The 72089-nt window shown below is 37.9% G+C and overlaps 2 protein-coding genes and 1 pseudogene across 2 annotated transcripts; 1 reads left to right on the forward strand and 2 right to left on the reverse strand.

The window, feature by feature from the left end:
- Nucleotides 1-13163: 13163 nt before the first annotated feature.
- LOC141631322 (eukaryotic initiation factor 4A-6-like) lies at nucleotides 13164-19711 on the forward strand (annotated as a pseudogene).
- Nucleotides 19712-24116: 4405 nt separating this feature from the next.
- On the reverse strand, nucleotides 24117-24986 carry LOC141631323 (uncharacterized). Its single transcript, XM_074444008.1, has one exon. The coding sequence runs from the start codon at nucleotides 24984-24986 to the stop codon at nucleotides 24117-24119; it is 870 nt and encodes a 289-aa protein (XP_074300109.1).
- Nucleotides 24987-25009: 23 nt separating this feature from the next.
- On the reverse strand, nucleotides 25010-38837 carry LOC141631324 (uncharacterized). Its single transcript, XM_074444009.1, has 4 exons — nucleotides 38686-38837; nucleotides 27301-27730; nucleotides 26054-27058; nucleotides 25010-25342 (listed from the first exon to the last, which is right to left on the reverse strand). Exons 1-4 carry the CDS (start codon nucleotides 38835-38837, stop codon nucleotides 25010-25012), a joined length of 1920 nt encoding a protein of 639 aa, XP_074300110.1.
- Nucleotides 38838-72089: the final 33252 nt, after the last annotated feature.

The raw sequence follows: 72089 nt of genomic DNA on the forward strand, positions 1-72089 counted from the left end.
TCGGGGGACGAAGTTCCTTTAAGAGGGGAAGAGTAATGTCGCGGAAACAAATGTTTAATTATGCCTATAATACTTGGAATCACATGTATGTATGTATGTTAGTATTCGGAATTACATTCATGTTACAGGTTATTGTAGTTACACTTGCGTTTCCTTGAAGCTGTATCTATGTTACAGTCAAGTGATATCAATGTGCGTTGAACCACTCTGTATGGGTATGCGGGACGTGTACTTTTGTGATGTGTACTGTTGTGGTTGGGTATTATTTTGTAGTTGTGTATTGTTGCTATTCGTTGTGTTGCTTTTAACAAGAGGGTGCATATGAATTCATTATTTCCCGTAAGTTTTGTGTGTGATAGTTGATGGCCACTAATACTTGGAAGAATAGTTGTGATGGATAATTGTTGTTTGAGTAATGTGGTGTGGCGGTAGTGTCAGGATGGTCTGACTTCGTACGCCTTTATGTAGGTTGATAGTGTCACAGTGCGTAACCCTGTGGTGAGTGGCGTGTGGGCTGAACTTCGGGGACGAAGTTCTTTTAAGGGGGAAGACTGTTATACCCAGGATATTCAAGGACTCTGTTGACCGACCCTGTTGACCAAGACAGACAGTAGGGATGAATGGGTGAGGGATCAGGCTTATAACATGAGCTTTATAGGATTGCTTACTCGACCTATTAGAGGCTACTCAGCCGAGTATCACCTATACTCGACCGAGTAGAGCCTACTCGGCCGAGTACTCCATTACTCGACCGAGTATGGCTGTTGTCGACGCGATAATATAAAACGCAAGTTCGCGAGATTTATTTCATTTCCCATTTCCTCGACTATTCCTCTTTCTCTAACCCTAGCCTACCTCCCTCTCCTATCACCCCATCTCTACACACTCTCATGTATATAGCCTAAACCTCAACCATAGGAAGGACGGGATTCGCTTAGGAAGGATGGCGTGCGTGGTTGTCGTCTATGTCACCGTCGATGCGCGTTGTTAGGTAAGTCTCTGCCTTGTGTCTCTTTTGGGTAGTTTCTTAAGGATAGTTGTGTAATAGGAAGTGATTATCGTTGTAGGATGCATATTGGAGTCCTGCTTGGCTGTGTATGGATAGTTGTGTAATAGGAAGTGATTATCGTTTCCCTACTCAGTACTGTTAATTGATTGAGATTATTATTGTTTCATAATTATTGTTATTTGCTGATCATCGGTGTCTGGGTGTTGTTGTGACGGTGTTGGTGTGGAGATGTTGTGACAGCTGTGATGCTGTGTGTGTTGTGTTTGTGGTGGAGTCACTTGCGGGAGTGGCTTCACACCATAGTTCGCCCTCCGTGGAACCCGCCACGGGAGGGGATGTGCACATTAAGGGACAAGGATTGTTAGTCGCTCGTTGATGAGCTGGACTAGGTGGGATGGGCTGCGGTCACCCACTGGCGGCGAGGATTACCTGTTGCGATAGGTAATCTGGCAGGGGTACACACTTCAGTGTGTAGTCGGTTACTTTGCGAGATCGGGAGACTGGGTTAAAGGATGATCAGTTGGTTACATTTTTTATTTGCTTTACGTTTGATTAGTCGGTACTGACCCCGTGTTGTTTTGTGGTATCTGCGATGATCCATTCGGGGATGGTGAGTAGTTGGCTTAGCAGGTACTCTTGCTTGTGGCTGCTAGGATTGGAGGGATCGAGTCATCACGCTACTGGTCTAGAAGTGTTGTAACACGAGTGTAGTAGTTCTTATCTTTATAGAGGGATGTATACAGAGTTATGTTGTATAAACACATTAATGCAATGTAAATGTTCTTTTGTTGTCCTATTTGATCTACTTCCTCGATAAACCGATATGGTGACACCTTCAGACAAGGGGATGGTCCTTTGTAAGGCATTCTGGTGTATGGGGGTGTTACAGATTAAGCCTCCTAAAGGATTAGTCTTGGCACTTTTGTTTGGCTTTTGTTCTTAATGCTCTCTTATGCAAACCTTGTTGTGGTTTTCAATTAGGTGACCATATTAGTAGGACCAACTACTTTAGCTTAGGAGTAAGTAGTCACTATCTTACATAAGTGGTTGAGTAATTGTTGAGGGAATAAAAAGAGAGGATCTTTAGTCTTAGGAAGTAGTTGTTGAGCCTTATTACACCAAGTTCTTTCTCTTTATTAATTTGTGCCTATTAAGGGTTTGTATTATTGCCTTGTTAGAAAAGATTTCAACTTTACCTTATATTCATGTTACCAATCAACCCAAATCCCCTATTTGGTCTATATTCATCTATTGTTTGTCATTGTTAATAACCATTGTGTGTTTATAAACTTGCCATTAGAGTCTTAATTTGTAGTAGAGTCTTGCTTAGTAGTCAATAGTTTACAATTGAAGTTTTTAGTTTAAAGTCATTCTCTTGGGATTGACCCTTGCTTTCACTATATTGCTTTATTCATTAGAGTAATCTATAGTATAGTTTGGCTTATAAATTTTTAATTTGGTAGTTTAATTCTAGTATTTAGCGACCTAGTATTTTACACTATCAACAGCTAACAAAACGGTCAGCTGATCATCATCCAATTTAGCACTAACAATGACTGGATATTGCTCTGTATCATCTAAAAATGCATATTTAAGATGAGAAGGAAGAGGCTTATGCTCGGGTACCTTTACCTCTATAGCACAGAGAGTATTTATCATTTGTTCCACTCTCTCTCCTTCAGCGTCGGTGAGTTCACGCTCATCTAATGCAGCTTCAAGCAAATCCAACAAAGTGTCATTGTTCTCCTGATTATCTGCACACTCATCTAACAACATCAAAGCTTCTAGTGGATCCTTTATCAAGGAATCCGACCAGAACTCATAAACAGACTCATCAATGATATCAACTGAATAACAAGTATCCTCTATCATTGGACGAGCAAGTCTATTAGGCAAACTGAAAGTGATCGCATCATCCCCTACTGCAAGAGTCAAACGCCCTTGTTTGACATCATTAATAGCCCCAGCTGTACATAAAAATGGTCTTCCTAATATAATTGGGGTCTGGGTATCTCCAGCTATGTCTAAGACAATGAAGTCCACGGGTATAAAGAACTTGCCTACTTTAACGGGCACGTCCTCTAGGATACCTAAGGGTCGTCTAACCGATCTAACAGCCATCTGTAAGGTGATATTAGTCATTTTAAGGTGACCCATATTAAGTTTCTTGCAGACAGAGTAGGGCATGACACTGACACTGGCTCCTAAATCACAGAGAGCCTTATCTATCACTTCATTTCCTATGGTACAGGTAATAGAGAAACTACCCGGGTCTTTCATTTTAAGTGGAGCTTTATTGAGAAGTAAATTACTAGATTCTTCCATAAATGCAACAATCTCGAATTCACTAAGCTCTCTCTTACGCGTCAAAATATCTTTCATAAATTTTGCGTAAGTAGGTACCTGGGTAATTAGTTCAGTAAAAGGAAAGGTTACCTGAAGGTTCTTGACCACGTCCACGAATTTACCGTACTGTCGCTTGACCTTAGCATCTTTCAGACGTCCCGGATAAGGAATTCTGGTAACAATAAGTGGGTCGGCGACCTTCTCTTTACCTTTATCTGAACGAGGCATCTCCAAAGCAGGGAAAGACGACTCAGCAGCGGGTTTAAGCTTTGAAATAGAATCTCCGCTGGTATAAGTACTCGATCAAGTACTATTTCCATTCGACCGAGCGTTTTCTTCAGGCAAATTACTCGATCGAGGAATGCATAACTCTCGATCGAGGACATCAGATTTGGCACAGGTCAATCGAAGGCTTGGGTTACTCGATCGAACGTTTTCGGGGGACAAGTCATTCGATCGAGAAGAATTATCACTCGATCGAGTGATTTGACGATGCTCAGCAGGGGCATCCTCGATTAACTCCTCCAAGATAATTTCCGGAATTTCATCAACAGTTATATCATAATTTTCCGGCATTTTCGGTCCATCATAGGTAAGACCACTTCGGAGATTTATTGCATTGATCGGATCACATTGAGGTGGGTGATTCACTTGACTTAATTGCTCAGATGTAAGTTGCGCGACTTGGCCTTGCAACTTTTCTTTAGAGTCGTCAACTTCATCCGACTTCCTTTTAAGTTGAAGTGCTAAATATAGCACCAAGGACTTCAGCTCCGAAATTTCTACAATTGTAGAAGGTGAATCAACTTGTCGTGGCATCGGATTAGGAAGGCTAGAAGTACTTGGCATGGTCAACACTTCATAAAGTTTTGAGAACGGAACGCCTTGCTTAAATTGTTGGTAAGCACGAACTCGCTCTACATCTGCCATACAAGTAATAGGGTCGTGGCCTTCTGTACCGCATCTACCGCAAACTACCTCTTGCTCAATCATAGCATAGACTTGCTCATGTGCACCCGAATTTTGTAGAATCTCCATATTGTCAAACCTTCCACTAGGACTTTCCACTTCAACCACTAAAGATTCACTCACTCGTCTGCGTCCTCTGGAATTCCCATATTCAGCTACATGAATGGCCATTTCTTCAATAAGACGCCATCCCTTGTCATCTTCAACATTTTTCTGGAACCTCCCTTTGGCTGCATTATCCAACACAGCTCTTTAATCATCATACAACCCATTGTAAAATTGGGTGCATAAGAACCACCGTTGAAAACCATGGTGAGGTATAGAGCAAACCAACTTCTTGAACCTAGTCCAAGCTTCATTCAAATCTTCAGTGGCCAATTGTGTAACACCCTCTCATACCAAGGTACCTTACCAAGGACTACCCTAACATGAAAGGCTGTTACCATCTCGGTTTTCCGAGGATAGTATATCAAAGTTACAATTTCCAAACAACATTTATTAAAGTATAAAGAGTTAGCGAATACATTATCTCAAATCAACTCAAACTAAAAGTGTAAGAACTTCAATACAACTGAAATCATTGACGGCTAAACTCGTAACGGCGGAAACTAGACTCGAAGTGATGTTTCCCCATGTCTGTCCCATAACTAAACATCTGCATTACCTGTCATATCTGCTCACCATCTCCGAATGGATCACCGCAGGTTTTACAAAACAACAACACGGGTCGATTCGCATAATTCAAATAAGACAAACAAATAATGTAACCGGCTGATCATCCTCCATCCCCGATCTCCCAATTTCACACATTAACCGACTACACACCGAAGTGTGTAGTCCTGCCAGATTACCCATCGCAAAAGGTAATCCTCGCCGCCAGTGGGTGACCGCAGCCCATCCCCACCTAGTCCAGCTCATAAACGAGCGACTAACAATCCCTGTCCCTTAATGTGCACATCCCCTCCCGTGACGGGTTCCACGGAGGCCGAACTAGGGTGTGAAGCCACTCCCGCAAGTGACTCCACCACAATCACATATACCACAGCATCACAGCTGTCACAACACCACTTCCATCACAACGCAACCACATCACCACCGTCACCACAACACCAACACTCCGATGATCAGCAGACAACAATCATACACAATACAACAAATATCTCAATTCAATTACACAAGAACTGAGTAGGGAAACCCTACCTTTTCGCAATCCGCTTACGCTGCAATCAACCATACAAATGCATAACAATTACCACATCGTCACCTACAACAACAATCATATAGTTCCAATCACTAACTGGAAAACCCCATCTCCCCCAATTCATGAATAAAGACAAACCCTATAATTAATCATCAACAACATAGGGATAAAGACTTACCGACGAAAGAAACAAAGGATGAATGCACTTGCTATGATCACACACACACACACACACACACACAAGGGGAGATTTAGAGAGGATTAGAGCGTCGTTTGAGTGATTAGGTTTTATGAAATATAATAGGAAACTGTTTTGCGTTTATAAATAACTCTAATCCTTTCTAAATCAATCGCGGAAAAAATATAACCCGTCAGACCGGATACTCGGTCGAGTAAAATGTATACTCGGCCGAGTATCCTCTACTCGGTCGATTATTCACCATACTCGGCCGAGTATTCCTCGGCAGAACCCAAACAAACTACACTCTTGGCACTACTCGACCGAGTAGGCTCTACTCGGTCGAGTACTTAGCTTATAAAATCCGTAGTATTACAGTCTTCCCCCCTTAAAAAGAACTTCGTCCCCAAAGTTCCAACCCAACCTATAAAACATGGACCCTTAACACTAACTCCATAAACCACTCTTCCTTCCATAACATGGCTCATGATATCGTCTCAACTATAGCATAGGCTCCCAATACTGACTCCATAACATTACCAAATAACCACAATATAATGTTGCCAACCTTGTCTCACTTCCATAACACTCAATAGCACTCAATCTACAAAAGAAGATCAACCATCAAAACAGAATGTTACATTCTACCACCCTTAAAACGAACTTCGTCCTCGAAGTTTACTCAAACACATAAATATCATCTTCCAACTGTCAAAACTATCGGACTCATAATCATCATCATTCAACTGTAAACACTATTGAAATATTCTCTCATTCCTAAACATCGAACTACTACAAGCACGGTCATGACCTTTAATAAAAATCAAAACAAATATCCGTCCTTTATGCTACACCAACACTCTACTTCCAATTATAGTACCATATGCACAACCATCAAAATCTCTTTTATCGCATCCTACTCCTCTTAAGATAAATGTTACGTCCTCGTAACTCACTAATACTAAATCCTAGCTATATCTTCTCATTATCCCCATCACCACCGCATGTCAAAGATAACCACTTATAATCTGAACAGTCGCCATGCATATATCTTAGGCTCTCTTACTTAAACAACTCTCATCCTTCAATTCACTCGTCACACCCCCTAACCTATACCTCAAAGTCTTTAACTTAACCCAAAACTTCAACTCTTCCACATTACCGCAACATGACACACCTCTCTATATAAACTATATAAAACTCATATCACCAAAAGCATAACTCACACTCCACACTTGTTACGTACACTCGCACTAGATCCTCAAGTTCTTTTCTTTCATTACCGCAAAACTCATACATAACTTAACATGACACCAATTCCCAATATCCTGCACTTACTATCTCAACAAAAGATTATGAACCACCTGCCGCTTTCAGATCATTACAACACATATTCCACGAATCACTTGCCATTACTATGACTACCGATGCCTCATCTTAAAATAAGATCAAAATTACTGTAACAACTTCTCACAACTGTGTCCCATCAACAGAATATCACTATACCATGACAACAACGAAAACATATACAACTCTCTTTCATATCCTACTCTACTCTCATTCCCAAACTGAAACTGGTAAGAAGCATCAACAAACAAAACAACAGTCTACATGTTCAACCAAAACTCACAAGGAACAGCAGCAAATAAAACAACAATCTATGTTTAACTGGTATGCACTTTCGAAACTCGTATCATAATCACCTCACCTACTCCACCACAACTGACGACGGCATCGCAACACCGCCACCAAGAGCCGCACCGCAGTGCGAAAATACCCGCATCACAATACTAAGTACCGTGCCCGGATCACCACCCGAGGCAACACAACCACACCTATAGACATCACAACATACACAATCCCATAAACACTGACTCAATATAACATCTCGGACAAGAAAAACTTACTCCAGACTGCTTTACCAGATCACAACACCATATATCATACGGAATAAATAGACAAGAATCTCATGCATACCATCCATACTTTTTCATGGAATAAACATATATCATGAATACACATGCAAGTATAACCAGTCTTGTCAGACCACCCAAAATATGACTTTTGATCATAATTCCATTAAGTTACCGTATCCAACATATCTTACAGAACATTCAGATAACAACATTATAACTATCACACCATACCGCTTCTCGTGAGGTCACAACCTCACACAAACATTTATATATTTCTTAGACCCATAATCACATCCAACTAGTCAATCCTGATCACGTAAGTTACCACTAGACAATGAATATCTCTTATCCGGACTTAACTCAGGTGCCCTTCCTAACATATCTTCTCTTACACACAATTATCACCCCTCCCAAAAATGTAGCCATAACATCGCACCCAACTTCCGAACACACCTCGTATATCCACATCTTATACTTCCTCACAACCAAACATACTAACCACCTCCACAAAATCAACCTCATTAGAACAACTAACTTCCCTAAAGTAACATCACCCCCAGCCACTAGTGACACTACTATGACACCAACATCCTTCATGTGACTACTCTCTTACTATCACTTCTTAATATAAAAATCTGTTTCCTCTCTTTGGTTATCATCCCAAATACGAATATCCAATCCATCAACAAAACATACCTCAACATTATTCCCAATTCTATCCTTTGTCATATCGCTACCTAACTCCCCACCAAAATCTCAGATCTTGCAACACTCCACAAGCTTCGTATTCCCTTAATACCTCGAAACTCACGGCTAACACGTCGTCCTGCTCTCCTATATAACCTTTAACTCACACCCTCTAGTGGGGATATCGTACATTTCATAATTTCCTACCTTCATGCTCCTTAACTCCGGTCAACGGTCTCTCAACTTACTTCCATCCCTCTTTCCCTCCTTTTACTCAATAATGCCAATTAATAAGTCATGTCCTTTCTCTTTCTACCTAACCCTTTAGTCATTTGTTTATTTTCCATAGCTCTATAACTCTAATTCCATTAATTCATATCAATATCTTATCATTCTTCTTATCTTTTATCATCTCTCATCTTGCTTCACACTCACCCTCGTCACCATCAAGTCCACGCACTAACAGTTACTCTTCAATTAGTCGTATCTCCCTTTCGCATCTCTAGAAACCAAAATTCACTTCATACCGTTTGTCCAAAGAATTACACACTAGGCTCACCCCTTGATATTCCAACTTCCCAAACATAGCCACTTTCTACAAATCCACATCGCGACATAACTTCCTTTAAGTTCACTATATACCTCTCTTTCCTATCTTCTTACAAAAACCTTCCATTACATATATCCTTAAGCAACTCTATCCTAGCTGTCTTCCTCCATAAATCCTTACACATCCAAATATGCCACTATTCGTATCCCTTATCTCAGTCTTTCATTCTCATGCTTCTTTACACTTACATCACCCTTGCCCATATACACTTACTTTTATACTACTCAACACACGACTATATCAGTCATCATATCTCACAAAACATGCTCTTTACCTCGATTAGCTCATCATTCTTCCCTTTTCTTTTTCCACTATCCTTCACAACCACATTAACACATGTCTTCCTTACCCAACACATGTCCCTCATAAGCCGTCATTCTCCATGTCATAACTTCCGGTAACTTACGTATCAAGACCGTCTCACATATAAAAGAATGCGTTAAGACTCAAAACATACATGTGTATATACCCTACGACTCAAAACAATGTAAAAACATAGCCACCGGCTCAAAACAAAAGTAAGAACATAGCCACCGACTCAAAGTGGCCGCCCAATGAGGTACTCGGTCGAGTACATAACATACTAGGTCAAGTACAAGGTACTCGGTCAAGTAACTATATTACTCGGTCGAGTTTTCGACTCCAGAAGCAAACTCAATTGTCGCATAAGGATTACTTGGTCGAGTATTGGGAATACTCGGCCGAGTAGACCTTACTCGGTCGAGTATGAGACTACTCGGCCGAGTTCACGACTCCAGACGCTAAACAGTATTATCACAGAGAGATTACTCGGCCGAATATGGATTACTCGGTCGAGTATAAAAGATACTCGGCCGAGTAGGGACTACTCGGTCGAGTATCGGCGCAGTTCTCAGCACCGACCAGTTTTCGTAAAACAGTCATATCTCACTCGTTACTTGGTCATTTTGGGCGTGTGACCTATCGTCAGAATCTTAAGAGGACAAGTTATCACCTCAACTTGGAATCACAGCAATATCATTTCCAGAACTCGACTTATGACAGTTTTAAGACAACCCTTCCCTAATTGTTCTTTATACAAATCAAGTTTCCTAAGCCAAAACAACTTGAACATACATAAGGCAACAATAATAATTCAATACCTCTAAAAACCAGTACATAGTTTAACATTTATCATACTCACATTAAAATTAAACACGACATTTACATATATAGACGCATGACCTTAATCACATGCTTCTACCAACAATCAAGCATTAAAATCATCATGTTCATATGCACATGTACCACTACCATACTTCATGCTCAACATTGTATTAAACAGATAACATGATCACATTCTTCATAATCAATATCAATCAGATACAAATTCACAATTCACCTTTCATATTTTACCATGTTCCAACACTTAACATGCCAACATATTCCTTCTCAAAGTTTAACAGGAAAAATCCTCGATGCATCTTTCAACAACTATCACATTCCACTTCTTTCATCATTTCATCCAACCATGCACAAGGTTCAAACTATAGATATCACACTCACAGAACACAAGCATACAACATTTTTCCCCCCCATGTGACCGGCTTGAGATCGTAAGGGCCTTAATGCAACTTCGGGACGTCTCCCAAGTCCTTGCGGTAGCTCCAAACAACTCTCCCCGGGTTCATTTTATTTAGACTCCCTAAGTTCATTGGGTTCATTTGTTTTAGGTGCCGGAATCGTCGGCTTCGATACCACTTTGTAACACCCCCTCATACCAAGGTACCTTACCAAGGACTACCCTAGCATGAAAGGTTATTACCATCTCGGTTTCCCGAGGTTAGTATATCAAAGTTACAATTTCCAAACAACATTTATTAAAGTATAAAGAGTTAGCGAATACATTATCTCAAATCAACTCAAACTAAAAGTGTAAGAACTTCAATACAACCAAATCATTGACGGTCAAACTCGTAATAATGAAACTAGACTCAAGTGATGTCTCCCCATGTCATCCCATAACTAAACATCTCGCATTACATCATCATATCTGCTCACCATCCCCAAATGGATCACCGCAGTTTTACAAAACAACACCACGGGGTCGATTCTACGCATAATTCAAATAAGACAAACAAATAATGTAACCGGCTGATCATCCTCCATCCCCGGTCTCCCAATTTCACACATTAACCGACTACACACCGAAGTGTGTAGCCCTGCTAGATTACCCATCGCAACAAGTAATCCTCGCCGCCAGTGGGTGACCGCAGCCCATCCCCACCTAGTCCAGCTCATCAACGAGCGACTAACAATCCCTGTCCCTTAATGTGCACATCCCCTCTCGTGACGGGTTCCACGGAGGGCGAACTAGGGTGTGAAGCCACTCCCGCAAGTGACTCCACCACAATCACACATACCACAGCATCACAGCTGTCACAACACCACTTCCGTCGCAACACAACCACATCACCACCGTCACCACAACACCAACACTCCGATGATCAGCAGACAACAATCATACACAATACAACAAATATCTCAATTCAATTACACAAGAACTGAGTAGGGAAACCCTACCTTTTTGCAATCCACTTACGCTGAAATCAACCATACAAATGTATAACAATTACCACATCGTCACCTACAACAACAATCATATAGTTACAATCACTAACTGCAAAACCCCATTTCCCCCAATTCATGAATAAAGACACACCCTATAATTAATAATCAATAACATAGGGATAAAGACTTACCGGCGAAAGAAACAAAGGATGAATGCACTTGCTATAATCACACACACACACAAGGGGAGATTTAGAGAGGATTAGAGCGTCGTTTGAGCGATTAGGTTTTATGAAATGTAATAGGAAACTGTTTTGCGTTTATAAATAACTCTAATCCTTTCTAAATCAATCGCGGAAAAAATATAACCCGTCAGACCGGATACTCGGTCGAGTAAAATGTATACTCGGCCGAGTATCCTCTACTCGGTCGAGTATTCACCACACTCGGCCGAGTATTCCTCGGCAGAACCCAAACAAACTACACTCTTGGCACTACTCGACCGAGTAGGCTCTACTCGGTCGAGTACTTAGCTTATAAAATCCGTAGTATTACAAATTGTGTGAAAGTAGTGATTTGGCTTCACAACGCATTTTTGCGCTGTGGTGGAAAATACCTTCTGTAGAAGACTAAAGCTAGAGAATTCCAGTCAGTAACACTGGCAGCTTCCCTGTCCAGATCTCTCAACCATTCCCGGGCATCATCAGTCATGGAAAAAGGAAAAAGGACTCCCTTGACCCTATCCTGTGTCACCCCAGCAGATAAAGGAATGGTAGAGCAATACTCCGTAAACAACTCTATATGCTTACATGGATCCTCGCCAGGTACCCCCTTGAATATATTTCTCTCAACTAGCTGTATATAGGATGGAGGAATCCCAAAGGTGCCTGCATCTGTAGTGGGAAGCAGGAAACCTTTAGGTAGAGAATCCACCGTAGGTTCTGAGTGACTGGTGATATTCGGCATTCTAGCAAATAGACTTGAAAGAACAGCAGGTATGCCAATGTCGTCTTCTAGAATAGATTTCATGTAACACTATTAAAGCACTAGAGACAAATATGAGATCAGTCTTAAGGAATAAATTCCTTGAGACGAGAGACAAACATAAAATAAAGCAACAAAATTACGCCACCTCCCCGGCAACGGCGCCAAAATTTGATACCGTCGTTTAGTACCAAAAAATAAATACATAAAGCAACTAACAGAAGCTAGTGGAAGTAGGGTCCATCTCCACAGGGAGATGAGAAAATGTATGCCAAACTAAGTCCATCTGAGTAACTATTTCTCGGGGTTTTGAGGGTTTGTTCTAATCTACGGAGGTTAAAAGAGAAAGAGAATAAAGAGATATAAAGTAGAAATTTGACGAGTTTACTAAATAGAGAGAAACAGCTAGGACAGTCGGTTCACCATGATTCTCAAGGAGTCTAGTCTAGGGTCTTAGATAAATGCAAATTCGGTCTACATGGTAATGAAAAGGTCCTTCTGGTCTGCTATTCACCCTAGAACATAACTAACTTAGCTTTCACCCTCATTAGAATGCTCTAATGTTCACTGCAGGTCTTACCCCTTCCCATCTTCCGATCTAGGTGACGGTGTACCAAAGTTAATTATCTAAATGCGTCGACTCAAGCAAATAATTACAGTCAATTGCAATGATTAACAACACAGATCTAATTCGCACTAAACCTTAGTCATCTATTCATAAGCCCCTTAATATAATGGCTCCCTTATGTCCTAGCAAAGAAGGTTAGCTATGCATAATTATTGAATAAACAACAACAACACATAAACTGAAAGAATTAAACATAATAAATAATCTAAAAAGAGAATAAAAAGAGTAGGGGGATTAAAGGAATAAGAACAATAAGGCAAAAGTAATTAATTGAAATAAAAAGTAGAGAGTACCAAATACAAGAGAGTAGCAATGGAGAATTAGGTTTTTCAGTGTAAAATTCTAAGAGAAAGAGTAAAGAGAGGAGAGGAAGAAGACGAGATCCCCTCTAATGACGGCCGTCACTTCCTATTTATTCCTAATTACAAAAAGAATATCAAAGATTAACTAAAATCCGCGTATAAGACCAAACCTCTCGATCGAGTGAAATGAAACCACTCGATCGAGGATAAAACTCAGCAAACCTCTCGATCGAGTAACATGAGTACTCGATCGAGGACTTCAACAAAAAGCTATTTCGATCGAGTAAAGATAGAACTCGATCGAGGGACTCTAGCAGCATAAAGCATTCGATCGACCAGTTTGAGTAGCCAACTTGGTCGATCGAGCTATATTAGCACGGGTGGACTTCTCGAACACCTTCCGAAGCCATTTCACGCATCTCTAAGTGACAGATTCCAAGCTCCAATCTTTCCTCCTCCAAAATGCATACGGTTAGGACAGGTTCAAGCTTGATTTCGCTCCTTTCCGGTTCATACCTGCAATTAATACAAGACAAACCAAAGTAGACTATTCGGGGGCATTTGTAGCTAGATTCCACATAAATAACGAAGAAATGCGTGTAAATATAGGGTAAAAATCTTATATAAAAGACACGCATCAGAAAGGATGTACAGGCCATGAAAGTTGTGGTGGGAGTAGAAGCGCTTTCTCCAGAAGATCTGGTATATTTTCTTAATCCCTTCTAGGAGATGGTCATAGTTTAAAGCTGGCCCAATTGGCCATCGATACAAACAAAAAATATTTGTATTTGTACAACATCCAATATTTCTTTTTAATGTTCTAATTATTATAGAGTGACAAGGGGCATCATTAAAAATAATCTCCCAATGATGTCATATATGACGATTTAATATGTGATGATTGTCATACCAATGTGGTCGTGTCTTATTTCATGTATAAATTATTTGCTCAGCTCTACTTGGAATTTTTGGATAAATTTGAAAGAAAGTTTGTGACCCAAGGAGCAGATGACACTCGGACTATCTTCCAGTCGCTGGATTTGGCATGGACGCTCCTCAGGATCTTCCCTCGTGAGCTTCCCCACCATATTCCAGCAAAGGCCCTTGACCAATACTAAAGCCGGGATGCAACAAACTGATGGTTGGAAACAAATTGAATCAATTCAAGAATTTCCGAGATTTTATGAGCCATGCATTTAGTTCTCTATTATTCACGTGATGTGTCTTCTTGAGCCATACATTTCTTGCCACCCTTTGCTATGGTTAGTTCTATTCAACTTCCCCTCTTTCCTCTACTTTTGGTGGATTAGTAACATGTGGGTTGCCCTGGTGATTCTTGTGGCTGTTTTCCTATTTTTCCATTTTTTTAAGTTAACCTTTGCCTGTCGGAATGCTATTATTCCAATTTTAACTTCTGGGTTATTTTGGTGTTGTTTTATCTTTGGTATATGTTAAGATAGATAGAAGGGTAAAGCTTGCCTTGCATGTATTATTCATTTTAATCGTCTTATATGAGTACACCGATATGAAACGGTGTTGGACTAAGCCCAGTACGATGGAAAAAAAACATTTGTTACTATATGTAGATTCTGATTAGACATATTTGTGATAAAAAGCGCTCAAGGTATCTAAATTGTGTGTGATAAAAAGCTATTAAGGTATATGAGTGTATGCTGAACAATTCTGTGTGCATTATAGATTCTAGAGCAGTATCTAATGTGTTGGATAATGACGCCTTAATCTTCCTCAAAATATATTTTAGCTTATTCTTGAGATTTTTTTTGTCCGATGTGGGGTACAACTTTGTTGAACTGACAATGGAGGCAATTCAGACGATGCCTGCCCAAGTTCTCTAAACATAAACGAGAAATTAGAAAAATATAATTGGTTTTTATCAACTGAATTTTATGCAGTTTTGACTATTCAGTCCATTTGTATGAGCATTTTGAACTCATGTCTAAGCTTCTTTTGGCAAAATGGAGTACGCCTCATGCAAATTTGTTAAAAGTGGGATAGTATATTGGTAAACCTGAGTCTTATATTTTGTTAGCTAAAAACACTTAAGGTATTTGAGAGGCAATGCATAATGGGTTTTAGTTGCAGTTTTGACTATTCAGTCCATTTGTATAAGTATTATGAACATTTCACGTATTCCTATTCCGTGTTTGTAAAGTTTGACTTGGTAACCCTACCGTAAATATATCCCATCCTAGAAAGGTTTAGCAGTATTCAACTTTGTAAACCACTACCGATGCAATTGAAATATCTGTAACATAGTGAGTCATATGGTTTTAATGCTTCTTCTTGCCATTGTCCGTGGACTATGCATGTGTACATGTCGTATGAAGAGTTTAAGTAATAACGTGCACAATAATATCACCATTTGAGTGATTTAGTTGATCAATACCAATAATGAACTATGAGAAACTATGTTTGAAAGGATTATTGGGCACTCCAAACCGCTTTAAGAGTTAACACAACATTTTGGTTCCGGTTTTCTTTATATGTTGCCTTAACCCTCTGCTCTTTGGAATGCGTAGGAAAGAATGGAGGCTTAGTAGCTTTAAGTAAGAGTAAGGTGTAGGCAGAGTGGCTTCAGAATGTCAATGCTAAGTTGATCAATATCGATAGGCACCTTTTTATTTCAATAATAAGTTTAAAATTGATACTCTGTACTTCTAGTAAATCTGGAAATTATGTGCTGTTACGCTAAAGGTAAAGTTCCAAGTTCCAACTATTTCCATATTATTATTATTTTTTTTTTTTTGGGAAATTTGTTGTTGTTGTATAGTTGGAAATATACAGTCAAGTTTGATGTTAGTTGACCGTCAGCCAATTAGGATAATATGCTGGGTAGGAGGGAATACATATTTGATCTTTATGTATCTCTAATTTTCTTTTAATCAGGTGGTGAGCATGGAGAGGGGTAACTTTTGGTCATCACATTTGCCAAGAACTATTTATGATATTGAGCTGGATGCTGATAGCCCTAACCCTAATGATCATGTTAATTCCGTGATCACGTGACTTATGTCCATGTAGTTTCACTTAATGTCTCTTTCGGGAAGAAATTTGGTTTTCAACGACGGAAGTTAATATTTAATATGTTTTCATTTGCTAGGGTTTTGAGAAAATGATATCTGGAATGTCTCTGGGTGAGAATGCGAGATTGTGAAGAGAGTAATACTAAAGATGTCACAAGAATCCGATATATTTGGATCTATCTCATCAAGTCTTGTGAAACTTTTCATCTTGAGGTATGTTGCCATTACTGGCAGCCTGGTAGTAATGATCTATTTTTTCTTTCTTAAAAAAAATTTCGTACTCTTACTTGCTATTCATCGTACCTCCCTCGATTTTAGGGAATCTAAGACTTGCTATGTGCTCGAGTATTAGTGTTGGGAAGCTGCTTGTGTGCCAACCAAGCAGCTGATACTGTGTGCCAACTAAGCAGCTGATACTAAACATATTGTAAACTGTCAGTCTATTGAGGCAGCTTTTTTAAAAAAACGGTTAGTAAGAATCATAGGAGTTTTAAAATGTACACTAATGATATAAGATGGTTCACTTTATATAAATATCATTAATGGCTAGCACCTAGAAAAGATCGCTATCGACATCTAAAGGTTTACTAAAACATAAAAAGGAAATATTAATTTTCTACACAAGTGGTCTTACAGTAAATATTTGTTAGACCGTCTCATTACTGAAATTGCGAGCTGTTTATGGTTGTGATAATTTAACACTTCACTTTGGTTGCTTGTGCTTCTGCCACCGCCGGATTCACTCAACTCCTTGCAACATATAATTAATTCCTTTACTAATCGATTAATTCCTTTATTTTTCTTTATGTTCCATTGTGTCTTGTATGAATTGTAAGTGAATTTTTGCTTAAACTTAGTTCTAAAGGCAGGGAACCAGATAATGCTTGACATAGTGGTAATTGTAACTCCATCACTCATTCATGGATTCTATTCTTTAGTTCACATTCTCTATAAAATTGTCAACTACCATCACCGCTATCATTATAGAAACCAACAGATACTTAATGCTACTTATACTCCTGGCTTTGGATTGTATTCTTTACTAGCAACACTTCTCTCCTTTAAAAAATGTTTGATTTGTAATTTGTGATGCTGCATTACTTTTTGAGGATTCAATTTTCACTCATATCCCTTTATTATTGAGAGAATAAAGCGGGCAATTATTCTTGTATGTTAAGCTGGAGTCCAAATCTCAGTGAGTAACATCATTGCTCTTTCGATCTCGATATGTTGCGAATTGGATGTAGCCCTATGGGTTAGTTGAAATCCAGTGGCAATGGGCATAAGATGTACCCTACTTTTATTGCCTTTGACTGTAGGTGAATATTGAGGGTTTAATTACTGACTTGCCAGTTGTGAATTGTGAGCCATTTCCTAGAAGAATATATTTTTGACTTTTGAGTTGTATACATTGTGTAACTGATTGTATTGGCTGGCTGTTTACTTGCAGTTGCATTGTAATAGTGCCTTTCTTTCTCTTGGCAAAGAAAACTAGGTAATTATAGACCCAACAACACAGACGAGCAATACTATTCAGTTGTAGGTATCCACTAACATTTTAGTGACAGAAGAAAGGCGTGCTAATCTTCCCAACAAAACCAGCACATTAAAACTGACCCAAATACAATTCTAAGAAAACTATTTGATGATGTGAAGATGCACTACACATTAGGAGAGGAATTGGATAGGGGGCAATCTGGGGTAACATACTTATGCACTGACAAAAACACAGGTCAACAAATTTCATAGAAAAAACTGGAAACACAAGCTGATAAAAGAGATATGAGAAATTCAGATAATGCAACATTTAAGTGGTCAATCTAATATTGCTGATTTTAAAAGAGCATATGAGGATAAAATATCTATCTATTAATCTTGTAATGGAGTTGTGTGCAGGTGAACAATTGTTTGATAGGATTATTGCCCAAGGACATTACAGTAAAAAAGTTACAACCATTATTTTAAGAAGGAATGTTAATATTGTTCGTGTGTGTCACTTAATGGGCATCATGCATATGTATTTGAAACATGAGAATTTCTTGTTGTCTACTAAGGATGAGAATGCTACTTTGAAAGCTATTGATTTTGGACTTTCTGTCTTTATTGAGGGAGGTATAATTATATTTTCTTTCGGCTTGTGCAGTTTCGTATGTGAGAGTTACTTCATCCGTCTCATTCATTTGTTTACCCTTTATAATCAAAGGTAATCAAATGATTGGGAGGTAGGGTGTATTAGTTTGTCTGGAATTTTTATTGTCAATTTCAGTTTTCAGCGGGTTAATGCGTATAGGTGCTTTGATTTTAGTTCAATGGGTTGATCTTGCGTTATATTAGTTTGTCGAATTTACGATAATAGCATCTTTGTATGTTATCTGAGTGCTTTGATTTTAGTTCAATGGGTTGATCTTGCGTTATATTAGTTTGTCGAATTTACGATAATAGCATCTTTGTATGTTATCTGACCTCCGGGTGGGGAACTGCATGAGGAAACATCTATGGTCATTGAATGCTTTAGTTTGCTTTGGATTAAGAAATAATGATTGGATTGTCTTTTTAACCCATATTAAGGGATAAACTTTTCTTGATTTCGGTTTTAGTTGGTTATTTGGCTATATGGGTTGGTATTTAAGATAGTTTGGCTGATCTCATATAATAATTGCTGAGATGGAATTTGTTTTTAATATATGGATTTAATTTAAACTTTTACAGATCTATTATATTTTTCAACTCTTGCCTTCGAAAATTCAAGTTAGAGGGTTCTCTGCAACTATGCCACCTGAGTCATTGGAAATTACCCGAAAATTCATGAACAGGCCTGTTAGAATCCTTGTAAAGCGCGATGAACTTACTTTGGAGGGAATCAAACAATTCTATGTGAATATGGATAAGGAAAAATGGAAGCTTGAGAGAGTATGTGATCTCTATAAAATCTTAGCCATCATTCACAGCGTCATTTTTGTCAACACGAGTCGCAAGGTCGACTGTCTACAATGTCAGCTACTCATGGTGACATGGACCGGAACCAAAGAGATATTATCATGCGGGAATTTTGGTCAGGCTCTTCCCGTGTTCTTATCACCACTGACCTCTTGACCCGTGGGATTGATGTGCAACAAGTGTCGCTTGTCATAAACTATGATCTTCCTTCTCAACCGGAGAACTATCTTCATCGTATAGGAAGAAGTGGGCGATTTGGGAGAAAGGATGTCGCCATTAACTTTGTGACAACTGAAGACGATAAAACACTTTCAGATATTCAAAGTGTAGTTATTGAAGAGCTTCCTGCTAAAGTTGCTGATCTCATCTGATAAGTCATTCTCATTCCTTCTTGAAAGTTCACACATTCTTTTCACTCACTCCCTTCAATCGTATTTGGGACGAGCTTTTGAAGTTTTACCGAATTTTAGACTAACAGTGAATTCATTCTTGTTATATGATTGGTTGGTTAGCCATTTTTCACATCCGTGTACTGCTAATGACTGGTTGGTTAGCCATACTTCACGTCCGTGTAATGTTAATAACATTTCTTTTTGAGTTTTTTTTCTATTAACTGGCACAAGTAACAAATGACCGTCAACCAAAAGGAAAGGTAAACAAATAATTGGGACAGAAAGACGAAAGTATACCAAAGCCTTCGGAGGTATGAATTTAATATACTATGTCTAGATTGTTGGTATTATTTGATTATACAAAGAGTTGGTTCATTTTAAATGTTAATTTTTTTCTGGAATTTACACATCGTCGACTAATTGTCGACTAATTTTTGATTAGTTTATAGGATAAAATTCAAGGTTTCTTAACAATGGCATAATTGTAGTCATAGAATTAAAGGGTGCTTACATTATTCAAATTGAGTATTTCAGTGTATTGGAAATTCAAGGATTGATTCTTGTGGATGCACGCTGATGGAGATGTTGAATGCACTTTCATCAGCGACGCCTGTTGTGACCTTTCTGCAACGTGTGTCATCGTGCCAGGAGACCAAAGCTTACCAAGTGTTATATATATATATATATATATATATATATATATATATATATATATATATAGAGAGAGAGAGAGAGAGAGAGAGAGAAGAAGATCCGGTGAGTCCACCTATATATTTGAGTCCATGAGTTCATAAAACAATATCACGCACTATACAAAACAATATCACGAATTTTTTTTTCAAAATTTTTTTCAAAATTTTTTTTCGAAAAATTTTTTTTTTTCTTTTTTTTTTCTTTCTTTTTTTTTGTAAGATGTGATATTGTTTAATATAACGTGTGATATTGTATTACAAAACAATATCACGATTTTTTGTTTCAAATTTTTTTTTTTGAAAAAGTTTTTTTTTTTTTTTATGTAAGCTGTGATATTGTTTAGTGTAACGTGTGATATTGTATTATAAAACAATATCACGACTTTTTTTTTGAATTTTTTTTTTTCAAATTTTTTATTCGATTTTTTTTTTTGAATATAAGCTGTGATATTGTTTAATATAAAGTGTGATATTGTATTATGGACTCACGGACTCAAAAAGATAGGGTGGACTCATGTGATCATAATTCTATATATATATATATATATATATATATATATATATATATATATATATATATATATATATATATATATATATATATATATATATATAGTATTGGGTTCATCTAAGTCCACCTCTTACATCTAAGTCCATAAGTCCTCCTTATAGCCCTTGGATGAAGAAAATGAAAGGCTGAGATTTACACAAAAAAAAAGGAGATTAAAGCTAACAAAACCCACTCTCTCACTACCACACTAATTAATCCTAATTATTCACTAATTTAATATATATATATATATATACCTTTTTCCTCCCACCTACTTATCTCTCATCCACACAATATCCTTTCACACTTTCTCTCAAAACCTCTCACTCTCAAAAACCCTAAAATTCAAAAAAAAAAAAAAAAAACTTTTTCAAAAAAAAAAAAATTGAAACAAAAAATCGTGATATTGTTTTGTAATACAATATCACACGTTATACTAAACAATATCACAGCTTTCACGAAAAAAAAATTGTTAAAAAATTTTTTCGAAAAAAAAAATTTTGAAAAAAAAAAAATTTCGTGATATTGTTTTGTAATACAATATCACAAGTTATGCTAAACAATATCACACGTTATCCTACACAATTTCACAGCTTACACGGAAAAAAAATTGTTAAAAAAAATTTCGAAAAAAAAAATCGAAAAATAAATTTCAAAAAAAAAATTTTCGAAAATTTCTTTTTATTTTGAAAAAAAAAATCGTGATATTGTTTTGTATAGTGCGTGATATTGTTTTATGGACTCATGGACTCAAATATTTAGGTGGACTCACCGGATCCCACCTCTATATATATATATATATATATATATATATATATATATATATATATATATATATATATATATATATATATATATATATATATATATATATATATATATATATATATATATAATTTTTGTATGAATCATTATAAGCGTAATTAAAATGTTTTACGAAATTAAAGATCATATAAAACAGTCTAATTTGATCAGAATGGGTCATTTCAGGTCATCTTTGAGTCTGTTGTTCCACTTTCAGGCTGGATTACTTATGGGTCCAGCTATTTCGTGTTAGGTGGTTATGGGTTCAACTTTTTTATCTGGTTGTATCAATTGGGATATGATCCTGTTTTGATCAGGTCAATTGCGAATCAATCACGTTCAACTGTTTGTTGAGCTTATTAATGACAACTATTTGAATGCGGGAGGGACTGAAGCATTATTTGCTGATGTAGGACACTTTTATGTAAGGTCTATCCAAATAAGTATGTCCATAGTCGTATACTCTGCGCTTATGCTAACTTACTCCGGACAAGTGTTTTCCCTTCGGTTGCACCAAGATGACGTCGCCAATACTTTTTTGCAAGGCTATACTAGGTTGATACTAGATAGATACTGTTGTCCTGTTTTCTATCTGTTCAAAATGCAATTTTCTGCTACTCCATGCTCAATCGACTCTTGTTTCTACAGGTCCATTGTACCGGCCGATATTTGTGATAGTGGTTATCGCAGCAATTATAGCGAGCCAAGCTATGATTTTCGGTACTTTCTCCATCATTAAATAGTCACTGGCACTCGGATGCTTCCCTCAGGTCAGTATCGTCCACACTTCAGCCACTTTTAAAGGCCTGGTTTATATCCCGGAAGTGAACTAAGTCATCATGATTGCTAGTGTTCTCGTCAGTCTGGCTTTTAGAACTATAGAAAAGATGGGAAATGCATACTGTAAGCTCCTTGCTCCTTGATTCCGCTTTACAAGCAGGATCTTTTCTACATGTTTTTTCTGCCATAAAAAAAGGCACAACTGCAATTTCAATGCAACCGATTTTGAATCCTGATCACGGGTCAGCATGTTCTTCCAAATCAAATTGATGAATCAATTTGATAGGATTGCTAGTTTCTAGGATTAGGCGACACGGGTCACCTAATCCAATCCCGAACCCCTTCTTGTGCTAAAAGAATGGCAAAAGGTTTGGGTGCAATAGCCTTATCAGTGTATGAAGTAGCCTTGTAAATGCATAAAAAAATAATATATGTGCATTAAACAACCTTGTGCATGCATGAAATAAGGCTCTATGTGCATGATATATGTGTTAAATGTGCATAAAATAAGGTTTTATGTGCATGAAATAAGGTTCTATGTGCATGAAATAAGGGTTCTATCTACATTAAAAAGTTCTTCAGTTGCATTAGTTGGTTATATTATGATACTAATTACTGTTGGCTAAGGACGCGTTAATTTTATATGGGCATGAAATAAGATTATATGTGCATGAAATAAGGTTCTATGTGCATTAAAAAGTTCTTCAGTTGAATCAGTTGTTTATATTATGATACTAATTACTGTTGGCTAAGGACGCGTTAATTTTATATGGGCATGAAATAAGAGTATATGTGCATGAAATAAGGTTCTATGTGTATGAAATAAGGTTCTATGTGTATGAAATAAGGTTCTATGTACATGAAATAAGGGAAATGACTGCTGAGGAGATTTAATGTATTTAACGACCATTTTATGTAATTACAAGGCATTTTAGTGTATCTATTACATATCTTACTAATATGTGAGAAATATTTCAGTGTACTTATTTCAGTTATTTCGTACTTGTATTTGTTTAGCGTACTTTAAAGGCTATTAGGTCAATGGTAGAGCAATGTGCAAATTTTGCAAAAAGATATGGGTTCGAGTCCCATATAGCTTATTAAATCGCAAAATCTCATGATAGGAACGTATCATGATATCATGATGCGAGCACTACAATACAACTATGATTAAGGAGGCCATAATCATATTTGGGCAATGACGTGCAGACCATGATAAAACTCAAGCGAGAAGCAAGCAACCAATTTTTACATTACCCACAATAACTGTTGGAACATCAAAGCTGTATTAATACAATTCAAAATCTAAAATGTGTCTACATTAGGTACTGCAAACTAATAATAATCAAACTTTATAAGGGTACAACAAATGACTGCTTGGTATATACAAGAGTAAGCGATACATTCATAAAGTGAACTAATATGTATAAAATATCTCCAGCAGACCATTAGTGAACACTATTGACTTCAAAGTGTTTGATTACTCCTAGTTGATAAACTTGACCATCATTGCAATTTTTTTTTTTTTTTTTTTTTTTGCAGCTGAAAAGAAAGGTTCCTAATGTAGGCTCATAGCTTGTTTTGCCAATGCATGAGCCCTGATGTTACCATCCCTCCGAACATAACTAAAACAAAAGCAATGAAAAGCAGATAAGATAAGAGTACTGTCGTTTAAGATGCCCTTAATGTGATGATGTGGAGTCTCCTTTCCCATCCATTGCGTCAAAAGTTGAAGACAGTCGGAAGATATTTCAAGGTGAAGAACTACAGCTTGACGTGCCCAAGAGATGACCGCCTTTAAACTCAGAGCTTCCGCTTGAAGAGGCGATACGGCCCGGCCACAGACATACCCTTCATATCTGGTTTCTCCCTCGCTCCCAATAACAATCCATCCAAAACCCGCAAGACACGAGGTCTTCCAGCTGGCGTCAACATAGATACGCACCATAGAACAAGAAGAGAAACTGCCGATACAATAAAAAGGCCGTCCCACACGGAGCATTTGATACTCAGTATCTTCATCCAAGGTATTACCGTGATCACCAGTCTCAAAACCAGGCGGATGCGTAGGGTCATTAAGAATCTTGCCGTTGGCTTGAAGGACATCCTCATTCAGATGGCGACACTTGGAGAAAAATACACCCGGATTAAAGGAAACGCCCCTAAATATGATGTCATTTCTTAAAGTCCAGAGACTAACCAGAATCACAAGAAAGTGTATTACGAGATTAACCCCATCCTCAACCTTGGACAGATACAGAATCCAGTTAACAATCCAGTCCCGGACATCAAGAGAAGGAAAAAGATTTGCATTAATGCCCAAAGTAGATCCCGCCCAAATTCTTGAGCTAATATCACAGTCACGGAATAGATGATCCAGGGTTTCCTCTTCAGATCCACACAGGGCACAAGATGAAGCCCGAGTCATATCCCTTTTAACAAACTCACTGCCTACCGGAACAGAACTAGTGATAATTTTCCGGAGAAGGATTTTCCATGTCTAAGCCCCGGAAGCATCCATAATTTTCTCCTGCAGAAGAGCCTCCAGTTCTCCTGAACCCGTTCTTCATCCTTTCGTGATCCATTTTCATTGAAGTACTCCCGAAAGATAATACCATATCCACTCTTAACAGTGTAGTTACCACTGCTAGTGAATGGCCAAAAGATCTCGTCCTGAGTTTGTGAATCGTGAAGAGGGATGGCTAAAATCTGACCTACACTTTCCTCCGCAAAAAGTAATTTGATTAATCCTTCATTCCACCCTCCATTATTAAGGCAGATATCCTTTACACAAGGTCTTTTAAGAAGGTAAAGTGTTCGTCAAGAATGCAGTCCTTAGGCTCTGGTGATTGTCCGTTAACCCACTTCTTGTCCCACACATTTAGGTTAGAGTCAATCCCGGGTTTCTAGCCTATATGTTCCCTAATAAGCTTTAAACCATGAGTGATGCTCCGTGCCCCCCAAGAAAGTGATTTTTTACTACAAAGCCATCGGTGATTTTCAATTCCCAAAGGCCCCATGATTTTTTCGCGGAATACCGAACAAAATAGTGATTTCTCATTTGATACGAGCCTCCACGTATGTGTTTGCTAATAATGCTTGATTGAGACAACCCACATTGCGAATACCAAGGCCCCCTTCTCGCTTCGGTAGACTGGTGAAAATTCTACTACACCAGTGGAGACACTTACCCGATTTACATCCGACCCACCAAAATTGTGACAAGAGAGCATTAATCTTCTTAGTCACACTTACCGGTATTTTGAATGCCGATAGAAAGAAAATGGAGATATTTGATAGGACAGAGGATATTAAGGTAACCCTCCCAGCTGGAGAAAGAAAAATCCCATTCCACGAAGAAATCCGTCTCATTACAGATTCAACAAGTCCCTTAAAAACCACCTTTTTTTATTCTTGAAACTCAGTTGGGAGACCAAGGTACTTTCCAAAACCTTTATTGTGCTTAATATTAAGAAATTTTAAACAAAATCTCACCTGCCGAAGTGTGGTGTTTGGGCTGAAAATGATCCCTGACTTATCTTCATTAATAACCTGTCCCGAAGCCTCACAGTAGCTAGCAAGAAGACGTTTGAGACATCGGACAGCCATACCTTTGTTTTGAAAGAAGAAGATCGAGTCATCCGCAAAGAAAAGATGGGTTAAAGGGGACACTCCATGACACACCCGAATACCCTGAAGTTTACCCTCCCTTTGGGCGCACTCCATATTGCAGGATAAGACTTCCATACAGAGGATGAAAAGATATGGCGATAAAGGGTCCCCTTGTCGGAGGCCACATTGCGGTTTGAAAGGGTGAAGGGGAGCACCATTCAAAAGAATTTCATAACTCACCAACGAGACACAGCTCATAATCAGGTTAACCAATCTCGTAGGGAAACCAAAAGTAAGTAAAACAGCCTGGAGGAAATCCCACCTGACCCGATCAAAAGCCTTGCTCATATCAGCTTTGAAGGTCACATTGCCAAACTTTCCGTGTTTGTGCGTGTTTACCTTATGAATCGCCTCATGAGCCAACAAAATATTGTCACTAATACTCCTTCCAGCCAGGAAAGTATTCTGGTAGTCCCCGACTAAATATCCCATGACTTTCTGCATACGATTTGTAATACACTTAGTAACAATTCTCATAAACACGTTACAAAGACTGATTGGTCTGTAATCTTTTACTTCTTCAGGGTTATCACATTTTGGAACTAAGACAATGAAGGTACGGTTCATTTCCTTTAGAACAACTCCAGAATTTAAGATAGAGAGAATGGCCTTCGTACAATCTTTTTTTACGAGGTGCCAGCATCGTTGGTAGAAAATGGCTGGAATACCATCCGGTCCAGGAGACTTCATCGGTCCCATTTGGAAAACTGCCTGATGGACTTCTTTAGCTGTAAAAGGCTTGCTCAGGGAGTCCGCATCATCATTTGTTACCCGTTTCTGGAGATTTTTTAATACCTGAGTGAAAGAGGGAGGTGTGGCTCCAGTAGCCTGCTAAATTGTCCCGGCCTAGTATAAAGATTGATAAAAGCATCCTGAAAGCAGCTACTAATCTCATCATGGTTATAAGTCCAAGCTCCATCATCTCGTTTAATGCCGAGGATATAATTTCTTCCGGCTCTCCCCTTGACCCACTTAAAGAAATATTTAGTACAAGTGTCACCATCAACAATCCATCGCAGCTTTGCCCTTTGTTTTCAGTAAATTGCCACCGCCGGCGCAAACTCTCGTACCTCAGAATTCACAAGTTCATAAACCTCTTCACCACCCCCAGAAGTAGAAAGTTCAATGCCATGCTCCAGCCGTTTGTCAAAATCATCCCATTTTCCAGACCAGTCGTTTCTTTTATCTAGGGCCCACTTCTTAACATGCTGTCGAACCCTGGCGAGTTTCCGAGCAACCCGGAAATCCGGAGAACCAGTATCAGGTACGATCCATACGGTCATAATAACTTGAATACATTCTAGGTAGTTCAAAACCCAGGCATCCAACTTATAAGGATTTTTTCCCGTGGGTTTGGTAAGATGAAGATCAAGTTCTATAGGTGCGTGGTCCGAGATTTGGATTGGGTGATGCTTAATGCCCGTCTCAGGAAAGAGGGTAAACCACTCTTTAGACCCAAGCGCCTTGTCAAGTCGTTCGTAGACCCTGTGATTACCCTTCCTATTATTACACCAAGTAAATCTAGGCCCCTTGAAAGGAATATCAATAAACTCGTTTCGTAGCTTCCAATTATTAAAGGAACAAGCGCCTCTTATGTAATCATTTCGAGCACTTAGTTTATCGCTCCTATACTCCACTTGATCAAAATCACCCACAATAAGATATGGATGATCTAACTTGATTAGTTATCCCCGAATGCAATTTAAGATCTAAATTACCATCAAAATTTTGATTAGTTGTCCCCGAATGCAATTTAAGATCTCTTCAAGTAATGGAATTTGAGACTCAATTATGTCGATTGCCACATGAACCTCCCTGAGAAAATCATCGTCATTTCTCGGTCTCACATTATCGTCATTTCTTGCTATTGGAGGCAACATTTCTTTTTGATGCTATCTTTTTCTTCAAATCGATAAATGGTTTACTAACCCCATAACTTGAAGTAATGATTTTTTTGCTTGTTGTTTGCTACTTGTGTTCTGCTGAAATCTTTCGAATATCCACATTATACCTATTGCACTAGATTCAGCGACCATGGTCTATAAAACAAAAAGACATATAAGTTGTGTAGCTAAAAAAATATACATAACACCGCGACGTAGAAAGTAAGAAGTGGTTAAGACCATCCTATGTAACTCAAAAAAAATTATTACACGAGGAAAAAAACTTAAATATAGTTCATATACACTATTTCAACTCGTAGGAACAAAAAAATATAACTCAGGTTCATCAATTATCTTTACTAGTTCACCGTGCATATACACCAAAAGATAACTCATATGCACGAGTTCACCTTAAATAATTACCAAATTAAAGCTCAGATACACTATTACACCTCCCAGATACACTAAACTATAGCTCAGATACACTATTTCACCTCATAGGAACACATAAGTATAACTCAGGTACATCAGTTATTTTCACTAGTTCATCTCGTAGATACACCAAAACATAACTCATATACATGAGTTTGCGTTAAATATACACCAAATTATAGCTCAGATACACTATTACACCTCCTAGAAGCACTAAAGTATAGCTCAGATACACTATATACTAACATAGGAACACAAAAATATTGCTCGGCTACATCAATTTTTTTTCACTAGTACATTTCGTAGATACACCAAAATAATAGCCCAGATATATTGAATTTGCGTTAAATATACACCAAATTATAGCTCGAATACACTATTACACCTCATAGAAGCACTAAATTATAACTCAGATGCACTATTTCACCTCATAGGAACACAAAAATATTGCTCGGGTACATCAATTCTTTTCAGTAGTTCATTTCGTAGATACACCAAAATATAACTCATATACACGAGTTCGCTTTAAATATACACCAAATAATAGATCAGATACACTATTACACCTCCTAGATGCACTAAGTTATAGCTTAGATACACTACTTCGCCTCATAGGGAACACAAAAATATAGCTCTTATAGACTAGTTCACCTTAAAGATACACCAAATCATAGCTCAAATACACGAGTTTACCTTAATCTTTTTACTTGTTCACCTTGTAGATACACTAAAACGTAACTTAGATGCACGATTTCACCGAAATATACACCAAATTATAGCTCAAATATGCTAGTGCAGCCCACAAATACGCAAAAAAATAAAATCATGAAGTAGTGTAAATGAGCTATAATTTGGTGTTTTTGTGAGAAACTAGTGTATCTGAGCTACGGAGTATAATTTGGTGCTTTTAAGAGGTTTAATACAGTATCCAGGTTAAAATATGATGCACCTCCGAGGTATATGAGCAACTTACTCTTGAACACTTTAAAAAACAACGATAATCAAATAGAAGTAACAATTATGATATTCGAATCTTCCAATTCCATTGTAAAGCTTCAATAATAAAATCATTAAATCAACATTACATCCCACTCGATTACTATTACAAAGAGAAACAATTATTCAAACCCTATTTTTAGATTCTAGCATCCCTAAAGCCAAATTGTTCATAGATTTATGTGTTATTATTGGGCATAACATTAATTTATGATGCAAATCGAAGTTTGTCTTCAAAAATTTGCACATAAAAAGGTAATCTCTACATTTAATTATTTAGATTTTGGGAAAAAAACGCAAATGAAAATATGACTTGAATTGAACACAAACCTCGTTGAATTGAGAAGATATGATCTATGACATTGTTGCAGGAAATCGAAGCAGTCGAAGTCGATTTGTTCTTGTGGCATGGTTCTTTTTCGAAGATCAGAGAAAATTTGGGGAAAAGGAAAAAGAAGAGAGAAAAGATACTAGAGAGCGGTATCGAATTATGTTTGACCGCTATTACAATGCTGGAGAATAAATTTCAGCCACTGGATCAAATATGATCCGAGGGTTCTTATTACTAAAAAGGTTATCATAGTTCTCATTATGTCTGTGGTTCTCACCGGATCCTGACCCTATATATATATATATATATATATATATATATATATATATATAGGGTTGAGATCCTATGAGAACTCCATTCCCATGAGAACCGTGAGAACCCCAGGTTCAAAACCTTTGTACCAAATGTTCAGAAAATTTGTACTAAACATTCAGAATATTTGTACCAAAGGTTCAGGGGATTGTTATATTACAAAACACGGATGTAAAGGTTAAATAAAAGGGAGTACTATATATAAACAAAAATAGACGAAAAACTTGAATCAATTCATATAATTGGTACGATTTTTTATATGAAACGGTCATCTAAATCATAGCCTTCATATCGTTTACACCCATTGTTAAACTTGAATGAATTCATTATTCATATACTTGGTACGAATACACCCAATTTTAAACTTGAATGAATTCATATATTTGGTACGAATTTTGAAAACTGCATTCACAAAAGCGATCATATTTTTCACCGGTATTGACCTCTGTAGAATCATTGAGTGTATTCGGTTCCTATGCCCATTGTTAGTCGCTCCTTTTATATATCTTGTCGATTTTTGACTCAATGGTATTCTACCTGCAGCATTGTTACACTAGAGTATTAGTTACGAAGTACTAGGGAAAGTTGACTTTGATTTAGATATCAATATTATAATATCTACATAAGATCAACACGTGTTTGTGTGTAAAATTAGTAGCCAAATTATCCAACCATGTGATTTGAGTGTCCTAGAATTGTATTAATTAACAAATATATTTGAGTGATAGCTTATTTTTGATACCATCTCGCGGTCAATATCCAAAGTTCATTTTCGTAACCCGAATTGCACAATCAGCCTTAGGTCTGTTTGGAACATGGATAAGAAAATATGCTTTCTACACCATGGGGGTGATCTACTCTGAACTAGTTCACGAATGATGTGCGGCTTATGGTAGTTATCTTTTTGCTCATGCATTACACTCTGAATCTTTGCTATAAAGGTTATAAACCATCAGTATAAAGATCTTGTACCTCTGGTACAAAAGTTCTGAACATAAGGTTCTCACGGTTCTCATGAAAAGGGAGTTTTCATAGGATCCTAAATCTCTCTCTCTCTCTCTCTCTCTCTCTCTCTCTCTCTCTCTATATATATATATATATATATATATATATATATATATATATATATATATATATATATATATATATATATAGTGTTGAGATCATATAAGTCCCCTCCTAAGTGTGAGTCCATAAGTTCTCTTGAGGACCATTAGATAAGGAAGATGAAAGGTTGAGATTGAATCAAAAAAAGAGGGGATTATAGGGTAATTAAGCACTCTCTCTCACTACCCTCACTAATCTACATTAACTAAATACTAATCCGCTATATATAATTTAATCTACCACCTAATTCTCCCTCATCTCACACATTTCTCTCATCTCTCTCTAAAAAACCAAATAAATCAAAATAAAACCAAATAAATGAAACCCAAATAATCACCCACCCACCCCGACTGCCACCACACGCCTCCTCCAACCATCAACCACCACCGTCACCTGCCGGGGCCCCATCAGCCACGACCACCGCTTACCCACAACACCACCTCCTCTGCCACCTACATCACTCACCTCCTCTGCCTCTTTCTGCCACCTCCCTCAACAACACCACGCACCTCGCCCACCACCCTCGCCAACACCACGAACCTCCCCCACCACCCTCGCCAACACCGACTGCCGCCCCACAACACCACCTCCTTCACGCCGACTGCCGCCCCATTCTTCCACTTTTCATTTTTTTCTTTGTTTTTTTTATTTTGTTTTGTTTTTCCTAGATCTCTTTTCAATATTTGTTGGGTGTGTTGTGGAAGATTTAGTTTTCTGGGTTTTTTTTTCTTTTTTTTTTCTTTTTTTAAAATTTTTGAGATTTCCTTCTTTTTGAAGGATTTTGAAAATGTTGGTGGTTGTGGGTTGGTAGGAGTATGAGACGTGTATGTTCAATTTTTTTTTTTGTTTAGATCTCCTTTTTTTTTAATTTAGATCTCATTTCTTTGTTAAATGTGTAATGTTTTAGAACTAGGTTTTGTTTTTCATATTTCGTATTTAAAATATCGTCTTATTTTTATTTTTTTCGGGTTTTAGTATGACATTAGATATATTTTTAAAATTTTAGATCTAGGTTTCGAAAAATTTATCTCTATTAAATTTTAGATCTAGGTTTTGAATAAACTTATCTCTATTAAAAAAACTTATCTCTATAAATTTTCGTATCTATTAAGGTTACACTTATGTCGATTAAAGTTACACTTATCTTTATTAAAGTTACATTTTTTTCTATTAAAATTACACTTTTCTCTGTTAAAGTTACATTTTTCTCTATTATTAAAGTTACATTTTTCTCAATTAAAATTACAGTTTTTTCTATTAAAATTACACTTTTCTCTGTTAAAGTTACTTTTTTCTCTATTATTAAAGTTACACTTTTCTCCATTAAAATTACACTTTTTTCTGTTAAAATTATAATTTTCTCCATTAAAATTACACTTTTTTCTGTTAAAATTACACTTTTTTTTTGTTAAAATTATACTTTTCTCCATTAAAATTACATTTTTTTCTGTTAAAATTACATTTTTTTCTATTAAAATTACACTTTTCTCCATTAAAATTACACTTTTTTGTGTTAAAATTACACTTTTTTTCCTGTTGAAATTATACTTTTCTCCATTAAAATTACACTTTTTCTGTTAAAATTACACTCAATGGACTAAAGTTACACTATCAAAGGACTAAAGTTATACTCTCAATGGATTAAAGTTACACATTGAATATGGACTAGAGATTTATATTCTCAATCAACTAAAATTACCATGTAATGGCCTAAAATTACACTAAAGTTACACTTTTGGACTAAAATTACAATTTAATGGACTAAAGTTACACTTCTGGACTAAAATTACACTTTAATGGACTAAAATTACACTTTAATGGACTAAAATTACACTTTTAAAAGACTAAAGTTACACTTATAAATCACTCAATTTAAAATGAGTTGTGTTAAAATTTGAAAAAAAAAATGTCTCAAAAATTGACGTAAATATGCTTCAAAATTTCAAATTTGTCGTAAAAAGAAAAATTTGTCGTAAAGTTGCTTCAAAATTTGAAATTTCAAAATAATATCCGTCAAAATCGCTTTCTTTTTGTTAAAATTACACTTTTTTTTTGTTAGAATTACACTTTTAAAACAGTAAAAGTGTCATAAAATTTGTATCAACTTTCTCTCAAAATTTTTTTTTGTAAAAACTTGAAAATATAAGAAGGCAAAAAATAATGTTAATTGGGTAGAATAATCAATTAGTGAATGTATAATTAAAGCTAGAGAGACAAAGTTGATTAATTAGTATATAGGAAACTAATTAGTGTTAAGTGTGTTTTGTTGCTTTCAATCTCAACTATCCTTAGTGGAAGATCTAAGGGATGTAGAGAGGACTTAGGGACTCAAATATTTAGGTGGACTTATAAGAACTTTACTCTAGAAATAGGATCATATAAGTCCACCATTTTAGGTTGAGTCCATGAGTCCTCATCTAAGCCATTGAATCTTTAAAAAATGGATGGTTGAGATTAAAAGATAAAAGACACACAATTCACACTACCTATGCATAATTAATTGTTTATCTCTTTTACACCAATTTCCAATACAATTATTCTTTCTCTTATAATTTCATTTACCTCTCATTTTTATTTCATTTTCAAACCAAATCAAAAATTTTATTTCCGCATAAAATAAAAGCCACTTCATAAAAAGCTCCGTAAATCTTCATTCGGACTCCGATTAGGGCGAAATAAAAGCCTAAATTTATTATTTTTTTGAGCCCGTCGTAATGGTGATATTTTTATATACCATTGAGTTTTCAAAATATTCAGTATTGATCGATTGTGCTCGAAATATAATGGTTTGTGTTTGTTTCTTATTAATTTTTGTTGGATTTTGTTGAAATAGTTGCTTAGGTATTTAAAATGGTTTGATAATTTAAAATATAGTGATTTGTATGATTGTTTTTTTGATGAATTATATCTAAATTTTTTAATTATTAATTGTAATTTTTTTATGAAGATGGAGATGATGATGATGATGATGATGATGATAAGTCGTTGGCGATATTGATTAATGATGAAGATGTTGATATGTCTTTGGTGTTATAGATTGATCGGTTGTGCTTGGAATATAATGGTTTGTGTTGGTTTCTTATTAATTTTTGTTGGATTTTATTGAAATTGTTGCTTAGGTATTTAAAATGGCTTGATAATTTTAAATATAGTGATTTGTATGATTGTTTTTTTAATGAATTATATCTAAATTTTTTAATTATTAATTGTAGTTTTTTTATGAAGATGGAGATGGAGATGATGATGATGATGATGATGATAAGTCGTTGGCGATATTGATTGATGATGAAGATGTTGATATGTCTTTGGTGTTATAGATTGACGATGAAGATGTGAGATTTAGATTAATGATTGTTGATGAATGTTGTAACTTCAATTATATAGTGTGTAATTTTATTCTTGTAAGGGTGTAACTTCAAGTAGTGTGTAACTTCAGTTCTATATCAAGTAACTTCAATTTTGTAAGAGTGTAAGTTTAGTACTTTACGAGTGTAACTTTAATCTTGTAAAATCATTTTGTATATACAAGTTTGAATATTACTAATTTGAATGTTTGTAATTTTAGCACAAGTTATGTAACTTTAGTGCTTCATGAGTGTAACTTTAGTGCTTTATGAGTATAACTTTAATTTTTCACGAGTGTAACTTTAATATTTTAGGGTCATTTTGTATATAAAATTTTGAATTTTTGTAATTTTAGCACAAGTTTATGTAACTTTATTGATTTATTACGAGTGTAACTTTAGTGCTTTGCGAGTGTAACTTTTATTCTTGATGGGTGTAACTTTAGTCCTTTGGTCATTTTGTATATGTAAAATTTGAATTTGTGTAACTTTATCACATGTCTATCTAATTTGAATTGTTGAAGGTGTAAGTTTAATATGTGGCGTGTATAACTTTAACAAAGCAAGTGTGTAACTTTAGTTCGTTCCACCACCCTAGCCTCTTCATTCGGAATCCAATTAATTATATGAGTAAAGTAATTAATTAAGTTCAAGTAAAAACAGTGTAACTTCAAGTGAGCATGGTGTAATTTCAAGCAAATGAGATAATTTCAAGCAAATAGGGTGTAACTTCCGAGTAATTTGTCGTACTCAAAATTTCGAAAACTCAATGGTATTCAAAAATATTACCATTGCGTCGGGCTCGAAAAATAATAAATATAGGATTATGTTTCGCCTTAATCAGAGTCTGTATGAAGATTTACGGAGTCTTTTACGAACCCGCTTTTATTTTACGCGGGTATGAAATTTCGTTATAATATTTTGATAATTGAAAAATAGATGATAGTATATTAATTTAATAAATTAGTTGATAGGAAAGATAAAGTAATTGGTTAGAAAAATTGGTAATAGAAATTATGGGAGACAAAGCATTAATTGCATGTTGGGTGAGTGTTTTTTGTTTTAATCTCAACCATTCATCTTGTAAGATCAAATGGTAGAGATGTGGACTTATGGACTCAACCAAATTTGTGGACTCATCTGAACCTATCTCTCTCTCTCTCTATCTCTCTCTCTCTCTCTCTCTCTCTCTCTCTATATATATATATATATATATATATATATATATATATATATATATATAGTCAGGATCCGGTGAGAACCACTAAGATAATGAGAACCGTGAGAACCATGATTAAATCTCTACCAAATCTCGATTTGAAAGTTTAGGTGAATCATTTAGCTTTAACTTAGTTTGTTCAAACACATTATTTGGTATAACTAAACAAAATTTATTGATTTTATTAACAAAATATAAACATAATGTACAAAAACACAATTAGGTATACTAAAACAACTATAGATGCACCAAAACGAATACTGGGTGCATGAAAATTTTTACATGCATGAAATTAATTACTAGGTGCATGAAAATAACAGGCTCTACATGCACGAAAACGAGTTCTAGGTGCATGAAAATTGTTAGATACGAGAATATGGGTAGTCGGTGTATGAAAATTAATAAAATATATTTCGCCTCGATTTGCGTCAATAATTTATAATGTTTGGACCAAGAAATATGTTTTCTAGCCATAAAATCCAATGCCGAATCCAAATATGTCATTATTTTTTTAAAAAAAATTCCGTAAGATGGAGTTCTCACGGTTCTCATTATCTTGATGGTTCTCATAGGATCCCAATTCTCCTAAATATATATATATACATATATATATATATATATATAGGATCCGGTGAGAACGGTGAAAACGGTGAGAACGCACTATATACACTAGAATATATATACTAGGTACACTTTTCTTTTACCAAATCTCATATACACTTTTAACTATCTGTACACTTTTTACCCGAATTCTATATACACTTTTTAAGAATGTAGATACATTTTTTTTTATCCTAGATACACTTTTTACACGAATCATAGATACATTTTTTTTATCCTAGGTACACTTTTTACACGAATCATAGATACATTTTTTTAACGATGCAATGCAGTTTTTTTTCGTCCTAGGTACACCTTTTTCCACTCACGATTAAAGTATATAATAATATAATTAATGTATCTAAACTGAATACATCAATATGAATAAATTAGTGTTGATAAAGACTTTTTTCCGGTCGAAAACCGGATACAACAGAGACCACTCGGCTATAAAGACTTTCAAATTATTCATCGGTTAGTGGGAGAGCAAACTCAGCTTGAGGCAAGCAATAAAATTATAATAAAATTACACGCACCTGTAATAGTGATGAAGTTTCTATGTTCAAAATCAATCTTCGTAGATTTTGACATTTGCATATGGTAATTGATTAAAAGCTACTGTATACACTAATTAAAGGGTTGTTAGGGTGCAAACCCATGTCCCACATCGGTAGAATAAAGATAGAAGATCATCTTTATAAGTGTCCAGAAAATATAATAGTACGAGGCATTTTGGGAAGGAGCCCAAGAGTAAATCAGTGAGGGCTTGGCCCAAAGCGGACAATATCGTACTATTATGGGTGTGGACACAGATGCAGCAGAGGCCCAGCACGGGATATTCACACTTCCGCACAACAAGTGGTATCAGAGCCCAAGGTTCGACTTGGGCTAGACACGAGGATGCATCAGTAGGCCCAAGACTTGAAGTTGTACACTGTAAGGCATGGAACTCCTAGCTCGGGGTGAGTCCTTGAGCAAGCCCAGTCCAGGGCTAAATGGGTGAAAGGCGTCATAGGTCTTGTGGAGCAAAGACCATTTGTGTACTAGAACTGTTGATCAGGTGGACCCTTATCAGATTGGGTGCCACAGGTCTGGTGGGTCCTTTCCAGGTTGGATACCAGAGACCATTTGTGTTCTAGGACTTCTGAAGTGACGGACCCGGTCCAAGGTATATTGGATGCATAGGATGTTCGATATGCATGTGTAGCAAATCCCCAAGAAGGGCACATGGATATGTAGGCTCAGGAGCATGTGGGGGCACTCACTTGACCAGGCGGTGACATGTAGCATGGTGTGTCGGCTAAGGGGAGGTTATCAAGACTTGTAATGTTCCGGGTGTCTAGAAGTTGGGGCTGTAAAGTGGGGGAGTTCTCCATGGAGGTCAAGGTCCGAGTCAAGATGATGGTCCTTGGTTTGAGGGGAGGATTGTAAGGATGCAAACCTATGTCCCACATCGGTAGAATAAAGATGGAAGATCATCTTTATAAGTGTCCAGAAAATATAATAGTACGAGGCCTTTTGGGAATGAGCCCAAGAGTAAATCTGTAAGGGCTTGGCCCAAAGCGGACAATATCGTACTATTATAGGTGTGGACACAGATGCAGTAGAGGCCCAGCACGGGATATTCACGCTTCCGCAAACGGATGTAAGAAAGATAAATAAAGAACGTGAAAAAGACAACAGATTTACGTGGTTCACTAACAATTTGTTAGCTACGTCCACCGCCAGAAGGGAAGAATATTATTGATCTTGAGGATTACAGATTTCATATTATACTCGTTAGAGTATTCAGATTTCAGACGACTCAGATTTTTGACAGATTTCTGAATGAATAAAATAGACGGCTTATGAGAGTTTATATAGTACTCTCATACGTATATTTTCCTTAACGTAAATTAGGAAATCCTAACAATTTCCTAAACAGACAAGGAAACTAAATAATAGTTTCCTAAACAGATAAGGAAACTAAATCAGATGCGGAATTCAGAACAGATTCAAGGCATTTTCTAACAAATCTCCACCTTGACTTGAATCCTCTCACAATCAGACAGATGTACTAGATGCACCATAACGGTGCCAGATGTACCAGACGCACTAAACTAGTGTCAGATAATTCTCTCCCTCCTGCCTCAGATATTTCCCACCATGGGGCAATCAGATACTTCTAACATTTAGCAAGTCCAAACAGCCCTGGAACTTGCTATGCGGAATGTAAATGTAACAGAACTGACAGCGTAGAACCTTGAAAACAATACAAGGTATCACACTTAACACCTTTCAGAATCACATTTGAACCCTTGTAGACTTTCAGAACTCCACCTTCACCATGAAAACTGAAGCCTTTATTGTCCAACACACTTAAGGAAATCAGATTCTTCGTCATCAGCGGAACATGTCTAACCTCGTTCAATGTGCAGAATTTACCATCTTGTGTCCGTAGTTTAATCGAGCCAATTCAAACTGTCTTACAAATAGAACCATTAGCCATAGAAATATCGCCACCATCTATTTGCTTGTAGGTTGTAAACCACTCCCGGCGCGGACATATGTGATAGGTTGCTCCTGAATCCAGGATGCACGCATCATTAGGATGCGTGTATTTTTCAGCAACTAGAGCATAATCACCTTCAGACAGCTGTATCTGGTGCTTTGTCCTGTTTATTTTTCTTGGGACAATCAAATTTCCAATGCCCCTTTTCTTTACAGTAGTTACAAATATCAGTAGGTTTAGGACCCTTAAAATCAGATGTACCAGAGGTACCGTGAAATTAGAAGAACCAGAATAAGACGGCTTTTTATAATTTTTCTTCCCAGAATTTCCCTGTCCATAACCCCCGCTAGCTATTAAACCTGCGGCCTGATTATCTGTAACCGTACCTGCCGCCTTATGGCGCAATTCTCTAGTATGAAGAGACGACCTAACATCTTCTAGAGACACAGTATCTTTACCAACAATGAAAGATTGCACAAAATTCTCATACGACAAAGGCAAAGATACTAACAGAATTAATGCGACATCCTCATCCTTAACTTTAACATCAATATTACGCAATTCTAATAAAATTGTGTTTAACCGATCTAAGTGATCTCGGAGAGAAGTACCTTCCTGCATTTTTAGACTGAACAGACGTTGCTTCAGAAGCAACTTATTGGTTAAAGACTTCGTCATATAAAGACTCTCAAGCTTTGACCACAGACCCTGCGCAGATTGCTCCTCCGCGACTTCAATGATAACATCATCAGCAAGACACAACATAATTGTTGAATGTGCCTTCTCCTCCAAAACAGCCATCTCAGCGGTGACGGGTTTTGCCGCCTTCTTCACAAGCGGCGCCCACAACCCTTGTTGTTTCAACAAAGCCCGCATCTTGATTTGCCATAGACTAAAACTATTCCTCCCCGTGAATTTATCAATCTTCACGCTAATCCCAGACATCTTTCTTACCAGTTCAGGAGCCCAGATAAATCTGGCTCTGATACCAATTTGTTATAACGGATGTAAGAAAGATAAATAAAGAACGTGAAAAAGACAACAGATTTACGTGGTTCACTAACAATTTGTTAGCTACGTCCACCGCCAGAAAGGAAGAATATTATTGATCTTGAGGATTACAGATTTCAGAGTATACTCGTTAGAGTATTCAGATTTCAGACGACTCAGATTTTTGACAGATTTCTGAATGAATAAAATAGACGGCTTATGAGAGTTTATATAGTACTCTCATAACAGATATTTTCCTTAACAGAATTAGGAAACCCTAACAATTTCCTAAACAGACAAGGAAACTAAATAATAGTTTCCTAAACAGATAAAGAAACTAAATCAGATGCGGAATTCAGAACAGATTCAAGGCATATTCTAACAAAGGTAGAAATTGAAAATGGTTAATGCATAAGAGTGTTGGTAACACATTAAAGATGAAGACTAAAATGACAATACTACGCTCAAATCCCCCATTACTGATTGCGGAATTTGGGAAAATTCGGGGAATTAGTGTTTGAATAAGTGGATATTGGTGGTGTCTATCAGAGCTCCGATATCGGCCTCGGTCGGTGGCGAACGATTTCTGAATAACTGTGTAGCCTCCGGCTTATTCGAGGGTCATCGTTAATAGAGGCAGTGGATGCATTGATAAAGAGGTGGTGATAGTGGAGTGTTGTGGTGCGGTGTAAGTCCGTGGTAATGATGTGTAGTGTTGCCGGTGATATCGACGGCGATGGTGGTTGCCGGTGATGTTGACAACGGTGGTGTGTGCTAATGATGTCGACGACGGTGGCGGTTTCTGGCGATGGATGGTTGGGATTTTGTGGTAGGCTATGTTAGTTGTTTGAATAAAGACGATAGATATAAGGTGAGTTATGTGATCTCAGCCTTTAATCTGACTCTCATCCAAGGGAGGAGGGTTGTTCTCACCGTTCTCACCGAATGTTCGTTCTCACCGGATCTTGACTCTCTCTCTCTCTCTCTCTCTCTCTCTATATATATATATATATATATATATATATATATATATATATATATATATATATATATATATATATATATATATATATATATATATATATATAGGCCGGATCCGGTGAGGCCGCTAATTATGGCGAGGCGGTCGGCCTCACCATATTCCTTCATGGACTGATTTTCAATGTTTATTGGGCTGGAAACTTAGGGTCATTCCTAACTTTTCTTTTGGCCCAAATATTTTCTCACATAAAAGCCCAAATACTTTACTCTATGTCTCTAAAATATAACAAACAAAATTCTTAAGCTACAGCTTGTGAGACTACTTGATTTATCTAAGCTTGGACCTGATTTTGTGAACCCTATGCATGTTTTTGTGAATCTTGGACTTTATTTTGTGAATCTAAGACTTGAATAGGTGACTTTAGACATACATTGACAATGGTAATTATTATATAATAATCGTATATTTATATTTGTTCATCTATGTGGGTCTCGAACCCACACCTTGCGCAATAGCACAATGCTCTACCTTTTGAGCTAATAGATGATATTGTACCAAAATTAAATTATGCATCAACAAGTAACACAGACATGAAAACATTAGTAACTTCATGTACATGTGAAACATGACACATTGGCTTATACAAGTATTTATTACTATGAAATTAACCAATTTAAGTCCTACCTTCACAAAATCAGGTTCAGGTTTCACAAAAACAAGTTTCACAAAATTAGGTCTAAAGTTCACATAATCATGTCTAGGTTTCACAAAATCAGATCTAGGTTTCACAAAATGAAATCCAGGTTTCACAAAATCATTCTTCACAAATCAAGTCGAGATTTCACATTATCAGGTACTAGGTTCACAAAACTAGCTTCAAGGTTGACAATATTAGCTCCAATATCCACAAACAGTGAAAATACAAGGTCTCTGATTCACAAAATAATAAAAAGAGCAAAATAGGTGATTTCGACCATTTTATGACCAAATTTCACAATATTACCTTCTAGTTTCACAAAACAAGCTCTAAGATTCACAAAATAAGGTATATGATTCACAAAATAAGAAAAAGAGAAAAATAGGCGATTTTCACCATTTATGACCAAGTTTCACAATATAAGGCCTAGGATTCACGAAACAAGGTCTATGATTCACAAAATAAGAAAAAAAGCAAAATAGGTGATTTCGGCCATTTTATGACCAAATTTCACAATATTACCTTCTATTTTCACAAAACAAGCCCTAAGATTCACAAAATAAGGTATAGGATTCACAAAATAATAAAGGAGCAAAATAGGTGATTTTGACCATTTATGACCAAGTTTCACAATATAAGGCCTAGGATTCATGAAACAAGGTCTATGATTCACAAAATAAGAAAAAGAGAAAAATAGGTGATTTCGACCATTTTAAGACCAAATTTCACAATATTACCTTCTAGTTTCACAAAACAAGCTCTAAGATTCACAAAATAAGGTATATGATTCACAAAATAAGAAAAAGAGAAAAATAGGCGATTTTGACCATTTATGACCAAGTTTCACAATATAAGGCCTAGGATTCACGAAACAAGGTCTATGATTCACAAAATAAGAAAAAGAGCAAAATAAGTGATTTCGACCATTTTGTGACCAAATTTCACAATATTACCTTCTATTTTCACAAAACAAGCTCTAAGATTCACAAAATAAGGTATAGGATTCACAAAATAATAAAAAGAGCAAAATAGACGATTTTGACCATTTATGACCAAGTTTCACAATATAAGGCCTAAGATTCACGAAACAAGGTATATGATTCACAAAATAATAAAAAGAGCAAAATAGGTGATTTCGACCATTTTGTGACCAAATTTCACAATATTACCTTCTATTTTCACAAAACAAGCTCTAAGATTCACAAAATAAGGTATATGATTCACAAAATAAGAAAAATAGAAAAATAGGCGATTTTGACCATTTATGACCAAGTTTCACAATATAAGGCCGAGGATCCACGAAACAAGGTCTATGATTCACAAAATAAGAAAAAGAGCAAAATAGGTGATTTCGACCATTTTGTGACCAAATTTCACAATATTACCTTCTATTTTCACAAAACAAGCTCTAAGATTCACAAAATAAGGTATAGGATTCACAAAATAATAAAAGGAGCAAAATAGGCGATTTTGACCATTTATGACCAAGTTTCACAATATAAGGCCTAATATTCACGAAACAAGGTATATGATTCACAAAATAATAAAAAGAGCAAAATAGGTGATTTCGACCGTTTTGTGACCAAATTTCACAATATTACCTTCTATTTTCACAAAACAAGCTCTAAGATTCACAAAATAAGATATATGATTCACAAAATAAGAAAAGGAGAAAAATGGGCGATTTTGACCATTTATGACCAAGTTTCACAATATAAGGCCTAGGATTCACGAAACAAGGTCTATGATTCACAAAATAAGAGAAAGAGCAAAATAGGTGATTTCGACCATTTTGTGACCAAATTTCACAATATTACCTTCTATTTTCACAAAACAAGCTCTAAGATTCACAAAATAAGGTATAAGATTCACAAAATAATAAAAGGAACAAAATAGGCGATTTTGACCATTTATGACCAAGTTTCACAATATAAGGCCTAAGATTCACGAAACAAAGTATATGATTCACAAAATAATAAAAAGAGCAAAATAGGTGATTTCGACCATTTTGTGACCAAATTTCACAATATTACCTTCTATTTTCACAAAACAAGCTCTAAGATTCACAAAATAAGGTATAGGATTCACAAAATAATAAAAGGAGAAAAATAGGTGATTTTGACCATTTCTGACCAAGTTTCACAATATAAGGCCTAGGATTCACGAAATAAGGTCTATGATTCACAAAATAAGAAAAAGAGCAAAATAGGTGATTTCGACCATTTTGTGACCAAATTTCACAATATTACCTTCTAGTTTCACAAAACAAGCTCTAAGATTCACAAAATAAGGTATATGATTCACAAAATAAGAAAAAGAGGAAAATAGACGATTTTGACCATTTATGACCAAGTTTCACAATATAAGGCCTAGGATTCACGAAACAAGGTCTATAATTCACAAAATAATAAAAAGAGCAAAATAGGTGATTTCGACCATTTTATGACCAAATTTCACAATATTACCTTCTATTTTCACAAAACAAGCTCTAAGATTCACAAAATAAGGTATAGGATTCACAAAATAATAAAAGGAGCAAAATAGGTGATTTTGATCATTTATGACTAAGTTTCACAATATAAGGCCTAGGATTCACGAAACAAGGTCTATGATTCACAAAATAAGAAAAAGACTAAAATAGGTGATTTCGACCATTTTGTGACCAAATTTCACAATATTACCTTCTATTTTCACAAAACAAGCTATAAGATTCACAAAATAAGGTATAGGATTCACAAAATAATAAAAGGAGCAAAATAGGCGATTTTGACCATTTATGACCAAGTTTCACAATATAAAGCCCAGGATTCACGAAACAAGGTCTATGATTCACAAAATAATAAAAAGAGCAAAATAGGTGATTTCGACCATTTTATGACCAAATTTAACAATATTACCTTCTAGTTTCACAAAACAAGCTCTAAGATTCACAAAATAAGGTATATGATTCACAAAATAATAAAAGGAGCAAAATAGGCGATTTTGACCATTTATGACCAAGTTTCACAATATAAGGCGTAGGATTCACGAAACAAGGTTTATGATTCACAAAATAATAAAAAGAGCAAAATAGGTGATTTCGACCATTTTATGACCACATTTCACAATATTACCTTCTATTTTCACAAAACAAGCTCTAAGATTCACAAAATAAGGTATAGGATTCACAAAATAATAAAAGGAGCAAAATAGGTGATTTTGATCATTTATGACTAAGTTTCACAATATAAGGCCTAGGATTCACGAAACAAGGTCTATGATTCACAAAATAAGAAAAAGACTAAAATAGGTGATTTCGACCATTTTGTGACCAAATTTCACAATATTACCTTCTATTTTCACAAAACAAGCTATAAGATTCACAAAATAAGGTATAGGATTCACAAAATAATAAAAGGAGCAAAATAGGCGATTTTGACCATTTATGACCAAGTTTCACAATATAAGGCCTAGGATTCACGAAACAAGGTCTATGATTCACAAAATAAGAAAAAGAGCAAAATAGGTGATTTCGACCATTTTGTGACCAAATTTCACAATATTACCTTCTATTTTCACAAAACAAGCTCTAAGATTCACAAAATAAGGTATAAGATTCACAAAATAATAAAAGGAACAAAATAGGCGATTTTGACCATTTATGACCAAGTTTCACAATATAAGGCCTAAGATTCACGAAACAAAGTATATGATTCACAAAATAATAAAAAGAGCAAAATAGGTGATTTCGACCATTTTGTGACCAAATTTCACAATATTACCTTCTATTTTCACAAAACAAGCTCTAAGATTCACAAAATAAGGTATAGGATTCACAAAATAATAAAAGGAGAAAAATAGGTGATTTTGACCATTTCTGACCAAGTTTCACAATATAAGGCCTAGGATTCACGAAATAAGGTCTATGATTCACAAAATAAGAAAAAGAGCAAAATAGGTGATTTCGACCATTTTGTGACCAAATTTCACAATATTACCTTCTAGTTTCACAAAACAAGCTCTAAGATTCACAAAATAAGGTATATGATTCACAAAATAAGAAAAAGAGGAAAATAGACGATTTTGACCATTTATGACCAAGTTTCACAATATAAGGCCTAGGATTCACGAAACAAGGTCTATAATTCACAAAATAATAAAAAGAGCAAAATAGGTGATTTCGACCATTTTATGACCAAATTTCACAATATTACCTTCTATTTTCACAAAACAAGCTCTAAGATTCACAAAATAAGGTATAGGATTCACAAAATAATAAAAGGAGCAAAATAGGTGATTTTGATCATTTATGACTAAGTTTCACAATATAAGGCCTAGGATTCACGAAACAAGGTCTATGATTCACAAAATAAGAAAAAGACTAAAATAGGTGATTTCGACCATTTTGTGGCCAAATTTCACAATATTACCTTCTATTTTCACAAAACAAGCTATAAGATTCACAAAATAAGGTATAGGATTCACAAAATAATAAAAGGAGCAAAATAGGCGATTTTGACCATTTATGACCAAGTTTCACAATATAAAGCCCAGGATTCACGAAACAAGGTCTATGATTCACAAAATAATAAAAAGAGCAAAATAGGTGATTTCGACCATTTTATGACCAAATTTAACAATATTACCTTCTAGTTTCACAAAACAAGCTCTAAGATTCACAAAATAAGGTATATGATTCACAAAATAATAAAAGGAGCAAAATAGGCGATTTTGACCATTTATGACCAAGTTTCACAATATAAGGCGTAGGATTCACGAAACAAGGTTTATGATTCACAAAATAATAAAAAGAGCAAAATAGGTGATTTCGACCATTTTATGACCACATTTCACAATATTACCTTCTAGTTTCACAAAACAAGCTCTAAGATTCACAAAATAAGGTATATGATTCACAATTTAAAGAAAAAACTTATTATAATGAGTTGAATGTCATGAACAAACTGCAATGCAAAGAAAACCTGCAATCGCAGATACAAATCTGGACTAAATAGCCATCATCACTATAAATTACCGTCACATATCTTATCTATCCTTCATGACTCACCAAGTCACAAATATATTTGGAGTTCTGTGCTCACCCTAATTTGAGTTCCAGATGCACTTTGCGGTTGCCAGAATCAGAAAACTTTTCTTGCTTGACAGTAGACAGGTATGGAAATGATTCATTGTCATTGGATTTCGAAATTAATGTAAATGTGTAAATCAAGTAAATTGGTGCGAATGATTCAAAAAGGAAAATGAATGTAGCAAATCCAAATGAAAGGAGGGAGTATGAAAGAGCTAGGAAGCATCAACAACCAAGATAAGAGTTGAAGCAAGTAGCACAATGTTCAGCATTGAATCATAATGTCAAGAAGATCGAGCAAACCTTTGAACACACATCATCAGAAGCTCCTGATTGCCTGAAAAGCTTCCCCACATAAAATGGTATCATGTCACTGATGCAAACTCCCCTGAAAAATATTAGAACTTGTAACATTCATTCAAACAGATAAATCTTTCTTGGCAATATGATGACTACAATTATAAGCATAAGAAAGAGATAGAAAGTCAGTTACCAGTAGACCCACAAGATGGTTGACAGAATAATCGTAAAGCGAGCAAATGGTCAATCGTAAAGAGAGTTTACATCCTAAAATCAACTGGCGATAAAAGAGTAATCAGCCAACTTATAAACTAGTCTCCATGGCATATTTGTCACAAGGATCTGAATTTCGAACAACATTCAAATCTAGAATTACTGTTAAGAATTTTAATGATTTCCTTCAAATTCAATCCTAGATACAGAAATTATAGACACATGAATTCAGGGAATGCTGCAGAATAAGCTTTTACCTAAGTATACCAACTAAACAAAGTTTGCTTAACAAATGACTAGCTTAGTGGGTTATTCTGCATTAATTCATCAAAGGTTGAACCCAATAGATTACGAGTCTTTGGCTCCAATAAAACCAGAAATACTAATTCAATTCCAAAAAAGGAATTTAACTCTTACCTATCATCTCTTTAACTTTATTTAAGACCTCTCTTATGGAAAAAGAAAACGTAAACAATTGACTGAGACAAAGGAAGTATTTCTAGGATTCCATTTCGGCTTAGGAAATAAATTATCGGAAGATTATTTAAGCGGCGATCTGCTCGGCGTTAACAATTTATCACTAAATTCCTTGTCAATGGAATCAATTCCCAAACAAATTTGAACAAAATGAAACATAATTACTCTGCGAGTGATATTAAAGTGTTAGAATCCGAGAGGAAAGAAACTGCCATTTAATCCTTACATTAACCGGTCGGCTCAGTACTATGATCATGATTCCTATTAGTAAGTGGAAGTAGCTTGCTTAACCATTTAATCATTACATTATCATTGCTCAAAGAAAGTTTGGAACAAAGTTCTTTAACTCGTCTTAGTAACTCAATATTATCATTCATTCACTCGGGTAGTTGAAGAAGAAAAATAGAAGATATTCAAATTTTAGAGATATTGCAAAATAATCACAAAATAATCGTTTACTTCACAAATTGACATCATTTACTAAGGCTAGACAGAAGTGAAAATGTGTGTAACAAACAACATAATTGCACATGAATGCAAACAGTCATAGATCAAATAATGAACTTGTATCATATAATCATAGAACGAAAAAATAAATAAAATCAAATATCATAAATTCAAAACAAATTACCAGTGACGGCGATCAAACCGCACAATTCAAACTTTGAGAAATACACCAGCTTCATTACCTCCGACTCTCGAGCAGCAAGCGCGACCTCAATTTCTTCACACTTAACAATTTCGGACTAAATTTGCCTTGTAATCTGAATATTCGCTTCAATTTCATCATTAACCTAAAAAAAAGAGGAATTTCAATCATGTTTTCGAAATGATTAACTTCGGCATTAACACCGTAGGTCCGTATCAATCAAATAAGGTTAAAATTTCGAATAATTGCTTCGATTTCATCATCTAGCAATAATGAGGTAGAAACTTCGATTTTTCGTTTCGATTTCATCGTTAACCTAAATCGAATTAAATCTTCGATTATTTGCAATAATTTACGACATTTAACAACGTAGGAATCAAATGAGATGAAAATTAGAGTAAACCTTGTCAAGCATATCCTTGAGAGTCGAAATTTGGATAAGAATTGAGCTTGAGTCGTCCATGGTGATGTTGCTCCTGATTTCTCATTTTCTTCAAAGTTCGAATAACTGGAGCTGAGTTGAAAAGAGAGAAGGTGGAGCTGAGTTTTTTTTTATTTTTGGTACAAAGAAGGTGGAACTGAGTTGAAGAGAGAGATGGAAACAAGTAAAATGAGTCGATTGAATGAGATGTTAGTTGTGCAGTGGTGGATAATATATGGGGACACGTGGCATCATCTGATGAGTCTATAGTTATTAGATCCGATGGTTTAGAATGGGTATAGCTATATATATATATATATATATATATATATATATATATATATATATATATATATATATATATATATATATATATATATATATATATATATATATATATATTTAGAATCCGGTGAGAACGGTGAGAAGGCACTAAAATCATTGGAATATATACCATATGCAACTTTTTTTTTACCAAATCTTAGATACACGTTTTTCTATGTTAGGTACGCTTTTTACCTGAATTCTATATACACTTTTTAGGAGTATAGATACACTTTTTTCTACCATAAGTACGCTTTTTACCTGAATTCTATATACACTTTTTATGAGTATAGATACACTTTTTTCTATGTTAGGTACACTTTTTAACTAAATTTTATATACACTTTTTTTAGAGAATGTAAATACACTTTTTTTTTATCCTATATACATTTTTTTACCTGAATTCTCTCTCTCTCTCTCTCTCTCTCTCTCTATCTATATATATATATATATATATATATATATATATATATATATATATATATATATATATATATATATATATATATATATATATATATGTAGAGGCAAGATCCTATGAGTCCACCTATATATTTGAGTCCATGAGTTCATAAAACAATATCACGCACTATACAAAACAATATCACGAAATTTATTTTTTCAAAAAAAAAATTTTGTCGAAAATTTTTTTTTTTCAAAATTTTTTTTTCGAAATTTTTTTTTTCTGATTTTTTTTTTTCAAAAAATTTTTTCGAAAAAGTTTTTTTTTTTTTTTTTTTTTTTTTTTTTTTTAAACTGTGATATTGTTTAGTATAACGTGTTATATTGTATTACAAAACAATATCACGATTTTTTTTTTCAAAAACTTTTTTTTTTCAACTGTGATATTGTTTAGTATAACGTGTGATACTGTAAGTTGTGATATTGTGTAGCATAACGGGTGATATTATAATACAAAACAATATCACGATTTTTTTTTTTTTGAGTATAAGCTGTGATATTGTTTAATATAACATGTGATATTGTATCATGGACTCACGGACTCAAAAAGATAAGGTGGACTCATGTGATCCTAATTCAATATATATATATATATATATGTGGACAGCGGGCCGCCCACGGGGGCGCTTGGTGAAGGTCGAAAAACAAGCGTTTGCATTTTGTAAGGAGTCGCCACCAATTTTTATGGGAAATTGGAACCGTTCGAATACCTCGTGTCATGTCAAGACACAAAGTAGTGACATGAACACTAAGCAATCGTTACCCTTAGCATTCTATGTCTAGAATGACTCTCGTGGATGCCAATGAACACGGGTGCTCACGGAGATCTGGAGTAAGGGGTGAGGGTACGTATTAGGAAGCTCTTTTGATCGAACACCTAATCCCGCCCGCCTCGATAGCGGCCTCTACTAATGATTAGGGAAGTTATTCGTACTTGATATATCGTCGGTTATATGCATGCAATGCAACATCCAAGTTTTAATCCTAGCATGTGAGAATTAACTAAGTCGGTTGACACGTAATTAGCATACAATTGGGTCGAAGTTGGAATTTAATGTTGATTTACATGTGAAAGCATACAAACAAAGAAAGAAATACAATAATTATAAATTACAATAACGAAAATTACATTAATTACATTGAGATAGGCGATTTATGTCGAAAATATCTTTAAAACGGATGATTTGAGAAAACGAATAAAAGAATGAAAGAAATAAATTAACGAACAGGAATTAGCGTGATATTACGAATAATAGCTAGTTAATACGTGGACTAATTAAACTAGGTCAAGGCGAAACGGAGTTCGTGGACGAAATCATCCTGAACAAAGCGCAGAGAGACTGCGCCCTGGAAGAGGCGCAGCGATTGTTGCGTCTGTTCCAAGGGTGAGTTCTCATGTGAAGCCGGAACTACAAATCGTTAATGTTAATTGGTAATTTTATGGATCGATTAAATTATTTACTCGGATGAAAGTGATTAATACTTTTATTACATGTCAATGATGGTCATGAAAGCGATAAACATGGATGAGACGGATGCAAACGGATTATTTACATGAAATTATGATGGAAACATTAATGAGTTCTCTGTTGAAATAAGTCAATTAGGCTAAATATGACGGATATACAACGAATATGCGAATAAGCAGATGAAAATTATATCAATGACGAATTCCGTAAACTCAATATGAACAAATTGAATCTCTAAAACCCGGGTTTGAATTTAATGACGAAAACCCGCAAATATGAATTATAAGGGATTTAAGTCGGATTTATGATGAATTAAAATATGCTAATGAATGATGAATTATATGATACGATATACATGTGAATATTAAACTATTGTGATGAAGAATTAAAGAAAATAAACGAAACAAATAACAAACACACGAATTACGAGGACGAAGAAGAAGAAAAGAAGCGAAATCTGCAACCCCTCACGAAGAGGCGCGCAGAATGCGCTCCTTCGAAGAGGCGCAGCGATTCTGCGTCTTTTCTCGACGTCCGTCTCATGGAAATCCGCAAAAACAGTCTTAAAGCACGGTTTTGGAAATCGGTTTTAATGGTGTTTTCGACATAAATCTTACAACGATGATACGATAAATAAAATACAATAAATAAAAGAGGATTATACACCCTCAGACTTACATGTTGACGAAACGAGATGAACTAAGATATCGACTAGTGAATGCTCGACGCGAATGCAAAGAGAGTGCCCTCGTAAGAGGAAAACGATTGATTAATTTAAGTTGATTGAGTGTAGTTGGTCAAATTGGTCGGTCATGCAATGGAGAGGCTGGTACCCGGAAGGATCCGAGCTTACGTGGTCGGAAGTCCAAGCACGTAGGCGCCAATTAGTAAGAACAAAGTCTAGAATGCAAAGGGAGAAGAGAAGGGCGGACACTCGCGTGAGAAATATGAAGAACGAAGGCTCCTATTTATACTAATCACACGGAGGAATAGGTTTTCGGAGACTCTTTGGAAGTGAATCTCGGAAAGATATGAAAAAAGATACGTAAGACATGCAAAGAAGGGCCTGGGAAGAGGCGCGGCGACACTGCGTCTCTTGGAAGAGGCGCAAAGACACTGCGTGCGTCTATTCCCGGAGGTTTCCTCCTGCGAAGAAAGATTTCCGCGTTTGAGTTATGGTAGGACGGAAATAATTCGATTATCTTATGAATATTACGGGATATTATTTGCCAAAAGATAGAATTTATGAAATATGGAATAGAAATATCCGGAACATTCCGAATATTCCGACTCGGGATTTAACATTATCGAAAAATGGAGACGGTTTTTGACCCCGACTCCGAATGTACTCTAATTACTGCCAAAACGACCGTATCGGGACGTAGATGACAACTAAGAGGTTGACATTTAATATTTGAGCAATCACTTGACGACAATCTTACGAACTGTCACAAATCGTTCCGCGAATCAAACATGCGGCCCAATCATCACCGGGTGGTTTGCGGGAGGCGCAGAAATGAGTTATCTACAGAGCCCCCACTTTGACTGAGGCTTGGACAAGGCGAAAGTCAAAGTATAGCCATCAGGTCAATCGAAGATTACAACCTGACGACTATGGCGACGCGAGGCGGCTCAAGGGGTCTCAACCAAGGACCTGTCGTCGGGAACATTTTAGAGTCCGTCGACTATCGGGAGGGTCGTTTAAAGTCCATTAGACTACGTAAGGAAGCTCGCCACCATAAGAAGAAACCATACCCGAGATACCCCCGGGTGAAGCGGACCGATGACGCTTCGCAAAACTCTTTGGTCCGAAGATAACTTGGTGTCCAAGGCATTAGGGTCACAGGAACTTTGGTCGAACTCTGCGGGAAACAAGAAATATTGAAAGCAAGCAGGACGTCGGAAAATCTGCTGGGGAATCCGCTTGCGTTAGTCTCAAGCGAACTCTGGCAAAACTTGAGGTTGAATCTGCTTGCGTCGGTCTCAAGCGAACTCTTGCTGGGGAGTATATTGACGATTAGGAACATCTTGATCGTCGTGGGAGAAATCTTGAGTGAGCATCTTTGAAAAATACTACTGCTACCGGATATAATGATCTTGAGCAATACTTTGCAAAATATCACTGCTACTGGATATAATGATCTTGAGCAATACTTGCAAAATATCTTCTATGGATAAAATGCGGGCCGGAACGAAAGAAAAAATCATCGAAACGGACCAAAAGAATATAATAGCGTTGAAGAAGAGGCGCACCAAAGATGGGCCCACAAATAACGAACTCATAACGAATTTTTGAAAATCCGTATGGAGGGAACACAAGGAAGAGGCGCAGCAAGAGCTGCGTCTCTTGGAAGAGGCGCAGCGCCTGCTGCGTCTTTTCCCCAATTTGGCTATTTCTGCGTAAAAACGCGAACTCAGAAGGATTGTATTTCATTATTTCGAAACACAATTCTTGCAATTTCTCTCTCAAATCTTCACCATTTCCGTCGAGGTTTGATCCAAAAGCTTGCATTAAACATGACTAATCGAGGTATGTGTTCCAATCTTGCATTAATCATCTACATTTGTTGAATTTTGAGCCGCGAAAACTAGGGTTTTCGACCCTTTTGATCGAAAATTTGGGGCTTTTCCCCCAAATGGATTTGCTATGCCAAATTGATGTTAGAAACGGATAGTAGGCAATGTTAGGAACATAACCATGTATTTGCTTCGAATTTTCATCGAGTTTTGAGCCCTTGAGTGAATTTTGAGACGGTTTTACAGCTGAACCGTAAATTGTTTCGAAAATAGCCTTAGGGATGCCCATTGGCGATGAAATTTGGTATTTGGGATCCTTGGATGATGGGTAAACTTTCTACCATCTTGAAATTTTGGTTTGTGACAACTTTTTCAGGACACCTTTCTAGGGCATAATCGCCGTTATGGCGGAATGCTGCCGAATTTTCGACTTGAACCTGGAACTAGGCTTTGACTTGGACTTGACTTGACCCAATTTATCACATGAGTGATTGGGTTGGCGGGAATATGGCCAAAGATGGCATGGAAAGGGCGCTTTCGGGGCTCGAAGGCTCGAAACTCCTTAACAAAGGCTTGTCGTCATGTGACGCGGCCCGAATTTACTTTAACGTTGCAGGTGATGAGGCTTCTACTTCGGGAGGACTCCCATGGAGATAGACGTCGATCTTGTTGAGGAGGCTTTAGAGCGGCCTTCACCGCTGCGGTGATGGGCGCCGAGACGAGGCTCACGAGGAGGAGGTCAATGCCGAGGAGGAGGAGAGATCCCGAGACGGGCCAACGTCGAGCGAGGGAGGTCGTCGGTGAGAGGAGCTCTGCGTGGGCCGAGACACAGGGAGAGTAGGCACCTCGTGTGGGGCTGCAGAGGGTCACCCGTCCTACGGGACGGTGAAGAGCACAGTAAATAGGAATTCACTACTCACTACCTGTCCTCTTTCATTCTTTTAGTTCAAATTTCTTTCAAATTTCAAAAAAACTAAAGATAGCTTTGTTTCAAATCATTATAGGAGGCCGGGAACATCAGGTCGTTCTCGGGTTACACGACAGCGATGGAGCACTACGAGCGGCTGTCGGCGGAGGAGAGGGCCATGATCGAGCGTGGAGCGTTTGGTCCTCTGGTTCAGGTTTGGAGGGATATCGTGAAGAGGAAGTTGCGGGCTAACCTTAGCCGGTCCGCGCTTTCTTGGACCGATTCGGGATACGACTTCCACGTTTCACCTGCCTTTTGGTGAGGTGGGAGTCACTTTGGAGGATTACGGCATGATTTCCGGTCCAGGTGTGGGACCGAGGAGATGGTGTGGCCGGAGACCGCTATGAGGGCGGATTCGGCCGAGGCGAGGAGATTGATCGGTGGAACTTGTCGCCGAAGGTCACAGCGATGCCGGTTTGGTACCCGTACCTACGTCCGAGACTACTTTGCGGGGAAGACCCGTGCGCAGACGATCGATGGGAGGGAGATCGCTCCTCCTCCTCGTATCAAAGTGAGCGAGGGCTCGTCCGTGGCTTTGGTGGTTCCTGTCTTCGATTTACCTCGGAGACAAGGGCGAGAGGCTATCAACGAAGCTTCTTCCCTTTCTTTCTGACCTGAGTTCCCTAGGACGCTGGGACTGGGTCACTGCTGGTTTTGCGGTCCTCATCCGCTTCATGAGGGCCATGGTTCGTCCGGAGTTGATGGAGAAGGGGACTTCTCCTGGCGCTGTCGGACCTGGACTACTGTTGGAGGTATGAACCTTCCTTTAGACCAAGGTAAATTCCTTTCTTTATTAAATCACGAAAGATCGTCATTGATTATTCTGTTCTACAGGCGTGGGTGTACTCTTACTTCCCGAGTCTCGCGCCCAAGAGGACGGAGCCGCTGGAGAAGGCCTATCCCGTGGTGAGGGATTGGGTGATGTGCCGGACGAAGAGCAAGCGCTCTTCGCACAATGTCTACCGGCGGGACGTGAACGCTCTTCGGTGAAAGCGAGCGTGAGTATCCCACTCGTATTCATTTATATTTCTTATCCTTTGCCTTCACTTGATCATAGGAATGATCTTTGCCTTATCTTGTCGCAGGTGGGTGCCCCGGACCTTGGGCGGAGTACGCTGGAGCGCCTCCTTTTGTTTCTTTGAGGTCCTTCGACCTAGGAGCCCGAGCCTCGGCCTTGTTGTGGATGTCGATGGGTCCTGTGTGGTATCTGGGCGAGCGTTTGGCTCGTCGGTGCTCTCGGGACGCGTTGACGGTTCCGTTGATCCTCCGAGGACGATGTTCGGGGAGCCTGCGAGGCCGAGAGGGAGGCGGACTGGCCGGTGCCGGTGGCGACGACCTTCTTCTCCCCGGCGAGGACTACTCGGCGTTCCTTTACGGGAGGTTGGCGTGCGCCGCAGTGGTGAGTATCTTTTACTTTTCCTTGATTTGATTTTGAGAATTACGACGAAAGATCGTCGATTAATGAGAATTATTTGTCCTTGCAGGAGGTCGAGGCGGCGGGCATCGAGCCCCCAGAGTACCCCGAGACCCTCGAGTACACTAACGCGACTGGGAGGACGACGATCTCCGAGTTGCGTGACATTGACGTAGCTGTGACGGATGCTTTGGCCTAGACGATCGGCAAAGATCATCGATTCGGAGGGTGAGCCTCCGGCTTATATACCTTTCGTGTAAGAACACATTTGATTGAACTTGTTCAATTTACTGAGAATTTCTTTTGAAATGCAGGTCGCGCCATCTCGGTTCGTGGCACTATGGAGGGTGGCCAACCGGCTACGAGCTACCGCCATCGAGGCACTCGTCGGTGGTCGAGATCGTCAGGTATGAACCTCGTTTGATTTCTTTTGATTTTTGATTTTCAGTTTTGTTTGAATTGATTGACATGAGCCAATTTACTTCTGTTTATAGGCTGGTCGTGAGTCGGAGCGAGAGTTGACCCAGTCTCGGGAGGAGACAGCTCGCTTGTTGAGGGAGCTCGAGTTTCGGGATGCCGAGATTGCTTTGCTCTTACGGCGAGGGTTCTTTGAGTTGGAGGGTGCCCAGCAGTAGTTTTGTGTAGTTTTGTACATTTGGACATCTGATTTTGAACATTTTTGGACTTTGTTTGGGCGCAAGCCCCGCCCCGCTTGGACTTTGGACTTTGTTCGGCGCAAGCCCCCGCTTGCTTGTACATTTGTTTCATTTGGTGTATATACGACGGCCTGAGTGCCTTTGCTGCTGGGTTGTGTTGCTTGTATCTGCAGGTTAGTTCTTGAACAGGTTTGGTAGATAACGGTTTACGCCGTCATGCTGCCGAAATTTACATAGAAATCACGCAAAACATACATTTTATACATATGGCCTTTGACCAGCTCAAAATGAGACTCAAAAGAGCACAAAAAAATGCAAAAATGCAAAAATTTTGTCGGAAATGACCGGACGGTAGGGAGGGTTACCCCCTAAAAAAAAGAAAAAAGAGAAATCTGTAAGTGTAGAAATGAAATGTTGAAATGAAAACAAAAGGAAATTGTTTCCCAAAAAGAAAATGAAATTTACTTCCTAAAAAATAAAAAAATGAAATTCATTTCCTAAGAATAAAAAGTTTGAGTGTCATGAAATGGCGAAGGTGTCGATGTCGCCTCGAAATGCGTGCCCGCGAAAATAGGAAACTTGAAACATGGTAAACTGCTCGTATTTACCAAAATAAAATCCCGTAAGAATAGGAAATTATTCGTTATAGAATTAGGAAAGATCCAAACGCGAAATCACGAAGTGAGCTTGGGAAGAGGCGCGGATGAGTCGTCCCTTTGAAGAGGCGCAATAGGCGCCGCGCTTTGTTCCCAAGTTGGTCCGTTCTGGCGGATTTTTGGAAACAGCAATTAGTATAAATAGAAGCGTCGACGAGGCGTTAATTCACACAATTCTTCCGTTTCTTCCTCGTCTATTCACATAAAACTCTCGAAATAAATCTTCAAGAGAAAATTGTCATCATGAATACTTTGGAGATCCTTCTGAAGGAATGGACCAACGAGTTTTCGAATGTGGAGAAGCACGACATGGGTGCTTATAACCTTGGGTCTTTGTTGAGTTTGAAACTCATTAAGATTGTAAAACCGTTCTTGGATGCTTGCCTTGACTATTGGGACCCGAATTATCATGTTTTCGCGTTCCCAGGAGGTGACATTTGCCCATTTCCTGAAGAAATAGCTGCTATTGGTGGATGGGATCCTGAACATTTACCTGCCATTCCTTCCACTTCACAAGGGTATAAGAGCAAATTCAGAGACTTGCTTGGACTGACCAGACTTGAGGTGGATCGTCTAGTTACCCCGAAAGGCGTGAGAATGTTGGATTTTGTAGACCGATTCATTAACAGGGCCGACCCTACTGTTTCCCATGTTGCCAGGAGGAGGGCATTTGGCTTTTGTTTGCTGCACGTGTATGTCTTCCAAGGACACGTTGATGAAGATTTGAGAGTTGATCCCCGTCTTTTGGGTCTTATTGAGCAAATGGAGCTGCGCAGGAGCCCAGCTTGTTTATGCTTAGGGGAGATCATCTTGGGTTTGGATAATAGGAAATCCAACCGCGATCTGCCGTTCTTGGGGAGTCCCGTCATTTTGCAGGTAAGAGACATCATTCCTTTTTTTTTTTTTTTTTTTTTTTTTTTTTTTTTTTGTTGTTTGGTGTCTAATACCTGCTTTTGGTAGGTTTGGCTTATGGAACGGCTCCGACTGCTCGAGCCCCCAGTTCATGCACTTTCCTATCATTCCCGTATGATTGCGATGAGGACGCGGTTGTACATGGTGGACTTCACCCGGTCTCGTGACTATTGGAAGAACAAGTCAAGAATGATGATGGCCCTTTGATCAGGTGGGTTGTACCGTGGTGGCACCTCAAGTCTGTCATTGGAGTGTCTTCTTTGGATCCCACTAGGTCCGTGCGCATTCCGGGACTGGAGTTCATGGTATGCATCTTTCCGGAAAGATTGATGAGGCAAGTTGGGCTGAAGCAGACGATCCCGAGGCTTGACACCGTCCCCAGATCTGCTATGGCGCTTACTACAGAGAGCCGAAGAGAGTGGGCTATCAAATGGGCCCAAAGAAACATGTGGTTCTTGAGTTTCTCCGCCAATGCTTTGTGGGTGTCGATTCCTATCCGAGGTGGAGAAAGGCTGCGACTTCTGAAGAGCGCGAGAGACTAAGGAAACGCGAACCTGTTGACTACAAGGTGCGCGAGGGAGAGAAAGAGAAGGAGAAGCATCGACGGAGGGGGAGAAGAAGAAGCCGGTTTCAGTCATTCACCCTTCAAAGAAATCAAAGACTACTCCTGTTGTGGAAATGGTGGTTGGCAAGAACGGAAGAGTCAGGCCTCGGGAAAGACCGTTGGTGATTAGGTCTGAAGTGGTGCAAGAGCGCCCGGCTCGAGGTCGTGACAAGAAATATGACAAGAGTGACAAGGGCAAGGGGAAGATGGAGGAATAGCCCGAGTCCTTATTTATTATTTGATTATTATTATTATTGTTGTCATAAAAAAGGATGGATTTTTAGAATCCTAGCCTATTCTATTTTTATTATGTAACGTACTATTATTATTAGAAAGCGAATGGAATAAAAAAGGTTGGATGGTTATGAAACCGTTGTGATTTTCTTTTATTATTCTTGTCGAATTTCAAATGCAACGCAAATGTCCTTCTATTTACATTTTAGGTATAATGGGTTGAATCCTGTGAAGGATTGCCTACGTATTCACTTAAAAAAGCGAAATCAAACCCTTGCGCGTAGTTCGAGTAAATGTAAAAGAATAATTGTTCGAAGCAAGAGCTTGTAATGAACATAGAAACTAAGCATGAGCTTTTGCTTGTTCTCAAGGTGCGAATTTAGTTTATTTGATGATATGAGGATGACAAATTTGTCAAAATGCAAGAGCATAGTGACACTTAGCTTATTTCAGCTGGGCCAGGGGCCGTTTATTTAGTGCCACAGGAGCGACACATGGGTTTACGCGAGGCGCGTGTGTGGTCCTATTCTAGGCATAGTATCGTTTCAGTTGGTCAAGGTTTGTGGGGTTTGAAAACTCATTCCCATCTAGGTCTGTGATTCTAACCGCACCCCACAGGAGTATGGATTTGACTAGATATGGTCCGGCCCAATTAGGTTTGAATTTTCCCCTTGGGTCGACAGGTAAAAGAGCTCTAACCGATTTGAGTACTAAGTATCCTTCTTTGATGTTTCTTGGCCTAACCCTTTTGTTGAAAGCTCGTTTGATACGTGCTTGATATGTTTGGACATTATGTAAGGCGCGTAGCCTACGTTCATCCAGGAGGATGAGTTCTTCATATCTATCCTTCTTCCAATCGGCTTCAGGGATTTGGCTTTCGAGTAGAATACGCAAGGATGGTATTTCTAGCTCGACTGGTTGTACGGCCTCCATGCCGTAGGTCAAATAGAAAGGAGTAGCCCCAGTGGGCGTCCTAACTGATGTACGGTACCCCCATAGGGCAAAAGGTATCTTGCTTGGCCAATCTCTGTAGTTGTCAGTCATTTTCTTGAGAATTGTGACAACATTCTTGTTTGCCGCCTCTACCGCGCCGTTAGTCTGTGGTCTATAGGGCGAAGAGTGGTGATGCTTAATCTTATATTTGGATAGCAATTGTTCGGTTTCAGCTTGGAAGTGTGACCCATTATCACTAATGATCTCATGTGGGCAACCATATCGACAGATGATGTTGTTTTGTATGAATTTTGCCACATTTTTAGCCGTAAGACCGGTGTAGGGAAGTCGCTTCTACCCATTTGGTGAAGTAGTCGATTGTTACTAGAATGAAATAGTGACCTCCTGTTCCGGCTGGGGTTATCTTTCCGATTATGTCAATTCCCCATGCGGAAAATGGCCAAGGAGATGTCATCGTGTATAGCAACGAAGGAGGGACATGTTGTACATTCCCGAAGATTTGGCAATTGTGGCAATGTCTCACGTATTTGATGCAATCGGATTCCATTGTGGTCCAATAATACCCTAAACGTGTGATTTTCTTTGCCATCATAGGCCCACTCATGTGGGGACCGCATTCTCCGTCGTGGACTTCTTCCATCACCTTTCGTGCCTGTGAATGATCAAGGCAACGTAGGACTACACCAAGAGGTGTTCTTTTGTATAATTCTCCTTGCATCGGGATGTATTGGGAAGCTAATAGGCGTATAGCACGTTGTCCCCTTTTGTCCATATCCGGTGGATAGGTACCATTAAGCTTGAAATTCGGGATTGCTTGGAACCGGGTTCTGTGCGATTTCCTCTTCATTGGTGATTTGGTGGACATAAGTTTGCTTCACCGTCGTTCGATACACAAGGGCATGTCTATCATATGATCTTGCATATTTATCAAGGATGCAAGTTTCGCAAGAGCGTCTGCAAATTGATTTTCCTCCCGAGGTAGGTGTAAGTAGGTTACGTGATCAAAGAATTGAGCCACTTGGTCTATCCTAGCCTGATAGGGTGCGAGGCTTTCACTTCGGATTTTCCAAGATCCTGTAACTTGGTTGATGATTAGTGATGAGTCCCCATGTACTCGGAGGTTTTTGATGCCTAAGCTTACTGCCGCTTGTAGCCCAATGAGACAAGCTTCATACTCTGCAGCGTTGTTTGTCACCTCGAAGTCGAGTTTGACAGAAATCGGTGTATGCTCACCTTCAGGAGAAATGAGCAACACTCATATTCCGAATCCTCTTAAATTTGATGCTCCATCAAAGTATAGATCCCAGGAGTCTACATCTGTTTGAAGTATATCCTCGTCGGGAAATGACCAAGTATCTATGGTTTGTGCGTCGTTGATGGGATTTTCTGCGAAGAATTCGGCGACGGCGCGGCCTTTTATGACTTTTAGTGGCACATATTTGAGGTCGAATTCTGAGAGCATCAGAATCCACCTTGCAAGACGTCCGTTGAGGATGGGTTTCTCGAAGAGGTATTTGACTGGATCCATTTTGGAATATATTTTGACGGAGTAGCTAAGCATGTAGTGACGTAGCTTCTTCGTTGCCCACACAAGAGCGAGGCATGTCTTTTCGAGTTGCGAGTATTTGCACTCATATTCCAGGAACTTTTTACTTAGATAGTAAATAGCTCTTTCTTCGCTTCCTACAGTTTGAGCCAACATGGCACCCATGGCGGTTTCCGTTACTGTGAGATATAAACCAAGAGGTTGATCTTGTTGTGGTGGCATGAGCACTGGTGGTTTAGCCAATATCTCCTTGATTCGGTCAAACGCCTTTTGACAATCGTCATCCCACATGGTGTGGTCTGTTTTCTTGAGTTTCTTGAAGATAGGCTCACAAATCATTGTAAGTTTCGATATGAATCGACTTATGTCTTGTACTTTTCCCGGGAATCCTCGACTTCTTTTTCTATTTGAGGTTGTGGCATTTCGATCAGAGCTTTGATTTTAGAAGGATCTATTTCTATACCTCTTTGGTGACGACGTATCCCAGGAGTTTCCCAGGATGTTACCCCAAATGTGCATTTACGGGGTTGAGTCTCATGTTGTACTTTCGTAGCCTTGCGAAGAATTTGCGAAGGTTTGCAATATGTCCCTCTCTTTCCTTGGACTTGACGATCATGTCATCTACATATACCTCAACTTCTTTGTGCATCATGTCATGTAGGAGTGTAGTTGCGGTGCGTTGGTATGTAGCTCTGGCGTTGATCAATCCGAATGGCATTACTGTATAGCAATATGTTCCCCATTGGGTGACGAATGCGGTCTTGTGCATATCTTCCATGGCCATCTTGATTTGGTTATAACCCGCATATCCATCCATGAAGGATAGTAATGCGTGGTCTGCGCAGATTGTCCACCAATATGTCAATGTGAGGTAGAGGAAAGTCATCTTTTGGACTCGCTTTGTTTAAGTCCCTAAAGTCAACACAAACACGGATTCTCCCATCCTTTTTGGGTACGGGTACTATGTTAGCTACCCAGTCAGAATACTCGGAAACTTTGATGAACCCGGCTTTGAATTGTTTATCAACTTCTTCCTTAATCTTTAGAGCCCATTCTGTTCTCATTCGTCGAAGCTTCATTTCACGGTTTTGAAACCTGGCTTAATCGGAATCCTATGTTCGGCGATATCCCCCGTCGATCCTCGGCATGTCCTTGTAGGACCAAGCGAAAACGTCTTTGAATTCATTTAGGAGGTCTATGAAATCGGCCCTTTCGGTGGAGCTCAAGGTAGTCCCTATCCTAAGTTCTTTGGGTTCTAGTTCGGTTCCTACGTTGATGGGTTCGGTATCTTCTATTATTGGTCCCCCTTCCCCTTCTTGTAATATTTCTTTGGCTACGTAAGGAGGTATTTCGGTCAAGTCCGGGTCTTGGTCATCCTCGGTATCATCATAAACAGTTTGCACTCGAAAGAACACAGAGAGTAAGCAGAACCCGATTTATTCATATTAAGATTTGAGTAAAGTTGAAACAAAGAAGCCAACCGATCCATGGTCGGTGGTGGCAAAGGAACGATGGTTGGGGCATTTCCCGAACTACCGTGACTACTCGAGGCTAAGCTAGGAGAAACGAAGGGAGTGGGGATGACAACAGGAGTAGACTCTCTAATGACTTCTCTAGACTCCGACTCTGACTCCGACTCCGACTCTGACTCGAACTCGTCGTCTTCTGGTTCTCCTTTGAACATATCTCCTTCTCCAATAGTGAGCTTGAAGAGTCTTCCTTGGTTGTTGGTCCATTTGATAGATTTCCTCCATCCTTTCTGCTGCTTTGTGTCGATTTCTGTGATCAACGCGGTGGGGTTGAAGCGATCGTCCTGAAGTATCATAGTAATGATCTCATCCTGCGCGGCCCTAATGAATCGATCTTCTCCAAACAATAGGCTCACAGCTTGTTCGTCGAAGCAAGGTGTTTGACGGGTTTTGACGGTAGGAACCGTTTCGGGAGGAATGAAGTAGCAATCGTGAAAGATCTCGATTCCGGCTAACTTCCTCTCAAGATAATGCCAAGGTTCGGGAAATCCGTGAAAGAGTTCTGAACTTCCTTCTTGAACGAAGTACCCATTTAGAGTGGGGAGATATGGCCTCATTTGGACTCCCACGTGCTTGCGATTTTGGACTTGAGCGAGCATTTCGAGAACTTCTTCTTTTGTGGGTTTGTACCCTAGTCCAAGTGGTATCCTTGTCGAGTTGCCTTCCTTGTATGGTGCAAAGGTATTTTTCCGAGTTGGGTTCAAAGGCATTCCAGGGAAGTATCCCTGAGATTTGAGTATGTGGTTGACCACCAAGTTGGAGTAGGGATTATAGTATAAGGGTGCCAACTCACTTTCTATGACATTTACACTTTGGAAGCCCCCAAGTTCGTATATGGGATCTGCAAGGACTTGATTGTTTGATTGCTTTTCGATTATTGCCTTGATGGGTGACGAAGTGATCGTCACAATTTTGCCATTTAGTGGAATCTTGATCTTTTGATGAAGGGTGGATGTTACCGCTTTGGAAGCATGAATCCAAGGCCTTCCCAGAAGTATGTTGAATGAAGCTTCGATGTCCACTATTTGGAAGTTAACTTTTCGTTCAATTGGTCCCGTGGCTATGGTTAGGCTAGCAAGTCCAACCACTTTTCATCGTGTACCGTCATATGCACGTACACCTTGATTGGTGGGGGTCCAATCCGACTTTTTCATGCCTAGCTTGTATGCCGTTTTGAGGGGTATGACGTTGACCGCGGAGCCATCATCTACCAAAGTCATTGGCACATTCTTCTTTAGACAAATGACAGTGATGTATAGAGCAAGGTTGTGACTAGCGCCAAAAGGTGGCAAGTCTTCATCTGAGAAAGTAATAGGATTACTTAGCTTCGGTGATTCTTGGAAGACCAAGTTGACTACATCTTCAGGAGTGGAGTTATGTGCTACATTCAATTTGGCCAAAGCTTGCAATAAAGCTTGGCGATGCGGAAATGAGCTTGCCACTAATTGCCGATCGAAAGATCAGCCTTTGTCTTCTGTAATTGCTTGAGCAAATGATCGGTGGGGTCATCTTCGTTGTCATTTGGTGTGATGACGTTGGTTGGACCGTTTTGAGTAGTGCTTTGATATGGGCGACCCGAACGAGTTAGGTGATCCACATCTTGGTCTTCACCATTTTGGACTATTTCCTTGACTAAGGAGTTTTCAATGAGGTATTCGTCTTCATCATCATCGGCCCAAACCCCATTGATTACAGCTAGTTCCTTCATTCTCATGATGTCACTTTCTAGTCGTATGATTTGATCGACTAGTTTATCAACCACGGTGACTATTTCTTGCATAGTGGCATTTTGAGAGAAGATCAATGGTACGCGTTCTTTAGGTATTGCGTTGGGATTGCGCAAGGTCGTTACCATGTTTTCTAGTTCCCACACTTGTCTATCTACATTCCTTGCCCATGTGATGAAGTCGGAAATGGTAGGGGAGATAGTGGAGTAGAGCCTTTCTTTCTCAATTGCATGAATTTCATTTTCGGTGGGAGAAATGAGGTGTGAGCAATCTAAGGTAGATTCATCACTTGTAATCACTAGAACTCCAAGAGGATTCTGAGTGTTGTTGGGCTTACCTCCTGGTGGAATTGGAAGTCGACCATCTTCAATCATATCTTGAAGCACGTGTTTCAACTTGTAGCATTTTTACGTGTCGTGCCCTTTGCCCCTATGGTATTCACGGTAGGAATTTTCATCCCGACTTTGGACTTCCTTTCGGGTTCGGGAGTAGGTCCAATGGGTTGGAGTTTACCTTGTTTCATTAGCCTTTTTAGAGCGTTGGAGTACGTATCCCCAAGGTTTGTGAATTTCCTTGGTGGAGTAGTTTTCTTGGATGGCTCGAGAAGGTTGACTTCGTCGGTCTTGCTAGTAGAGCCGTATGAACGACTTGTGGACCCTTGATATCCTCTACCTACCGTTTTGGACAAGAGTCCTTTACGGATGTCATCTTCAATTCGCGTCCCTAGTACAGTTAAGTCCTTGAAAGTCTTGATGTTTTGATATCTCAAATGGTTGGCATATATGGGCTTGAGATTATCCACAAACTTTTCCACAAGAGTAGCCTCATCCGGGCGTTCAACTAGTTGAGTACTAGTCTTCCTCCACCTACTTAGGAAGTCGGTGAATCCTTCTTTGTCATTTTGGGTAAGAACCTCTAGAGTACGCATGTTGACTTGGATCTCGGCATTATCCGCGTATTGTTTCGAGAACTCGATTGCGGCGTCTTCCCAAGTAGCGACCTTTTTGTGATCTAAAGTGTAGAACCATTGCTTCGGAATGGTGTCAAGAGATGAAGGAAAGATCCTTAAGAACATCTCGGGTTTGATGCCTTTGATAGACATGTAATCCTTGAAGGCGCGGATGTGGTTCAAAGGGTTCTCATGTCCTTTAAACTTAGGGATATCCGTCATGCTAAAGTTAGTTGGCAATTTGGAATTGACGGCTTCATATTTGCGATTGTTTTCCCTATAAATGTCATCCCCCTTAAGGTACATCAATTGCTCCTCTAGGTATTGGAGTCTCTTCTCATTGCAGATTGTTCCTATGATAGGATTCTCATCTTTAGACTCGTCATCGGAAAAACGTAGTACTTCACCTTTAAGGGGAGGCAACCTTCCCTCTACATCAAAGATACGACCTTCGATAAGTTCAAGGCGGTCATAGGTTTGTTCTTGAGTGATTTGCATTTGGGCTAGCGCGGCTAGGATTCGATCATTACTCTCTTGAATTTGCTGGAGGTTTGTTTCATCGCTTGATCCGGGCATCTTGGAAACTGGATAAGAGATCGGCGACAAATCAAAACACGATCGACCATTCTATCACACTTGCTAAAAGAGGAAAAGTTTTGACTCGTGAAGTGGGTGTGTGCCACTTGTGTTGAGTGGATTTTGAAGAAAGACAAGGTCTTTGAAAATGTGTGTCCTAGTCAACTGTAGTGTAGTTGTAGGAGTGGACTCGAAGTGAGGTTTGAAATGGGCTTGTGGCCCGAATTTTGACACGACAATCGGACGGAGTTTTGACCGGATTTTGCGCTAATTGAAGGCCCTATTTCGAAATTCTTGTTTGAAAATAAGGATTTTGATTTTTTTTGAAAATTCGTCATGGTTTTGTTTAGAAATGGTGATCACGTAGGGTTTACACACTTATACAGGCATTATAACGGGATGCTGAGTGCATTTAGAAGGGTTTTGGTTTAAAGGGTAGGTTGTCATACCGAACCATCAAACCCGAAGTCTGTGGAGAGGCTCGTGCCAAACAAGAGTAAGGCCGATTCCTAGTCCATTTCCTCAAGTAGTGAAGGCCCTTGATACAAACAAGAGTAAGCATCATGGTATGGATGACGTCAATCGCTATCCATCCTTAGGCCCAAATAAGAATTAGGACCGTTTAGACGGGACGATTGGTCGAATGGGTTGGGTTGGGCCTAGGAAGGCCGAATAAACGATCTAGGAAGACCGAGTTATGAAAACCGACAATTGTCTTGTACAAACATATTCCCTAACCTTGTTCAAGTTTCACCCTTACTACACGTAAGTGTATTATCCCCAGCGGAGTCGCCAAACTGTGGACAGCGGGCCGCCCACGGGGGCGCTTGGTGAAGGTCGAAAAACAAGCGTTTGCATTTTGTAAGGTGTCGCCACCAATTTTTATGGGAAATTGGAACCGTTCGAATACCTCGTGTCATGTCAAGACACAAAGTAGTGACATGAACACTAAGCAATCGTTACCCTTAGCATTCTATGTCTAGAATGACTCTCGTGGATGCCAATGAACACGGGTGCTCACGGAGATCTGGAGTAAGGGGTGAGGGTACGTATTAGGAAGCTCTTTTGATCGAACACCTAATCCCGCCCGCCTCGATAGCGGCCTCTACTAATGATTAGGGAAGTTATTCGTACTTGATATATCGTCGGTTATATGCATGCAATGCAACATCCAAGTTTTAATCCTAGCATGTGAGAATTAACTAAGTCGGTTGACACGTAATTAGCATACAATTGGGTCGAAGTTGGAATTTAATGTTGATTTACATGTGAAAGCATACAAACAAAGAAAGAAATACAATAATTATAAATTACAATAACGAAAATTACATTAATTACATTGAGATAGGCGATTTATGTCGAAAATACCTTTAAAACGGATGATTTGAGAAAACGAATAAAAGAATGAAAGAAATAAATTAACGAACAGGAATTAGCGTGATATTACGAATAATAGCTAGTTAATACGTGGACTAATTAAACTAGGTCAAGGCGAAACGGAGTTCGGACGTAAATCATCTCGGAACAGGCAGCAGAGATGCGCCCTGCGGAAGAGGCGCAGCGATTCTTTGCGTCGTCATTCCCAAGGGTGAGTTCTGTCGTGGCCGAACGCAAAATCGTTAATGTTAATTGGTAATTTTATGGATCGATTAAATTATTTACTCGGATGAAAGTGATTAATACTTTTATTACATGTCAATGATGGTCATGAAAGCGATAAACATGGATGAGACGGATGCAAACGGATTATTTACATGAAATTATGATGGAAACATTAATGAGTTCTCTGTTGAAATAAGTCAATTAGGCTAAATATGACGGATATACAACGAATATGCGAATAAGCAGATGAAAATTATATCAATGACGAATTCCAGAAACTCAATATGAACAAATTGAATCTCTAAAACCCGGGTTTGAATTTAATGACGAAAACCCGCAAATATGAATTATAAGGGATTTAAGTCGGATTTATGATGAATTAAAATATGCTAATGAATGATGAATTATATGATACGATATACATGTGAATATTAAACTATTGTGATGAAGAATTAAAGAAAATAAACGAAACAAATAACAAACACACGAATTACAGAGGACGAAGAAGAAGAAAAGAAGCAGAATCTGCGGCCCTCACGAAGAGGCGCAGCAGAACTGCGCTCCTTCCTTCGAAGAGGCGCAGCGATTCTTCGCGTCTTTTCTCGACGTCATCTCTCACGGAAATCCGCAAAAACAGTCTTAAAGCACGGTTTTGGAAATCAGTTTTAATGGTGTTTTCGACATAAATCTTACAACGATGATACGATAAATAAAATACAATAAATAAAAGAGGATTATACACCCTCAGACTTACATGTTGACGAAACGAGATGAACTAAGATATCGACTAGTGAATGCTCGACGCGAATGCAAAGAGAGTGCCCTCGTAAGAGGAAAACGATTGATTAATTTAAGTTGATTGAGTGTAGTTGGTCAAATTGGTCGGTCATGCAACGGAGAGGTGGTACCGGAAGGATCCGAGCTTACGTGGTCGGAAGTCCAAGCACGTAGGCGCCAATTAGTAAGAACAAAGTCTAGAATGCAAAGGGAGAAGAGAAGGGCGGACACTCGCGTGAGAAATATGAGGAACGAAGGCTCCTATTTATACTAATCACACGGAGGAATAGGTTTTCGGAGACTCTTTGGAAGTGAATCTCGGAAAGATATGAAAAAAGATACGTAAGACATGCAAAGAAGGGCCTGGGAAGAGGCGCAGCAGCCACTGCGTCTCTTGGAAGAGGCGCAGCACCTGCTGCGTCTATTCCCAGGAGGTTTCCTCCTGCTGAAGAAAGATTTCCGCGTTTGAGTTATGGTAGGACGGAAATAATTCGATTATCTTATGAATATTACGGGATATTATTTGCCAAAAGATAGAATTTATGAAATATGGAATAGAAATATCCGAACATTCCGAATATTCCGACTCGGGATTTAACAGATTATCGAAAAATGGAGACGGTTTTTGACCCGGACTCCGAATGTACTCTAATTACTGCCAAAACGACCGTATCGGGACGTAGATGACAACTAAGAGGTTGACATTTAATATTTGAGCAATCACTTGACGACAATCTTACGAACTGTCACAAATCGTTCCGCGAATCAAACATGCGGCCCAATCATCACCGGGTGGTTTGCGGGAGGTGCATAAATGAGGTATCTACAATATATATATATATATATATATATATATATAGAGAGAGAGAGAGAGAGAGAGAGAGAGAGTTGGTATCCGGTGAGAACGAACACTCGGTGAGAACGGTGAAAACGACCTTATTAATAAAGATTTACAAATAAAAAAAAAACACGCAAACACTGTAATACACTCAAGTTTCTCACATCAATACTCCACATCAATCCAACTTACGGCAGTCCCCACCGGCACCAACGTAACTCCGTCACCGTCGTCCACCACCGCCACCCAAAGACTCGAACTGCGCCGATGCCATCCACCGACCAACTATTCCATGTTCGTTCTCTCTTTTGCCGACGCTGACATCGAAGGTTCTCCGGCGACGTCAACTCAAACCAACGTCCAACTCTGAATTTTCCGACAACGACGGTGGTCCCTCAACTACCACTATCGACGCTCGCCGAAGTGATTAGTGTGAATGAATGGCTGAAAATAGTTTCAATTAAACCCATTAAACCATAAACTCTAAACTCCCTTCCCCTGCTTACTTCATTTAATTGAAAAACCACACCCCATTTTCTAATTAAAGGAGACAAATAAATTTAATTGACAATTTCATTTTAGTTTACCATTGTTAACAATATAGTCAACCACACATTAACACCATCACCATTTCCTTCTTTACCTATCACCATGCCGTTCAATACGCCGACGACCACCACTGTAAAGACGCCTCCGGTCAGCTCTGAAGACATTGTGGCATCACTTATGATGACCGGTACCATCATCTAGCCCAAAAGTTGCGTTGCTCATCAGCCGTCATTTCCGACCTACTGATGTCCGGCGTCGAACCTTCGACAGCCACCATCAACATCTACATCTATTCAATGTATCTATATTAATCTTTGATGTACCTAATTACTATTTTAACGTATCTTGACATAGATACAAAAAATTAGTTATTAGGTACAACAAAATTGATCTGAGATACATCGATATATAAACCAGATACACTTCGTTTAGCTCCAACAATGATGAATCTGATGATGGTGACGTCGACAAAAAATGTGACGATGGGACGAAAAAACAAATATGACGGTGAAATAATGTAGTAAAACTTGAAAATTAAAGATATGGACATTAATGTCGTTAAATAATGTGTATCAATTAATTCAATTTTGTGGATGATTTGCTTCATTTACAATAGAATCACGCTGATTTTTTTTTGGAATGTAGGGAGATAAGGGAAAGGTAGAGAGAGAGAAGGAAAAGATTATATAATGGTGGTTGACTTGTCGTTCGTTTTGTTTCGTATAGATTACAGTAGAATCTTGCTTAGTATATTTGAGTTGTTTGTTTTATCAGCCGTTGGATTTTAGTATAATCCAATGGTTATAACTCGTTCTCACCGAGTAATCGTTCTCACCCGATCCTAAATCTATATATATATATATATATATATATATATATATATATATATATATATATATATATATATATATATATATATATATATATAGAGGAGTTCAAATGAGTCCACCTAAAATGGTGAGTCCACTAAGTCCTCATCTTAGCCATTGATCTTCTAAGATGAATGATTGAGATTTTAAAATTTTAAGATGAAAACTTTAATGTTTTAAAAATGAAACTTTAATTTATAATTGTAACTTTAATTCTTTGCAATTATAACTTTAATATTTAAGGTTATTTTATAAATAAAAATTTAAATTTATGTTATAAAATTTTAGTTTAAATATATAAAATAATTTTTGGGTATAACTTTGGCATTTTACGAGTGAAACTTTAATGTTAAAAATTGAAACTTTAATTTTTTTAGACAATTTTTAATATAAAAATTTGAATTTATTTAATTTTACTGATTTATAAATGAAACTTTAATGTTTTAAGAATGAAACTTTAATGCTAAAAATCAAAACTTTAATTTTTTTAGCCAATTTTCTAATATAGAAATTTGAATTTATTTAATTTATAAATATAACTTTAATGTTTTACGAGTGAAACTTTAATGCTAAAAATTGAAACTTTAATATTTTTTAGACAATTTCTAATATAAAAATTTGAATTTAATTAATGTTAGTGATTTCTAAATTTTATGAAGGTAACTTTAATATTTTAAGATTGTAACTTTAGTCGTAATTTTTAAAACTTTATTTTTTTAGGATTGTAATTTAAGTTTATGTCATACAAGTCCTTGATATCAAAGCGTAACTTTAGTCCATAAGAGCGTAACTTTAGTCCGTATACACGGAACTTTAACTTTAACTCATGCCGCTGAAACTTTATATTAATAACCACCACCACCCTCATCTCCTCCAACCACCCGACCCATGACCACAACACCAACACCACCGCTGCCTCTAACCACCAGCAACCACACCCGCCACCATGACGTCCGGCCTGCAACATCCGCCACCATGCGCCACCTTTAAAAAAAAATATATATATAGAGAAAAGGGCCACGACATCACCACCCCTATCCCCACAAATGACCCACGACCAACACCACCATCATGACCGTAATCAAAAAAAAAAAAAAAAAAAGGAACGGATAGAGGCGACCACGACATACCTCGGCCAACAAATTACCGCACATGACGGACCAAAACCCCACGACACAACAACACAACAACACAACAACAACCACTCCTTTTTCAG

Source organism: Silene latifolia, chromosome Y (assembly GCF_048544455.1).
Source record: "Silene latifolia isolate original U9 population chromosome Y, ASM4854445v1, whole genome shotgun sequence".
Taxonomy (NCBI): Eukaryota; Viridiplantae; Streptophyta; class Magnoliopsida; order Caryophyllales; family Caryophyllaceae; genus Silene; species Silene latifolia.

Coding starts and splice junctions, on each gene's coding strand:
- LOC141631324 (XM_074444009.1), bottom strand. CDS start 38,837: ATGACGAAGAATCTGATTTCCTTAAGTGTGTTGGACAATAAAGGCTTC. Junction 27,731..38,685: donor TGTTTTCAAGGTTCTACGCT/GTCAGTTCTGTT, acceptor GTGTAATAATAG/GAAGGGTAATCACAGGGTCT. Junction 27,059..27,300: donor ATGAACTTGTGAATTCTGAG/GTACGAGAGTTT, acceptor ACAATTTAGCAG/GCTACTGGAGCCACACCTCC.
- LOC141631323 (XM_074444008.1), bottom strand. CDS start 24,986: ATGACTCGGGCTTCATCTTGTGCCCTGTGTGGATCTGAAGAGGAAACC.